This window comes from Lepidochelys kempii, chromosome 5 (genome assembly GCF_965140285.1).
Source record: "Lepidochelys kempii isolate rLepKem1 chromosome 5, rLepKem1.hap1, whole genome shotgun sequence".
In the NCBI taxonomy this organism is placed as follows: Eukaryota; Metazoa; Chordata; order Testudines; family Cheloniidae; genus Lepidochelys; species Lepidochelys kempii.
The window spans coordinates 29,163,038-29,223,985 of NC_136384.1; the positions used below are offsets into that span (position 1 = coordinate 29,163,038).

Genomic DNA, 60,948 nt, shown 5'->3' on the forward strand with positions numbered 1-60,948 from the left:
AAATTAGGGATTGCATTAATGTAGCCAGACAGCCAGAACCCCCCCACACCCCTCAGACCAGCATTGCTGGAAACACAGGAGGAAGCCAGAACAGGGCACTTAACATATATTCCAGCACAGCCTTTGAAGCTGTGAAAAGCACAGGTGTGCTGCTACAATGTGCCTCTGGGAACAGATACAACGATTAAGCTCACAGCAGGCAGAGGCCCTGTGACAGACATGGCTCTTAGCCCCTACTAAATAGCGTGATGCACACACACCAACATCCTAGGTGGGAAAATATTTACCCTGATAAAAGAAATGTCCAGTAGTCGAAACTTATTGTTTCTCTCCCTTGCAAGTGTAAACTACTCTTGCGAAAGCTGGCGTCACCCAGACAGACCAGCCTCAATTTGGCATAAGAAAGGAGAAAGAGAATAAAGGAGTACAGAGGTATAAGTAGGTGACCTACAGCACCATGATTTTTGAGTGCTTTTCACTATCTATCTGCTGGTCAGATAAGTGACAGCCTCCCAAGACTTCTGCAGCTAAGAGGGTCCCTAAGCCTTGTCCCTTATTCGTCTTTCCGCGGAATTGAGTGACCGATCCTGGCTTGGCACCGCTGGAATCGAGAGATGCAAGGAGGGTAAGAAGCACCCACACCTGATCGCCTATCTTTAGTGTACACATATTTTGAAATAGAGCTCTATACTTTGTTTTCTTTCTTTGGGATTGTGGCTTCAGTTTTGTAACTTGTTTGTGTGTGTAACATCTCTACATTTAAATAAGTAGGCACTAGCAATTTTGTAACCACATGATTAGAATCTAGCTTAATAAATTTTGGTAACCATTTATGCATAAGCCTGACTTGTTTTCTCTGGTTTACTGTAAAGCAGCCAACACAATTAAAGAACCTCAGCCGTTTTGGCTCTAAAACCTGGCCATTAGGTGAGAGTACTAAGAGCCTAGCGTTGAGCTGTGCCGCCTCCACGGGGCAAACTCTTGGGGCACCTGTCAGTCAATCCTGGCTGCCCACTGCGAAGGAGCTCTGAGCTCTAGCAGTTAAAGTCACGGGTGGTTAGGACCTTGGGGCATCCGTCAGCCTAGCCCGGGCTGCCCGCCGCGAAGGGACAGTGCGTCCTAGCAGTTAAAGTCACGGATGGTATAAACGGGCATAGCTGGCACCTCACCAAACATCCTTGGCCGTCGGCTAACAATTAATAAATAAACGAAACACTGAATTTGGAACAGACGCTCAATTATCTCACCTTATTAAAAATGGACAGATTTAGTCATGGTGCAGAACTACTTATTAAAAGCATTACTTTTTCAAACATGAGTAAAGAGAATGGCACAGCTAAAAAGGTTCCAAACAGTTATCTTCACCCTGTGTTTTTTAAATGAATTATTCTGCAACATTTTTCTGTAAACTGTAAGCTATCAGTTTTGTCCTCATACACATGCAAAGTCATGCACCAGTTCAGCCGTGATTATTCCATTGTGGATCAAAGTAATCTTTTAATACAATGCTGAGCACTGAAATTCAAAGCATTCACTTATAGCATTTACACCAAAATTATTTTCATCAACTTCGTGACTCTGGTAAACAGCTGACATTTGACTTGACCAAATGAACTGAGATATTTCTGACCTGACTTCAATAATCTTTCTGACTGTCGGCTTGCAACAGATGAAGCTGGGTAATCAGTTGATCATGGTTGAAATTGGAACCGTACACCCGAAGCACATTTCAACTTGTGTTTGAATTGTAGGAGTTTCAACATTTTGAATAATTTTGTAGCCTTTCTGTCCTAATTTTGATTGAATACTGGACATTGTAAAGTCAATTACTTCACGGTAGATGCACTTGTAAAATTCTTTTGCTGAATTTGGGTAGATGGGTCACCTGTTCCTATTTGCATTTTCTTGGAAACTTATCTCCTCTTTGTAAGCTCAAGCATTCCAACTATCTCCAACTTTAAAATATGTAGCTTTCATCTGATTGGATGGAGTGAAGTGAATTAAGTGTTGTTTTAATAAGAGATTGGCCTTTTGTTGCTGAGATGTCCAATCCTTTCAGAGTTTTGGACAGAATGAAAAGTCCTAAACATGGCAGTCAACCTAGGTCAACACCAAAGAGGAAGTTAAAACTTTTCCATTTGAGCTGCTGTGCCACCAATTCAAGCTCCCATTTCACAATCTCTCATTGTATCCTTTGCATCCTCCCAAAGTTGTACACAGTGCCAGGTCCTTCTCTGAAATGGAAGCCAATGCTTTTGCATGGAGAGTCCATCTCATTGGGCAGAGGATACGGATGCCTGGAGACGCACTTAACACTTCATATTTTATGTTCTGAAATATAGCAGCTCATTTGGGTGATTTCTTTAATTTCATAAGCCATTTCAAAATGATCTCTTAGGATAATATTTTTAATAATGTTCTGAGCATGCCAAATTCAAAACATGCTCACAGCAATGAAAATAAGCAGCTCATTGGTTCTCCTGTGGCAATCTGCTAACACCTGATACTAAGGCTGCCATGTTAGTGACACCAAGATAGCTTTGTCTGCCACAGTTGTTGATCCTCAGATTTGGACAATAATTTATCTTTAATTACTGATACTATTTCCTCCGCTGATATATAGGCTATATTATACAATCCAATTAATTCTTCATGAATATTCATGTCATCATCTACATATCACAGGCATAAAACCATTTGCTCTTTGTTGGAGAAGTCTGTTGTTTCATTTACCACCATTGTATTTCATCTTCCAGAAATTTCCTCAAACATCCCTCACATTTCTAAGAGCTGTGATTTCTAGTATCTCATTTTTGAATAACTGGACTAGTGAATTTGTCTTGACTCTTTTCAGCCATTTTGGAATATCAGGATCATATTCTGCCTTCAAAACAGAGCGGTTGAATAAAGTTACAGTCAAATTCTCCATTGAAGGGCATATTTTCAACTTGTTCAGTATAATGGCAAGTCTTTCGTAAGATAGCACATTCTATTTAGTATTTTCACATGCTACTTACTCTTTTCATTAGGATCTTCCTCTTCTCTTCTTTCTTCTGAGAATACTGAAATCTTAGCATGTCACCAACTAACTTTCTGGTGTTTTGACAAATATCAGCTTTTTCATGGCAACACAAAGAAGCTTGTTGCCTCTCAAATTTGTCTTGAGTCTTTCCCCATAAGAGAATCCAGATAGTGTGGAAACTTTATCTGTGTATTTAGTCCAGAGGTGAAAGTAAGCCGGTATGGATCAGTACGGCGTACTGGCAAAAGCCAGTGTGCTGTACCAGACCGACTTTCCCAGGCCGGCGATTTAAAGGGCCTGGGGGTCCTGGCAGCGGATATCTTGTGATATCTTATGATCCAAGGTTACTCCTGGTTAGCTGCTTATGCTAAGGCTTTTGAGGCCTTATGCCTCAATTAGTTTAGCTAAGTTATTGTTTTCAAGGTCTTGAGGCTTGTAGGCTTATTACGTTATGGTCTTAAATGCAAAGTAATGCACATTGGAAAACAATCCCAACTATACATATAAAATGATGGGGTCTAAATTAGCTGTTACCACTCAAGAAAGATCTTGGAGTCATTGTGGATCATCCACTTAATGTGCAGCAGCAGTCAAAAACTCAGTGGCAGTCAAAAAAGCAAACAGAATGTTGGGAATCATTTAAAAAGGGATAGATAACAAAATAGAAAATATCATATTGCCTCTCTGTAAATCCATGGTACACCCACATCTTGAATATTGGGTGCTGATGTGGTCACCCCATCTCAAAAAAAGCTATATTAGAAATGGAAAAGGTTCAGAAAAGGGCAACCAAAATGTTTAGGGTTATGGAACAGCTTCCATATGAGGAGAGATTAATAAGACTGGGACTTTTCAGCTTGGAAAAGAGACGACTGAGGGGGGATATGATAGAGGTCTATAAAATCATGACTGATGTGGAGAAAGCAAAGAAGGAAGTATTATTTACTCCTTCTCATAACACAAGAACTAGGGGTCACCAAATGAAATCAATAGGCAGCAGGTTTAAAACAAACAAAAGGAAGTATTTCTTCACACAACATAGAGTCAACCTGTGGAACTCTTTGCCAGAGGATATTGCAAAGGCCAAGACTACAACAGGGTTAAAAAAAGAACTAGATAAATTCATGGAGGATAGGTCCATCAATGGCCATTAGCCAGGATGGGTAGGGATGGTGTCCCTAGCCTCAGTTTGCCAGAAGCTGAGAATGGGCAACAGGAGATGGATCACTTGATTACCTGTGCTGTTCATTTCCTCTGAAACACCTGGCATTGTTCACTGTTGGAAGACAGGATACTGGACTAAATGGACCTTTGGTTTGATCAAGTATGGCCGTTCTTATGTTCTAACTTATACATATGCCTTACCAAGCAAATAAACTACATGTTGTCCAGTATCAAAATACTTGCTTGACATAAAGGTGACCATTAATAGTCACCATTTCTCTACAACCACCCACCCATTTTATTCTCTACCTAATTGTTTTTTGACACACGGGTCACATTCTGACCAAAGACCAATGTCTCCAAGCTGGTAATTGATAAGACAAGCCTGATAGTTGCATGCCTGAGAGTCCCACATTGCACACAGTTGGCCACAAGACTTTTGTATGTAGTAGGTATCATTTCTTATTTGTCTGAAAAGCAAAAGGGTAGTTAGTTATGGCATTATCATCAAGTACAATATATGTGCTTTGCTCACAGTGGGATCCAAGATTAAAAAGAGCTATGTCTTGTAAACCAGCTTCATTGTTCAGCAGCTTCTAAGGGAGAGAAAGAGAAATATAAGGAGTTCTTGGTGATCACATTTAGGTCAATGCACAGATTAATATTTAATCAATCATTAACAAGTCTGCATTTGCCAACACAATTACTAATTATGTCCCACTCTAACTCTTAATTCTTTCTCATGAGAATTTGTAAATGTCTTATATGCTTTGGGACGGGTCTGAAATTTATTTGCCATCTAAGTATTCTGATAAATGAACAGTTCTGTTTTATCAGGAAGGTTATGGAAGCAACAATTGCCAAAGGGAAAATGAGATTTTTAGCACAGACCTCTGGTTCTTTTAGGCTTTCCTATGCCAGAACAATTACTTCCCTGACTGTTAACTTCATTTTTCTAGAGGCCCATTATGTCTGAATACATAAAAGCAATGAAGCAGCGCACACCCATCTCTCTCTGCTCTCAGCTCCATTACTGCAGGGTTTTGAACAGCTTGACCCATGAACTCCATGGGTAATGTCACAGTAGGACCCCTCAGCAGGATGAAGTATACTAACATAACCTTGTCCAAAGGTTTGAAGGTATCCAACTACAGAATATGAATATATGTTATTCACTGTATTCTGATATTCAGAAGCTGTTAAACATGTCAAATGTCCCCCCAAATCACTTGAGACACAGTCAAGTTAAAAACACAAACAGGCTTTTTAACTTCATTTTTGCTTGTTAACAACAGCTGAAAATGAAATGTTGCCATATTCCTTTCTCTTTATCCAATGCTGTAACTGCTAAAAATTATTATATGGACAAAGAGGGCAAATTGAGAGATTTGCTTCTCTCATTATGCCCTGAACTCCTCTGGAAGGGGATGTGCACTCTTTCCTAAGGGAAGAGTGCCTGGTGCCTGATAGAACTGGAATGCTTTTATCTATTCAGAGACATAAGAACATTTATTTGATATGGGAATTATGACAGTGCGAATAAAATTATTACTACAAGTCCACCATTTCCTATGGTCTCTTGGCCCAATTTTGTGGTCCTTATCTGTGGTGAGTAGTGTGAGCGGGTGCCTGGGATGGACCATACTGAAAATGCCACACTCAGGGCAGATTACAAGAAACAGGGTAGACAATCCCCCGCAAACTGGCGGTTTATTCTATAGTTAGATTCACCAAGCCAGTATCAAAAGAGCTTCTGTAGCACCACACTGGTTAACAAGAACCCAAACTGTCCCCTTAAGGCATTCCAGCCCTTGGCTCCCATCCAGACAAACTGGTCTAATAGAGTGAGAGGTTACTGAAAACTCAATTCACCATATATGAGGTTCTATTAATTCCAAAAGATCAGACACTTACCCCCAGGTCAATATGTATTTCAGATCTTACCCAAATAGCATGCTGGCAGCCAGTTCTTAGTTCATTGTAGTTAACTAAAGACTTTACTAATAAAAGAAAAGAAGAGATTTATTGAATGGTTAAAGAATCATATACATACAAGTGATTTTCAGTGTTCATAGGTCAGGATCAGAGCAGTGATGGAATAGACTGCTGGCTTGCAAAAGTCTCTCTGGTAACTTCCAAAAGATTGCAAAGTCCTCAGTCCATAGTTCAAAATACTCCTTTTAGTTGTAAATCCACAGTCCAGAGAATTGGAGCCAGGGCCGGCTCCAGGCACTAGCGTTCCAAGCAGGTGCTTGGGCTGCAGTTCGAAAGGGGCGACAGTTCCTCTGCCTGCCGAGGTGGCAAATCGGCGACAGCTTCTTCCTTTTGCCATCCGCAGAGGCAGTTTTTTTCACTGTTTGTGGTGGCAAAAACTGTAGAGCCAGCCCTGACTGGAGCAGGAATGAAGCAACATGGAGCTGTCTCAGGTGTCTTTTACATCTTCTGCCATGTGCATAGAAATTTACTGTCCCAAACAAAGCCCTCAGCCCCTGTGTGATGGAAAGTTACTGACAAAGATGGAATCCTAGGTCACATCTCCATATCACATGCCCTTACATGTGTTGCTGATTCACAAGAGTGGCTCCTTGCTGTCTGAAGCATCTCCAGGAAGAGACATCTGGATAGTTGATTTTTCTTAATGGCCCATCAAGCTTCAATAGTCCATGAACAACTGAATGGTTCATCACAACTGGGCTGGCTAGACTGGATGCAAAACTATCTTGTGGTCGTCACCCAAGAACAAACACATGTTTGAGATACAAATACATAGCAAATATCTCTGCAGGTAGAGCTTCTGTTGTTCTCCTCCTCGACAGTAGGAGAAGGAGTATTATTACAGTAATACGGGAGTAGTAATACAGTAGTATTCCTAAAGTAGGCTCTGTGATCTCCCTCCCCACCACCAACAAGAACAGACTTGGAGAAGGCTTGTTCTTTTCACTGTAGATCTGGTCTCCAAGGTGCAATAGGATGGGTCACTTGCCCAACAGGTGGGTGTTCTCTGTGGTTCTTTTATGCTCCTTGGAACGCAGTGACAATAAACCTTTCCCCTTTGTTGGGGTTGGAGAGAGGTCGGGTTGCCAGTCCTGCTACTAACGGAATAGTTTCGGAAAGCAGCATAGCAGGTTTAGTTCCTTGTTTCAAGGATAGTTGCTTTTTTCTTGCCTACTTATCCTCTATTGAGGGGACCACTAGCTAACTAGCTAGCTTTCTTGTTCCTCCCCATGTTTGTCTGAGTGGCCATGCCAGTGGCATTTCTTTTATCTCTTTCTCACCATAAATAGGGAGGTCTAGTGGCAGTGGCCTCCACTCACAGCCCGTCGGCCCACTCACCAAATACCTGCCTCAGGGGCTCACACTGGCTGGGAAAGGAGCCACATTCATGCACATGTGAGTGAACAAACATTCAAAAGTGTTGGGGTTGTGTTGGGTCTGTCAGGTCCTCTTCAGGAGAGAAATAGTGAATTGTCATAAATGGAACCGTGGATATTTCAGCTTGTTGAGAAGGTTACAGTTTAATCAGCGTTTTCATTCTAAACTGTATTACTGTCTTCATCTAACAGTACCAACAGAGGAAGATTTCTTATAATAGATGGCTCTTAGCCGGCTGAAAGTCAGAATTTCCATCCTGCAGGAAAATTTGAAATTCTGAAAAAAATTAGTTCCATTTCAGAACAAAAAGTAGATTTTTTTGTGGAAAGGAAAATCCATAATAAATTCATTTTGAACTAATCAAAAGGTTTCATTTCAAAATGAAATTGACCCTGGGAGCTGAAGCTGTGAGGCTTCTGGCTCAGCCATGGCTCCCAGCTCCCTGTCAGTCCACTAGGGTTGACAGGACCTTAGAAGCCCTGGTAGTCAAGAGCCTTTTAGCTTGGGAGTTGGGGCTCCCAGCTCTGTGCCAAGGACCCTAGAAGCGCTGAGAACCCCCAGGGTTTCCAGGCTGCTAGCTCTGAGGCAGGGAGCATTTAAGCTCTGGAATCCCAACCGTGGGACTGCCCACATAGCGAGGCTGCTCTGGAGATGCAGACCCTGGGAACCTGGGGCTTACCAGCAGCCCAGCAGGTGAGCTAGCAGGAAACCAGGCAGGTTTCTAAGGGAACTTTGCTTGTAGCTTGTCAAAGCTGATACATGCTTCTGCAAAACATGGTGGGTTTGACGCATCAGCATTTTCTGATTAAATCCTGTTTTGCTAGAAATGTTATGCCCAGCTTTACTTTTCAGTCTAGCAAACACGAGGCTAAACAAGATCCAGTGGCTTGAAGGTAAAGCTAGAAGAATTCAGATGAGAAACGAAGTACAGTTTTTTTAAACAGAGAAGGTAAGTAACCATTGGAACAACTGACCTTGGGATATGAGTAGTAGATTCTCCATTGCTTGAGATCTGTAAATCAAGATTGGCAATGTTCCAAAGGATATGTTCTAGCTCAATCAAAATTGTTGCAGGAATTACTGGGTGAAACGCTCATCTGTGTGATGCACAGATCTATGGATCTATGAATCTATTCAGGTTTTATTCACCCAACTTCAAAAATCAGCCTGGGAGGAAATGTGGATCTCCCAGGTCTTGCACTTTTATTCTTTAAAGGGTTCCTCTTCCACTTCTTTAAAGGAGCCCCATCCTGAAGACTTTACTCATGCATAACTCCCATTGAAATCAGTGGGCATTTTGGACGAGTAAGATCTGTAAATGCAGCCCCTATCATTAGTGTCAGTCCAGCCTACATTGGATGAGGCTGTAAACAAACATCTAGAAGCTGCAAAGTGCCTGTCTCGGGTTCATTCACTGCTTGTGGCACCTTCTCCTGGCAATCCTTGGGATTAGCTCTGGCCACGTGTTGCACTCTCCCCTTCTGGTGTTTCTTCTATCGTCCTCTCTTTCTGCTGACCCCCTCTTGCTCTAGGAACTGCAGCTTCCTCTTTGTGACTTAGCCCTCTGGCCAGGTCTCTCCAGAGTTCCCCCTTCTGGGGTGGGAAAGTCTCTCTTCACAAACAGGCTGAGGCAGTCTTCCTACTCACTGCCCTGCTGGTGCCACTTCGTCAGTGGCTGGTAGGGGGACCCAGGCCCAGGTTCAGGGGCCCTCCCATTGGCAGCCAAGGTTTGACCTACCCCATACCTTGCTGCTTTTCCCCTCAGTCTTGTCTACTTCTCTGGCTCTCCCAGCCACAATCCCTCCCCTCCCAGGGAGTAACTGTAGGCTTTGTGCCTCCTGCCCCCGACACACTTCCCTTCTCCCAGGTAGTGACTGGAGATTCCTTCCCTCCAGCCCCTTCTGTGGCAACTTCCTGGCTTATTTAGGCCCCTCCAGCTGAGTCTGCTTCCAATCAATTCCCTGCTCCCTGACTTCTCCTCCACATGCAGCCGGTGGAGTTAATTGGCCTGATTGGCCATTTTAACCCCTTCGAGTCCTGTGTGCGGTGGAGGTTTATAGGGTGGGGGTAAGGTTTATAGGGGGGGAGGTTTAGGTTGGATATTAGGAGAAACTTTTTCACTAGGAGGGTGGTGAAACACTGGAATGCGTTACTTAGGGAGGTGGTAGAATCTCCTTCCTTAGAAGTTTTTAAGGTCAGGCTTGACAAAGCCCTGGCTGGGATGATTTAATTGGGGATTGGTCCTGCTTTGAGCAGGGGGTTGGACTAGATGACCTCCTGAGGTCCCTTCCAACCCTGATATTCTATGATTCTATGCTGGACTAAGGGATGGAATTTGGGCACCTAACTCCCTTGGGCTCCATTGTCCACCACATGCACAATGCATATGAATGATCCCATTTAAAAGATGCAGATTTCCTCTGGTGTTTGACACAGAGATTGTGGGAAGTCATGGAACAGCAAGTCTGCTTACAATTTACAAAAGGCGATGGCTGCCTGCCAAGTAACTGGAATGCAGTTTCACAGGCATACATAACCCTACACAGCTTTGGGAGCAGTTTGAAAACAGCCCTTCAAATCAAGAACTATAACTGACCCCTCATATCAGAGGGTTTGTTTTAGTTAAGTTTTAACTGAACACAAAATATCATTTTGTAACTTTCTTCGTCAATTTAACTCCATAAGCAATGTCAACGGTCAGCACTAAGTGAGATGAGTTTTAAGCCCATATTATTATTCAGGCCACGAGCAGAAGTTGCTGGACAGAAATCTATGGAAGGATATAAAAACCATTCTAGCTGAACTGGAGCATTTAAGGAACCATTCAAGTCAACTGAATATGTAAATCTTTAGCTTGTCCGGCACTGCCGCAAGTTTAAATGCCATAGACCTCGTATGGAAAAAAATAATGACGGAGATTCTTGAGTGCAGCTTGTAGCTTTACATTAGAAACTGAGTAGGCTCAAAGGGAATCAAGTTAGGACTAATGTCTACTACAGCAACAGATTTATCACACGCCGGTAAAAATCAGCCCTCCATTACAGCCACAGAATGGGTCTACTGCACCTGCTGCAAAAGATAACCTTGCACGTCTGCACATATATTGTAGCCATACAACCATTGGTCACAATTCCTGTTCTCTCTGATATTCTTACATTGAAAACACCCACCTTCATTGTCCCATATGCAGTGGTTGAGATTAAAAAGTCAGCATTCACAAGGTTACTACACAATCTGAGATACCTTAGTTTGCTATTCTAGGCACAGGGAAAAATCACTAACCACTAACATGACCATTGCATCCTCATTCCATACAAGATTGTAACTTATTTGGGGGACCGCTTCCTGGAAAAAAATAAACATTATTCAGTTCTTTCCTATGTCCTACTAGAGGAATCTATCATTTATGTAGAACTCAAAAATGTGACGGACCGTGACAAATTTCCCAGTGAATTCCTCTTGTTTTAAGCAATCAAGTTGTGATACTAACTGTATTCCATGTGTTATACCTGTATTTTCATAATACAAATTTAGGAACAAACAAAAAGATGTTCTGGTGAAGCTACTGCATTCACTGTAGGCTCTTACACTTCGTTTGGAAAATACTTTACCCTTCTTTCCTACATTAGTGATGCTCAGGTAGGTTTTCTCTGTGCAACAGTGAAACTTCTGTACCGGGACAGCTACCCTTTTGCCAATCTCTAGGTCTTAGAATCCATTGTTATCTTGATGGATCTTTTCCTATGTGCCACCTATCCAGGTGTTCTCCCTTGTGCCCAACTATAATGTAGGCCCCTGGGCACTGATCCATCAAATCAGACATTTATCTGGAGCTTACAATGACAAAGTAAATGAAGCTTCTTCTGCTACTGACTGGGAAGTAACTGCCTCTCTAGTTACTTAATATAAAATTATTACAAAGAAAGTGTTTCTTCCAAAAAAGAAGAGAGAGACCTGTCACAGAAAACAATAAAACTGAGCATTGTGTGGCAATTGTTGAGAAAGGAAGGAAGGTCTTGTGATTAAAGCACAGCACTGGAACTCAGCATGACTGGGGTGAAATCCTGACTCTACTGAAGTCAGTGGCAGAACTCCCAAAGGCCTCAAAAGGCCAGGATTTCACCTTTGGATTCTATACGTAGCTCTTCTCCTAACTTCCTCTGTATCTCCAGGCAAGTCGCTTAACCTCTCTGTGCTTTAATGTTCCTATCGGTAAAATGGACTCAACTACCATTACACAGATCAGAAAGAGAGGGTGAGGCTTAATTAACAAATCTTTGTAAAGCACTTTGAGATTCTGAGATGGCAGGTGCTAGACAAGTGCAAGTCTAGCAGTGTCTGAGCTCCTAAATATTTTAGAAATGCAAGAAAGTAAATGAGGCAGATGGGTTGTTATCACATAAAGCGTGAAAAATAATCACAACAAAAATGCAAGTTGGGATTTTGCTTAAAAAATGTCCGGGGTGAGATTTACATATTAAAAGGGCAGCTTTAAGATTAAAAAGCCAGGAACATCAGCAGCAGATCCTTACCCCCTATAGAGAGTCCAGGAGATAGGGGTAGAGTCTGAAAGAAAGCACAAAGCTCTTTTAAAAAAAAGATCACTGGATCTGTGATCACGCTGAGAGCCAACCAGCCTTAGTAATAATAGGTAATCCGTGGAAAGTCTTGAGAATATGGAGACACTTCGGACAAACTGGAAACAGACAAGGTCAAGATATGTTAGTATTTATTTTTTATAGTATTTATTTTATTATAAATTTTAACACCACAACAAAATATTTTGGTTTATTTTGGCATAGGATTCCTCACTTCCTTCCCCTAGGGTTCTACGTAGCCACTACTGGCTTAGTGGTTGTTGAGGTTCCACAGCTCCCCTGCTCTTAGGAGCTAGTACCTCCTTGGGTGCAAAACTGCCATGCCATGTTTAGTCTTAGTGGCCACCAAAATATGCCTCTGTTCCTGGATGAAGTCTGGACCTTGGCCCAGCCAAATGGCCAGATATAGGAGCAATACTGCATGATGCATCAGAGTTGCAATAAAATGGTGAGAACTGGCAAGTCTCATGATGTTAGTTGGTTTTCTCAAAGCTTCAGCTCACGGAATCAAGTGATTACGTTAGACACTCAGCTCTTTCTGTTTTGAAAGCAAGTTTCTAGCTCTCCTGGGTGGAAAGGAAAGCTTGAGGCTGTGAATCTTAGAGGCTAAAAAACCACAAAAACCCCAGAAGACAAATAAAGAGAACCCCACATTTATTTAAAAAAGTACCTGACTGTTCAGTCAATCTCATGATTTTGGGGAGGCCTGATTCATGATTTTGGAATGACTGCACCTGGCAGTGCTGTATACTGCTCATTGCATTGTTTAAGGTCTTCAGTACTGGGGGTAGTGTCTCTCTGTTTGACGGACCATCATTAAAGAAAATGTAAAGGTGCTGGGCCACCCAGAGTCCCCTTCATGTCTGAGAACTCCAGAACGGAGCTCAGCCAGTGAGAAGACAGGGACAGAGGAGACAGCCCTCTACCATCAACAAATCAGGATTGGGGAGGGCAGAGTCCCAAAAACTAGGGCAGAGGACCCAAACATCATAGGGGTTAAGGGGCAGAATCCCCCTCCCCACCACTAATCTAAAGCTGTTGATAGTAGGAAAGACCCTCAGTCCCAAAGCACAAGGTAATTTTGAACAGATAATAAGCCAATTGCCATCCCTCCCTCCAGGAGCAACACAAGGATGTTGCTGCAGCCAATGGGAGTAATTCTTGCAGCCCAACAGGGGTGCTTCACATGCAAGGTGGAGAGAGAGACAAAGGTAAAATCAGGCGTAGTAGGGTGTAGGAGGTAGAGGGCTCATTTACATGAGATCCTTACTAACCTATGAGCAAGTCTGTAAATCCCAGCCACAGAGCTCTGGGGCTTTTTGCTGTTTTGATTTATTTGGGTAGTCAGCCAATCTTTCCTCAGGAGAGGCTGTCCTATGTTTCATGGCCTGAAGCATAAGGCCAAGTATATTTTTGGCTGCATAAGGCCCGAACACATTAATTCAAACAGTTCCCCTGATGCAGTACTTCTATTTTCATGCCGGCACATTTAATTGCTCCCAGTGCACAGAGACTGACTGTCCTTTTTCTGCTTGTAGATTCCATTTGGATGCAATAAAGCTGGCTCTCAACCTTTGGACATTGGTAGGGTATCAGGCAGAAGCACTGTGACTGTGACTCTGTGAACAGACAGGTTTCAGTTTTAGTTGCAAATACCAGCAGGTGCGTACATGCGTGCATGTATTTTAAAGTCTGGCAACATTTAAAAGAACTAGAAAGAGATATGGAAATTGCAGGTTGGCAGTATGACAATTCCAGACAGCCTTGGATATTAGTGTAGTGAGAATAGACACAACAGAAGTTTTAAGCATGTATTTTAACAACATTGATCCATTCAAGAGCAAGTAAAATGTTAACCTAGCTGATCCATTTGTTTGTCAGGCCAGTTTCTATCTGCCCATGGATGTTTTGAACAAAGACATTATGGTGACTGTATACTTCCAATTACTTTCAAATGCAGCAATGCTGTGAAATGGATGCTTAAAACTTCTGTTGTGTCTGCTCATATTTCATTAAACCTCCTTCTGTGTATCCTAGGCTCTCCGCTACTAGCATGTGGGTGACTGTGATTTCATTACTCATTTTTAACAGGAACGTCTTCTAATTTCTGACATTTTATCCCAGAAATTTTCCATCTAAGAAAATAGTTCTCCCTTTCCTCACTTAAAAATGTAAAATTTTATTTATTCCCATTTTATTTGTTTCCATATATTATTCACATATCTTCTGTCTCCGCAGTGATTCCCAACGCTCACCCTCAAGAATACCAAAGCTGGCCTCCATCCTATGTCTATTTTATGCTCATTGGAACATGTGTGGGTAACCATCATGAAGGTTAAGTTACAGCTACTATTCAAAAACTAGTGGAATGAGAGAGCTGCACTATCATGAAGGCATAATACATTCTTAAGGATTTTAACCAAAATAATCTGTTTTAATGTCTCTACTGCATAGACAAGCCAAACTGGTTTGGAAACATGCAGGACTAAACTGTTTTGGAAATGTTTAGGTACAAAAGGTTTGAATATTAGAGTATCTACCTATCTCTGGAAAGCGAGAGGGTTTTTGTGCCTATCCACAACCAACCTATTACCCCAAATCAGTTTGAGATGTTCAGCCAAACCTATTCTGTATGAATTTATAGTGAGGAAATGATGGGCTGTCATGTTCTCATTGGACTTCTCCATAGTTTGCTTCTGTGATCTTACTGAATGTTATTCTTTTACAAACAAGCTGCCCTCTCTGCCCTTTATGCTATCCAGAATGTGAGGTTTTCCTCTTTACTCCATCTTCTTCATATTTCTTCCTTCTCTCTGCCCCCACCCAGATCTCTTCCCCTTCCCTCATCTCTCAGTACCCTCAACCTTGCTTGGCGATCTTCCTCACTATATACACATCACTTCTCGGCTGGCCCTGAATTTCTAAGGTTCAGCTTCTCTATGGGTGCATCTACACTGCAACTGGAGGTGTGATTGCAGCTTGTGTAGGCATACCCAAGCGTCGATCTAGCTAGTGTGGCTAGAAGCAGCAGGGAAGATGTGGTGGCAGAGTGTGGTGTGGGCTAGGAATGCACGTAGTGGGAACAGGGTTCTGGGCAGGCTTGTACAACCCATGGTGCTCTGTCCTCACAACTATTTTTAGAGACACTAGCTAGATTAAAGTATGCTACTCGAGCTGGACTCACACCTCCGACTACAAAGCAGATATACCCTAAGATACAATGGACCAGTCCAGAGGCACCAACTTCGCCAATTCCTAGGAGGTGCTCGACCCCCGCTCCACCTCAGGCCCTGCCCACACTCCACCCCTTCCCCCAAGCCCCCACCCTGCTTCTTCCCGCCCCTGCTCAGCCCTCGCTCCACCTCCTCCTACCCCTGCTCCTCCTCCATCCCCCCCAGCACCTCCTGCCTGCTGCTATCAGCTGTTCAGCAGCGGGCAGGAGGTGCTGGGAGGGAGAGAGAGGGGCTGATCAGTGGCGCTTGCCAGTGGGCAGGAGGTCTGGGGGGAGACGGGGGAGGAGCTGATCCACAGGGCTGCCAGTGGGTGCTGAGCACCCACTATTTTTTTCCCAGTGGGTGTTCCAGCCCCCGAGCACCCTCAGAGTTGGAGTCTATGGACCAGACTCCAATTTCTTTTACAAGACTGTAAATCCAAAGTAACTACATCACAAATAATGAAATTACTCTTCATTTACATCAGTGGGACTGAGACCAGATTTTGGCTCAACAATTTTCATTCCCCCTGATACTTCTGTTCCCTCACCCAACCCCAAACTCTCACTGACACGCTGCCATTTTGTGTTCAGATTGGAAAGGGCAGCCTCAAATCTGCCATGTGGGAAGAAGAGTTCCCAGCTGATTTCTGAACAGTTGCATTCCTTCGTCCGGAGACACGTGACTCTCCAGAGAAGACATACAAATGTATGTGATTTTTAATTTTGAAAATCTGGAACTTTAGTAGCAGCGAGTAAAGCCCAATTAAGCATTGCCTTGGATTTATTGAGCCTTACAGTGGAAACAAACACTTTTTGATTAAATTTGTTTCTCTTCCAACCTTCTCCCCACTTCTTCACTCTCTCATTCTGGGCTGGGCCTCTAAGCGGTGCAGCCCACAGTTTATAGGTCAGGGGGTAAGGGGTACTGTGGGCACTTTAAGACACCTTTGTGTCCTTCTGTTCTTGGGCTACTCTGAGGAGTGGAGAGGGGCCTTTAGGAACTTATACAGTCATGGGGGCCTGACTAAATTATAGAAGCCCCCCTGGGGCTGCCCTCTGAGCTGCAGGGATGCCTAGAACCCCTGCAGAGCTGCATGCTACAGCCTCACTGCTGACACACACAGCATGGCCTCTAGAATGTCCCCTCGGCAGGGGGTTGCAAGAGGGTCTGCAGGAGGCAGCTTCCCAGCTATCCTTCCCCTCCCGTAGCCAGATATGGGACTTTGGAGTCTCTTTTATGCCACTCCGGCTCTTTGACCCTGCATAAAGGGGCCGGAGCACCCGGTTTCTGAAAGTGAGTGGAGGAATGAATGTGGCTGTCGCCCATCCCTTTCCTGGCAAGGCTTCTCTGTGTGCTGTGTCAGCCAACAAACATTTCACAAATTTACTGGAAAATCACTACTGCTCTCGCCCTGTTACTCAGTAAATAGCAGAGTTGCACAATAATGTTTGTACACTAATCCTCAAAGGGATTTCACAACAAACTGTGTCTCTGTTCGTTAAAGCTCTTAATAAATGTGGATTTCTCATACATTATTTTTAAATTATACCATTAAGAAACCATTATGTAAAACAACAATACAGTCATGACTAAGAGATACATTGCTGCCTAACCCTATGCTACTCAGTAGTACAGTGATTTAATGTAGCTATTCTGAAAGATTATATAATATGGCTTATACGGCATGAAACACAACACTAGAGGTTATGCTGTCATAAGAACAGAGGATCATATCGGTGGCTTAATTTCCATTATTAAAGCTACAGGTATGAAGTGCCTTAAAAGGTCAAGTTCCTGTAGGTCATCTTGTACCCCTGTTTAGTGACCAATGGGAAAGGAATTTGGTGATCTCAGTTTAAGGTGCACACACCGCCCCCCCCAATCAACATAAATTACACTGAGCCAGATTCTGATCTTAGTTCCACATAAGTAAATCCAGAGTAACTCTACTGATTACCAAACCTCAAAAGTATGGAATAAGGCAAGCAAAGCCAAGACAGTTACTCTGAATTACACTGGGCCGACAGAACGGGGCTCACTGTGTTTATGATGTACTGAAGTATCGCTGTTTTTAAATGCAAACACACAGTAGTTAAAAATGTTTTCATTGATAAGAACCAGGGGCTGGATTCCCTTTGCCCTGCAACTTGTGTAGCCATTCACAACTATGCAGAATGAGTGTAAAATAATCAGAAGGGTGATGTTTTACTCCCACTTTGCACTGGCTTAAATGACCACACAAGTTGCAGTGAACAGAGAATTAAGCCCTAAATGTCTAGGTTATATGGCACCCTTCATTGCGTACCTGACCACCACTGGAAAGGAGTTAATTTGCTAACCTTCTATTGCTGGAGACCCGGACTCATACCTAGTTTAGGGATCCAGGAAAATAAACGTGGCCAAATTTAGCTTTGGAGTAAGCAGCTACATCTCCTGTTGGTGTTAAGGGACTTACCTCATTGGTCCTTCGTGATGTTTGGATACAAGGTGCTGTGTAAACAATAAATACTTACAGTTTCCAAATCATTTGACCCATCTGCAATATTCAGAGACTTGTAGTCTTTAATTACACAGGAGCAGATCCTGTTCCTCATCTGTCTCCTTTGTTGTGGCAGCACAAAGGGGATAGAAACCTGACTCAGCTGGGGAGTCCCTTTGTATGGGGTGCGGGGGGTGGGGGCAGGTGTCCCCAAATGGCATACAGCTGGTGTGGCAGCTCTACACCCCTTTCAAGTGTGGGAAGTGCTGAGGAACAGACCTGCGGCTGCGCTAATTCATGCCAGGGACAGAAAGCTACCTGTGCCTCCCTGCTCTTCTCATCTAGGAGTAGCTCAGATACACCTTAGAATGTGGACCAGAATGACTGTGAATCTCACTCCTAGAGCAGTGACGTGGAGGTCAAACTTTGGATTCAGAGTTTAAGATCTCAATAAAGCACAGTCATACCTGAACACTTTTCCCAGTCGTAGCATGTGTCATATCCACAGAGCTCTTTCTTTGAGCTACTTGTTGAAAGCTTTGCCCTTTCAATGGCCCAGTTCAGGTTGGTGTCACCATGACAGGGGCCAGAATGCAAGAAATGGAGCGGCTGCTCATTCAGGCATTTTTCAGCTAAATACTGACAGCTGGGCTTTGTAGAGGGACTTTCAGAAATGGCATGTAGTACACAGACATCTTCAGAGTAGTGGCTGCCAAGAGACAAAAACAAAAATGTTACAGGAAACTGGAGAAAATGAAGGAGGCACACGTCAAACCCTAGACATTCCAGCAGCATTGACATTGCTCCTGTGCAGTTAAATCAGGGCCATCATTATAACAAACAGCTGCATGTCTATCTTAGGTACTTATACAGCCCCCTATACCATGGTATCCGAGTACATCATAGTCTTTGATGTAGTTACTCCCACAATACTCCTGTGAGGTAGGGAAGTGCTAGTCTCCCCATTTTACAGATGGGAAACTGAGGCACAGACAGACTTGGCTCAAGATCACACAAGATGTCTGTGGCAGAGCAGGAATTAAACCCATGTCTCCCATGGCCCTACCTAATGTTCTAACACTGCACAATCCTTCCTCTCCTAAGTGTCTCCATGCCAGTCCCCACACTGACATCCTTATTATATCTTGCAAATAATTAGATGCTAAAAATTCTTCAGGATAACAATTTTTTCCCTTGGCTCCTCAGGGGCCTGAGCAGCTATTGTGTAAACAGACAGTGTTTCTTTCTAAAACTAAATCAGCAGTGTTCTTGGCTTACTTTAAGCCTGGTGCTCTTCTGTGCTTTTTGTGGTATGGTGATGTTCCAAAAATTAAAATTTAGGTCTAGAGTTCAGGAGAATCCATTTTTCCCCCCATTTCTTTTCTAAAGTGACTTGCTCTCCACACCATCATTCTCTGATTTGTGATTCCTCTTTGGAACTGGTCGAGGTTCCCTGTTCCTGTGTGTCCTCTCTTCCTACAGTTATTGATATCTGGGATAGCAGCACAAGTGATTTCCTCCAAATGCAAACAAATGCGACATCAGAGTAGGTTAAAAAAGGGCCAGTAAGTAAAAAACTCCTGTGACTGAACACATCTGTTTAACAAAGTTCGAGGTTGTTGTTGGTTTTTTTAGCCAGTTAGAATAAGCCAAACTGGATAATTAGTTACACTCAAATTAATCAGTCTGGCAGAAGTGAACCATTGTCACTGGATCAGTTTCTCAGCTGGTGAAAATCAGCATCTCTCCCCTGACTTCAGGGGAGCCATGTCAATTCACACCAACTGAGGATTTGACCAAATATGTTTGGGGAAATCCAGAAGGAATACGGGTGTTGTATTCATATAATTGGCCTTAGGAAGATGGGGCAAACTGGTCTGGAAAAAAAACAATCAATCACCAGAAGACCCTTCACTTATCCCTGCAAAAATTCACAGGAGTTCAGCAAGTCTGGCTGCTGATTTCAAACGTGGCACAATCCAGGACTTCCCTGGAGTCTGAGGCCTTCCGTTTATTCTGCCGCACACTCACCTGATGGAAGTCCCAAACACAAGAGGTGTAAAACCCAAGAGCTGACCCAATGGCAACTAACAAAAGCAGACCTGGTGAGACTCCACATGGGTAACGCAGGCTGATAGGAAAACTAGGTGGCTGACCTCTTAGAAGTCAGTGGCTAGAAAGAAGTTAGGTGAGGGGGAGGGAAGAATGGAAGCCTGCAGGTCTAGATGGCGGGGGATGGCACTGTGGCATGCTGACCGCCAGATGCCATTGGTGATCTGCAGAAACAGCTGCTAGCTCATGGATTTCATAGGTGAAAAAATGACTGTATTTTGGACACCGAGTTGTGGCTGTTTTGCTAATGTCTGGAACAGGCTGCAAGAATGCCACAGTTGTTCTCATCCTTAACTTTCCTGTTGTTTCATGTTCACAATGAATCATTCCACCATAGAGCGACTGTGGCTTTATATCCAAATTCTGTATATACCTTACCCACAATCCTGTGCTGGAAACATGCAAACACATTGAGATCCAACCTGTTTTTGTCCTGGGCTGCAGTTACCTCTCGCTTTAGTTTGTTCATCTGAAAAAGACAGAAGAGTATTGTCAGAGCTACTCCCTGAAATAACTGATAAAAAGATTAACAGAAACTAGAAATCTGCCCTCAAAGCTAGAGTGGGCTTCTTTTAATTTAGCCGAACCTTCCATAACAAGAGGTGATGAGTATTGTTCTTCAGTTAGCAGGGACACCTAGGTCTAATTCCAACATCTTAAAAACATTGCAAGTATGAGTAGAAATCAGGCCACACAAAGGTACAGAATTTCAAAAAGCTCAGAACATCAAGGTGAAGGGAGTGGGGTGGGGAGGCCTCTGCAGTCAGCTCCTACACAGAAAACATAAAAGAGCTTTTCCACACCTAGCTGTAAAGGACAGAGTCAGTTCAGCCAAAAGAGTCTTCCCCTGAGCTGAAATATTACCCAAATCATGGTGCCATTTTCCCTTGCTGTTATTATTTATTGGCTTATTTTACAAGACTTACGGCTATTTCTGAATATATTTATTTACATTGTTCTCATCATTGTGGTATTTTTGGAGAATTACAGAAATTAACATGCATGACTGTTGCCAACAACTGGCACAAACCAAACTGCCTCAACCCTCTCACCACTGAACAGATAAAGAACACAAAAGCTGCAGTGAACAAGCACATCTCACAAAAATCCTCAGACTCTGATGGACTGTAGGATAGAGCAAATTCTGAAATGAAAGGCTGTCCACTGAAAACACTCTGCTGCCCATATGCTGGACTTCCCCTCTGGAGAGGCACAGGAAAGGGCATTCCAGTGGAACCCAGCTGGCATGAAAAGCTATAGGCAGTCTCCAAGATGGCCTTGCTTTCAGGTCTTTATAGAAGATAAAATCTTTGAGTTGTACCTAGAAGTTTTCTGGGAACAATTTCAATTCAGAGTATGCAGGTGTCATGCATCTACACTAGTCTGCACTTCCGAAGATGGAGGCAGGAGATTTCTGCCTAGTTCAAGCTGCTTCCAAGTGGGTTCTTAAGTAGATCCCAAGTAAAGAGCACATTATAATGGTGTGGCTTGGTGGTGCTGTGAGCTCCATGGATGGAAGTTGGTTAACCTTGGGGAAGGTTTTGAAAGCTTGTTTCAAGGGCTTTTCTCAAAATGTTCAGGCCATGTCTTGACAAAGGGATAATTAACTTTGGTGAAGCTCACAGACAGGAAAGTTTGAAATTTTTGGCCCAGCTCTGCTGTCTGAGAACCACAACTAGGTACGTGCAATAGTCCTCTCCTGTTTTTCTAAACACTGTAGAGCAAGAAATGCAAGAAGGAAGCATGAACTGAGAAGTAAAGGAAAAGATCCAGTTCATTTAACCACTTACGTTCAGACCTTTGCTACAGCTTCTTTGAAGCCACAGGCAACAGCACCAGTAAGTGCTGATGTTCCTTTGGAATGGAAAGAAACCATTATTCGTGATGGGCTTCCAGTTATATATATAACTTGCCATTTGACATCTTCCATAATTACCATTTGGAGTGGCTCACTCTTAGACCATTCTGCAAGAACAGGATGTGGGCCAGGGTTCGGCTTAACTTTCAGGGCTTTAATTTGATTGGAATCATGTTTGGAAAAAACAAATGCACAACTACTACATGTAGAATAAATAGCTAGGTGTAATACTAGTGAAAAAGGATATTGGAGTTATAGTGGATCACACAGTGAATATGAGCCAACAAGGAAATTCAGGTGTTAAAAAGGTTAATATCATTCTGGGGTGTATTAACAGGAATGTCATATGTAAGATACAGGAGGTAATTGTCCTGCTCTACTTGGTGGTCCCGCTCTACTCCAATGCTTGGAGACTTTAGCTGGAGTTGTGTGTCCAATTTTGGGTGCCATGCTTCAGGAAAAATGTGAACAAACTGGAGAGAGTCCATAGGGGTACAACAGAAATGATAAAATGTTTAGAAAACCTGATCTGTGAAGAAAGGTTAAAGAATTGGGCATGTTTAGTCTTGAGAAAAGACGACTCGGGGGGACATAACAGTTATCAAATATGTTGATGACTATTATAAAGAGGACTGTGATCAGTTGCTCTCCGTTTCCTCTTGAGGTAGGACAAGTAGTAATGGGCTTAATCTGCGGCAAGGGAGATTTAGATTAGATATTAAGAAAAACTTTCTAACTATATGGGTAGTTAAATTCTGGAATTGGCTTCCAAGGGAGACTGTGGAATTGCCATCACTGGACGTTTTTCAGAACAGGTTAGACAAACATCTGTCAGGAATGGTCTAGGTTTACTTGATCCTACCTCAGAGCAAGGGGTGGATTTGATGACTTCTTCCAGCCCTACATTTCTATGTGTCTATAATTACAGGCCTTATTTTTAATCCTTTAAAATGCACTTCTAAATATTAGATGTCACATGAAATACCACCCACGTTAAATATTAAGAAGCTCAAGGCTTCTCAGCCTGCAGTGATCTGGGTTGGATGTAAAAGAACATATCTTTATAACAGGGTCAGTGGTGATGACATTCCCTGTTTAAGAAAATAGACAAGTGCCCTTGAAGAGATGGGAGGAGAGTGCTAAACACCTGGCAAAGGAATTTGCCTGGCTGAGAAGAAAAGTTGCTGAGTATGTAAAGAAAATGATGAGCAGTCTGGTGTAGCCAGAGAGACAAAACACAAAGTGCTGCAGAGAAGAACGGTGAACCAGACAGTAAGCAATCAGCTTCATAGCACATTTACTTTCCAGACTAGGCAAGCTCCACAAGAACACTTCTAGGGACAGTTGGGATTAGAGGAGTACCCTAATATATGAAACAGGTCAGACAATACTAATGAAACTATTGCATGGTGCTGGAGACCTTGTAAGCTACAGCCCACTCTCTAATCTCCCTTTGTGAGCAAGCTAATGGAAAAGGAAGCTAAAACAGCTGCCAGTAACCTGTACTCCTCTCAGTCAGGCTTCAGGACAAGGCATGGTATTTAGAGAATGAATTGCTGTGGTGGATGGTCTCTTCTTGTCCCCAGAAGCCGTGGGAGCACACCTTTGTGGCATTTGATACTGGCGATCGCCACATATGCCTGAACTGCCTCCAAAAAGCTGCCAAAAATGGCTCAGGTGCTTCCTCTCATCAAAAGCAGAGGGCCATTATGGATGACTGTTCCTTTACCTCCAAAGCCCGCATGTGCACAGTCTCACAAGGGTGAATCGATCTATATGAAGCTACGGGGAAAGCTGGTAAGATGACACAAGCTGAGGTTTCAGCACTATGCAGGTGACATCCTGTTCTACATTTCCTTTGTGTCAAACATAAATACCACCATCTCCTAGCTTTCACAATGCCTAGGAGGTACTGTTGAAGAAAAAAGGCCATCTGCAGCCTAACAACTTCACTGCTAACAAGTGATAGGTTATAACTCAATCATAAGTATGAACTCTATGTAGGAATAACTGTATGAAATTCTATGGCCTGTGTTACACAGGATGCCAGACCAGATGATTATAACGATCCTTTCTGGCTTTAAAATTTGCCACACATCATAAAACGCTCCACAGTTAGATAAATCTGATGGGGAGAAAACCTGGATTTGTGCTGAAATGGCCCACCTTGATTATCATACACATTGTAAGGAGAGTGATCACTTTAGATAAGCTATTATCAGCAGGAGAGTAGGGTAGGGGGAGAGAAAACCTTTTGTAGTGATAAACACCCATTTTTTCATGGCCTGTGTGTATAAAAAATCTTCTGTATTTTCCACAGTATGCATCCGATCAAGTGAGCTGTAGCTCACGAAAGCTTATGCTCAAATAAATTGGTTCGTCTCTAAGATGCCACAAGTACTCCTTTTCTTTTTACTGTTAATAAAAGTGATTGATACCACCCTGTTATCTGAAATGAAAATATCCTAGTCACAGGCAGAACAGGGGTACTAACCTTTTTCACAGGTAAGTGATCTCAATATAGGAGGTGTCCACGATACCTCTTTCCTACAAGTATACTGCTTTCCACCAGTGACAATGTAGCCAGCTGGGCAGTGTAGCTGGATGGTTTCCCCGACCTTGTATTCGTTTTTAAATGGGGAGATTGTGACGCCCTCAGATACTGATGGTTTAGGGCACATTGATGCTATGGTAAAGAGACAATTCAAATAAGTATATCATTTTGTGGTAATAAACATGGTAATTAAAGTGGGTAAAATGAATCCATTTAAAAAAATGTTGTGATCATTTTCAGAATAATGCTGACCTCTTTCATTTGAGATTCTAAAATTTGGCTTTTTTTTTTTTTTTTAAAAAAACCACAATTCTGAGTTTTGAAAAATTTTGACCTCTTCTCATGGTAACATTCCATATATTACATTTATCTATCAGTTACTAAAAAGGAATAATAAAAGTGTTTATAAAGTATGCCTAATGGTTTAATAAGACTTGTAGAAAGCTGATACAGCATGTTACAAATATTAAAAACAGGCAATTAGAGAATCTTATCAAACTATTTACAATATGTAATTTTTAATAAAGTGAATGGTGGTAGAAAGGTTGTAAATATATTCAATAAGAAATTCATGTTGAAATGTACAACCTGAAGATTCAAATCAATGTAAATGCATTGGGTTCTTGCTATTTGAATCTCTCTCATTGATAGATTCAGAATAACTTTTAGCTTTACTTGTTGATTAGACTGTGAGCACATCAGGATATGGACTTTACAGCTAAGATTTCCAAAACAGTCGAGGGGGTTTAGACACACATCTTCCATAGAAATTAATGGAAAAGCTATGTGTAAGTTCCCTAGAGACTGCTTTGGAAATCTCATCCTATGTAACTTGTGTGTTTGTCCAATGCTGAGAATGTTAGTTTGTTCAATCTGATTGTCATAAATTTACAGCTCACTTGGATAGGTCTGGAAGTGAAATGCAAGTACTGTTGCTGAAGACATTTAAAATCAGACTAGAAAGGAACTGGAAAGTATCTGTCTTCAGGTTTTCTATAGTACCCAGCAGAATAGTATCTTATTGTGTATAGAATATGCTATAGGAACAATCCTGCATTGGAAAGGGAACAAATATGGTGACCCAGTAGGTCTTTGTCATCTCTAACTTCTATCAATCATTAATTTCTTCTTAAGACACTATTACAGATTATTTTATTAAAAATGGAACTATTCTATTGCTAATTTTATATATATATATTATATATATATTCTCCTCTTGAGTATTGTTGTTGAACCTAACTGTTCTCCTCTTTCTTACATTGGCACTCAACAGGCTGCTGTGCCCAGGTATGATCTGGTAGACACCTGAGGAACTGATAGCCAATGAGATCATATCCAGTCATGCAGGCGATTTCAGCTTCTTCCCCAAATACATAATGATTCTTTTCATTCTACAATTAAATCAAACAATTGGTAAGTGGAATACTCACTGACATAAGAAACAGGTTCTCAGGACCATAGTACTGCAATTGTCATAATTTTCTTTTCTTTCTCTGATGCGAAAGCCATGCATCCCATTTATCTGTCCATCCAGGCTGCATTCACCCCATTAGTATCAACACACTGGTTACAAAACTAGGGTTCACAAAGAATGCTGTGTGAATTGGGTCCTATATCCTTCACCCATCCTTGCTTCAGTTGTTGCTGATATCTTTCACAAATCTGTGATTGGGAGAAAGCCCCCACAGAAAGGGGAGTCTTGTAGCTTGCCCTCTATTCAGCAGTATGATTGTTAACACATCGGGTATGCAAGATCTATCTCTATATTCATGTGCTGGTAAAAGGTCTACTAAAGAAACTGTCAGTCAACATAAAAATATTGATCCCAGAAATGTAAAAAAATTGTTTAGTGCTGCATATGCATGATTTTCTACTACCCATTTGTGGCGCATACATGGACAAGCATCAGTATCTCAGCAATAGGGCTTCCTTTGCCTTTTAAATCTCTCGCAGTTTTTCTCTTTGCAGTAGATTTGTATATTCAATCTCATCTGTTAAGCTCTTACTGGAGGAAGCAGTAAGTTCTCATCAATCATTCCAACACCTACCTGATTGTATGCTGCTCCTTGTCCTATCGCATCCACGTAGCCAAAACCCCAAAAGTCCAAAGTGAAGATGAAATATGAATTTAGTGACTGAGAGACGGGGAAGGGATTTTTAGGGGCAGCAAGAAAACAGTCAATGAAAAAAACATGGAAAAGAAAACCAGTAGGAAAAAGCCCCCAAATAAAGAAGATTTTTGGGAAAAAAAGGAGTAAAGTTGGTAAGAAAGAAAATTTAAATTAAAAAACTATTTGAAAGTGCACCCACTAATGCCAGCCTAGCTTTTGTGATGTTTTATATCCCAAACACTGTACATAGTATCAGCTTCTAATCAGTTAGAAAAATGTATTTATTAAATAAAGTGGAATCATGTTGTTCAAGCTGGTGTCATGTACTAATATTTGGATACAATTAGAGGAAATAAAGTTTTGTAGAATGTGAACTAGTTTCGTGAACCCAACAAGGCGTTTGTGAGGCTTGTCAAATCTGGAACTTCTTGAAGCTCTCCATCCTTGTACATCACCCCTTATCCCGGGCATTACAACCCTCTCACCCTGAGAAATCCATTTTTTGGTGGGGATGGCTTAAGACATCCAGTCTCTGGTTCACCAATGAAAACGTCAACTTCCTTTCTTGCTTCATTGTCATTTATACATGGAGCCCCTCTGAAAAAATAAGAGTTTGTAGTTAAGGATGAAAATTAAGGAGGGGTTAAAGTAGATTGAAACAGTAGGGAGAGTTCTCATAACATAAGCCAAGGGGGAAGAGAAGCTGGCAGGGACTACTGCCCCCTGAAACCAGGAAAGGCAAGAGGGAGCTGGGCTTTCTTTCCTCCTTCACTCCCTTACTATAATCCATTGAAACTAAGGGAAAGAGTACCATGTGCTGACTAGGGCCAGATTGGCAGAAAGCAGCCCAGGTAATAGAGTAGCAGATACTGGGCCAAATTCTCTGCTGACATTATAACTTCCCTGGACTAGCAGAGAATTTTACCCACTTAATTTTCTTGAATTAGGAGAAACAGGGCAAGGAGGACAGTGCTGAACCTCTAAGATGTGACTATGAGCTCAAGTGGTTTGGTCACTATTAGGGTTCATCATGGATTGGTTGGGTCATATGGAAGGCAGTCAAAAGTCCCTGACTACCCAGTTCAGGCAAGGACTGAGGCAGCCCCCAGTGCGTGGATATGAGTAGGCTTGGCAGAACTAGATTTTAATTTATTTTTATAATTAGGGTGAATAATATCAATGTTTATTTTAAGCACGTTTTCATTTATATGGACTAAATTTTCATAGTTGTGGAAAACTAGCGGGGGGTGTCTGACAACTATTTAATGGCAGTCCTTGAGATTTAAAATTTAAAGTTTTATAACTGTTAAAACACAAACTGTCAACATCACATTTCAAAGTAAATATCTTTAAATCAAACTCTCATAGGTTCTCACATAGAACTTTACTTTGCCTAAGTGTAAATTTTGGTTTTCACTGATGGGAATTTTTATGTCGGTTTGGGTGTATACGGTGAAATGGACCTTTACTGACATTTACCAATACAAATCTAATCCTTCCAAACTTAGCTATGAGGAAGCACATGCTATGTTACCTTACTTAGTCATGGAGCTAGGTAGCCAAGGAGAACTAAAGGGTCTGTATGTGTCCAACAGCCTCAGTAAAGAATCTCCTATATAGTCATTACAACAGAGACAGTACAACTCCCAGCCCCACCTCTGCAGCTTCCACTGATTGCTACCAATGTTGTGACCACCAGAGGAGATGCACCAGTGGTGAACTATGGTTATGAAGTTTGCTCTTCAAGACTTAGACTTTGAATGAGAAACTAAACCCAGGCTGGGGTTGAATTTATGATTTTACATTGAAACCTTGCATAATTCATGTTTTGCAGTTTCAAAGCAGAACCAGGTGGACCTCAGTAGTTTTGCTCAAATTTCTCTTTGAGAGTTTGCATTCAAACCTAAAAACTAACAAACAAATGAACAAAAAGAAGCTTGTGGGAAGAGGAGGAGGTGGCAACATCCAAATTCATGTAGCTCAGAAGACAGGAAAGTGTTTGCATAAAGACCCATGAAAAGAAACTGCTGAGTTCTGTATGACTTCAGACAGAGTCATACAAAACATTTCATAACAACATTATATTGGTAATGCTACTGGAATTCTCTGGGCGGAAACAAGAAAACCAAACCAAATTCATATAAATTTTCAAACACTTTCCTCTAACGGACCCATCCACAGAAACGCAGGCAGGAGATTCCTCTCGACTATTCCCTATGCTTATTAGTCACCAAACAGGCATCTTCAAACCCAACCCATCAGGAAGTGGAAATTCCAGTCTACCATCTTCTTACTTGTCCACAAACATTGAGATGTAACAGTCCTCCTCCTGCTCACGTTCACCCTGGCATGGCTTCCCTCCATTCAGCGGAGTGGGGTTATTACACTCACGGGTTCTTTTTCTCTTGAAAGCAGCATCGCAGGAGCTCCATGCAGACCAGCAACTCCAGTAACCATCTACTGCAACTAGAACAGATGAAAGAAAACTCCAGTCACTTGACAAATCCACTCTACCTGCATTATTTCCCTTACTCTGTATACAACAGGAAGTCTGGTTGATTAACAGTCACAATTTAAAAGTATTTACATTTTTTCCTAGCAGAGAAACATGTTATTTATGGTGTTACATTTTAAACAGAGATGGGCCAAACCCAAATTTGAACTTTGAATTTCAGGGGAGTCTAAATATTCCTTTCTTTACACAGTTTTGGTCCCACATCATATCCCAAACTAGATGATGCCTATTCTCTAGTTCTACCATTTATGCAGCCATTTGGTGATTCCATGAGGCTAGAAATCTTTTCAGACAGCTCATGAGATGTTAGTGCCTTGAAATCCAACTCCTGACTTGAATTCCAGAGCCAAGATATCCCTAATCCCAAATTTACTCCAGATCCAAATTGGAATTAAATTGTCATCACCTTTGCCCACCTTCTGTTTAATTCTTATAGTTTGCTTTTTCTTGAAACATGTTTTATATGAATTATTAAATCTACAGATGATATCATCTCTGCAGGCAGTACATGGCGTTAGTGTTTTTTGGCTTCTGTGTACCTAGCTTCTAATGCTTATGTGGTCATGAATGAAAAATAAATACAGTAGTACCTTGCTAAACCCTTGTACGCATTTGTCCTTGTCACAAAGCCCAAACCCAAAGTAGCCCTGCCCAGAAAGGCTGAGTACTGGAATAGCAGAGTTGCAATCAGCGCTAAACTGAATTTGCAGATGGGGTTCATAAGCAGTAATTCTTAGAGCTAGCCAGGGATTTTAAGCTTTCACTTGTACAAGGACCACATTTTAAAAATATTATAATTACAGATTCATGTTGGACACCAGATTATTGGATGCTATTATAAACAGGAGTTTGCACACTTATATACATATACGCCATAATATAGATTTTCACTTTCAAAATGCATTTTCACAGTATGGATATGATTAAATCAGTACATTGATAGAAGCACTTTCCACTAGCGCTAGTAGAAAATTTCCTGTTGGAATATTTTTCTACTTGAAAATGCTGATTTGATACAATCAAAACATTTCAATTCTGATGGAAACCAGGCAAGAAGACAGGCTAGCAGGCTGTCTGCTTGATTTCCTACTAGTCCAGTCACCCACCTGCAATGGGTGCGGGGAAGGCTGTCCACATGCCCACCTAGTAGGGTCCTTGGCTAGCCAGCTGCCAGGCTGCCAAATTTCTGGGCAGCAAACTTTATGGTAAGCAGCCTCCCTGGGTGGCTGGTTCCCTGGGCTGCCCAGCTTCCCACCTGGCTGGCTCTCCTGAGCGCCCTAGCTGCTCACCCAGCTGCCATGGCTCCCTGGGCTCCCCACCTGGCTCCCTGGCTGGCTTGCCACAGGCTGACTGCCTGTCTTGCCTGATTTATTTTTACTTTAAAATTGGTAATTGGTATTCTAATTAGTTTGGTAATTGGTGGAGTAACTGGTCGTTTGTAATGGTCTAGTAATTGGCAACTTCCTATTGTAATATGTATAATAAAAATACAGAATAAAAAATAAACGGTGTATTATTTTATTATACACATTACATTAGGAAATACCAAACCACTTCAACACTTATCATTAAATTATCACTTACTAATTAAAGAATGCCAATTTATACTCAATTGCCAATTTACAAAATAAAATACAAATATAATTTAATATAAAAGTTGAAATGTTTCAAATATTCTGACAAAGCATGAAATGTGTAACATGAAATTATGAAATGTCTCAACTTTCATAATTTATAATATAACATAAAAATCAAGCCAACAAAGTCCAAATGAAATTTTTCAATCTTATCAAAATGAAACTATTTCCACTATATCGAAATTAAACATTTTATAAAAGTCAAAACTAAATATCATTTTAATTAGTTTGAAATGAAATTGTGGAATTTTGCTCTGTGGGAAACTTTGAAATTTCAATTTTTTGTTCTGATGGAATGGAAATGTGAAAGTTTGGAATTTCATTGAATGGGAACTCCAGATTCCAACAAGCTTTAACTTTTAACATTAAATTGTGCAGCTAGAAAGAAGGATCATATTTGCATCATTACGGTATTACTGTAAATACCTGATTTGTAATCTGGTGCACGTTTCTCACAGTTATCCCCATAGGTGCCAGCCTGACACACACAGAGACACTCCGTTCCAGACAACAAAGGCCTGCCATTATTGGGACAGGGAGCACATTTGCAAGGGTCAAATATGTCCATGTATTCAATAAGAGCTCTTCTGAGGTTGCGCCGTTTAGTCACTGCACATGGGAAGTTCTTCACCAAATCCAGGATGGGGGCCAGCTGAAAGACAAGTACATAGCAGAGGATCATATAATGAACAATAAAGTGGAAATTTCCTTGCAGTACAGAGTTAGCTGTATTGACTTCTTGCTATGGATAGCTGCAGGGCATCAACGTATCTCAAACAGCTACCCCCACCCCTTCCTTTTTTAAAGACACCAGAGCCTACAAGGCTATGTGTATAAGATATTGGGAGTGTGGTGCATGGTGCAATTTCTTGGTATTTAACAGGGCATTAAAAACTCCATACATCTAGATCACTCATATCTATATTTTCCTCTTTACAGGGGTGAGGGCCTAATGGGCAAGTGGCAAAGAATTAGTAATATACATTTAAAAATCACAGCAGGTAAGATGGTGTAAACAAAGACATGGAGGTCATGTACACTCATGGGAGATGCAGTAATATACAGTGGTGAGCAATGTGATGGGACTGATATTACATTTACTGTTTAGTTACATTCTATGTTTTCCAAACTAGGAGTGGTTGTGGAGTTTGCACAGTGAGGAAGTCAGCTAACTTTCTGCACACAACTAGTGCACTGCTTTCCTTCTTCCCCAAAATAACCAACCCCTTCCTACTACCAAGCTCCGGGGCACTCCTCCTTCCCAGTGATGTCTGAAAATAGGAGCAATGACTCCCCTCACTCCCTGTGGCTGTCCAGCACCCTTAAATTTGGACGCCCGTACTAAGGAGAGTTAGTTTTACAGGCTGAGGGATACAAAAAGTAGCTCTAATAAATATTTATAAAACTCTCTAAAATATTTTGTATATGTGAAATAATCCCCAGTCTCATTCCAGGGAAAAAGGTGAAAAAGAACGAAGGATCTAGTCCAGCAGTTCGCAAACTGTGGGTCGCAGGGCTGGCTTACACTTGCTGGGGCCTGGGGCCGCAGCCCAAGCCCCACCACCCAGGTCCGAAACCAAAGCCTAAGGGCTTCAGCCCTGGGTGGCGGGAGTCAGGTTACAGGCCTCCTGCCTGGGACTGAAGCCCTTGGGCTTTGGCCTCCCGCCCTGGGGTGGTGGAGCTTGGGCTTTGGCTTTGCCCCTCCCCGCCCCCCCCTCCAGGGCGGCATGGCTAGGGCAGACTCAGGATTGGGTCCCCCCTCCTGGAGTCTGTAGTAATTTTTGTTGTCAGAAGGGGGACACGGTGCAGTGAAGTTTGAGAACCCCCGATCTAGCTTTTGCTCCCCGAAAGGATGATAGAAAAATACTAGCAAGAAAATAAAGGCTTTCTTTTCTTACCTCAAAATCAATCACAATAGGATTGTCCTTTGTTGATTCCACCCAGTCTATGAATACTGTATGCTCTGGGAAAGACCCCTTTTTCTCCCAGGCCAAAGCTGCAGCGTATTCTGCCCTTCCACCTTTTACCAGTGAAATAGACCGTTCAGCCGACTGCAAAAATGATCCTAAAATGAGATTAAAATCAAGGTTTTCCAGAACATAACCAGAACTTTTCAATTGCATTTAATGCAAACTCCAAGGATTGGGTTTTTTTAAGAAGAGCCAATAGGATTTGCTTGTGACACAGGAGCACCAAATTATAGGGTAGGGAGATGGTCATTCCTCTCTCTCTCTCCCCCATCCCACTCCCACTGAAGTCAATGGAAAGTTCGCCACTGACAACGGGTCCGACTGGCATTTATGTGACTCTGGCAAGACTGACCAAGGGATAAATTTCTACTAATACTTGAAGGTGTAAACAACTCAGTGCAGAGGAACTACTCATCCAGGTCCAAAGAGCGTAATAGGAGTCATGTTATGAAATTAAGAAAGAAAAATGTAGTCTGAATACCAAGAAAATATCCCAGTGGTGAAATTTAGTAGATTGTGGAATAGTCTCATAAAAGAAGGGCCTGAAAGCCTCATCCCTGGAGACATTTAAAACTAGACTGGATGTAGTACAATATGAGTAAAAATATCATACGGAACAATCCATGCTGGCTAGAGAATGGGCTGGGACAGGAATGTCAACTCTTGCTTTCCTTACACATCTCAATAGTTTGGTTGTCTTTCATATGGCACTACTCACATGAGTAAGGGAAGGCATATTTGGCCTGAGATGATCAAATAGTTCTTTCTATTTATGCTGGATGCATGACTCCCTAACACTTTGAAGAAAATAAACCGTTCTCTTAATATACTTGAAGTACACAAAAAGAATAGGGTAGAGTCTCTGTTGCACCAGAGCTTTGCTTGGTACAGCAGAGAAGAGGGGGATGTTGAGGAGTTAGTTATGGATTCCTGATTCTCTGTCTGATTCTGTGCCACCTTCAACCATGGAGAAGTTGAGAGCAGCTTGGGGGCTGCTCTAGACTCTGCCAGCTGGTAATAGTCCTCAAATGATCATCTACCAGGTGGGCCTGCCAGAGCACTCCTGACATGTCGCCTTCCCACCTCCAGCATGCCCTCACCCTGAAAATATGGAGAGAGGTGGCATAGGAGATGGCTATACTAGTTTTGTGAAATAGGATTCCTCAGCTGGAAAATGTGCCAGGATGGAACAGGGGAAAGGATCTGGGCCACAGTGCTTGTAATGCTTGACTTGGGAGATAAAAGGTGAAAAACTGGCCCCACTGAAATTGATGGGAGTTTTGCCATTGACTCCAATGAAGTTAGAGTTTCACCCCAATAACTGTCAGATACTATCCCTCATGGTAAATAACAGTATACAGTGCTTAGTTCTCATAACAGTGACCTTCATGGCGTTCAGTCAGTTTATTTGTGGTGCACGTCGTATGTACTTTCTTTTTCTTTCTGAAAAACACACGCCTAGTTGTTTCTACCCGGACACATTCTGTCGATTCTTGCTGTGTCAAACCTGGGAAATATTAAACAGCAATGATGGCATTAAGTGCCAAATATTAAACGCAAAACACTAAACAGCATCCCTAGTTTCCACATGGCTCCCCTTTTGCCTACATGTATTTCATAGCATTCCTCACCTAGAACACCCCACTAGATTCCTCCATGTCTGAGGTTCTCATCCCCACCAGTTACATCCTGAAGATGACTTTGGTGTTGTGGATTACTTCCTTCAGCCCAGTGTTGTTTCATCAGACATCCCACTATTATCTCACGCACCAACAATGTTGGACAGAGCCATATTTACCATACCTGTCTAAGTATGCACTGATGCTGCTCGTATTTCCTTGACGCACCCGATTATACTTTGTTTTATTAACGAGCAGTCCCCACACAAGTTAATGGTACCATAATTCAGGAGCACAGCCTTTAACCTGAGAAGTTAGATTTTCAGCTTTTGTAGAATGCTCTCTCCATTTTAATGATTTGATTATCTTTCTAAGGAATTTACTGCCAACAGTAATTGCTAATAATTTTCATTTTAGGGCTAGAAAGAACCATTAGTTCACCTGGTCTGACCTCCTATATCACACAAGCCATAGGATTTCACCCATTTACCCCTGCATTGAGAAAAATAAGTTGGGTTTGACTAAAGCATCCATTCTAGAAGACATCAAGAGAAGGAGAACCCATCACTTTCCTTGGTAAAGCCTAGACCTACACAAATTTGTGAGGTTAGACATTATTTTGTTTGAACGCAATATAGGATTACTGAATTATATATGCTAAAACATGAAAATATGGGGCAGTGCTTTTCTCTCAGGCAATATTAGCAGAATGATAGGAATATATATATATGCTATTAAATCGATCATATGGTTTTTTTCTCACCAAAGGTTACATACCTGAATTCTTCAGTTCTTCAGCACTGTATTGATAAAGAAGGTCATATGTGCCACCCATTGATCCAGAAGCGTAGTAATGAGTCCCAAAGTCATCAAAAATTCTGCTATATAAAGCATAGTTGTACTCCAAAGGCAGGTGGTTAAGTGCCTTTAGAAAGATATTTGAGAGCTGCAGATCTGATTGTTTCATCGTGAAGTTTGAAACTGCAATCACTTTATGGACCCTAATAAAGTTGGAATTCTAGAAAGAAAGAAAAACATGAGACACTAGATACCCTTATTCTGTGGTTCAAGACAAGCAGCAAAAAGGCTGAGAATATGTTCATTTCCCTTTGTATATTGTAAAAAGGGGCAAATACATTATATTTTATGTTTCTTTGATCATGGGTAAACTAGCACCAATGAATGCAGAGCTCAATTCACTTGAGGCTACAAGCACTTGGTTACATTTGAGAGTATATGTCTCATTGCATGATAGACACATAGACAAAACGTATTCTTATTAATTATTACTTGTATGATGTTAGAGTGCAGGGACCAAAACTGAGCTCAGGACCCTTTCATTCATTCTATACAAACACAGAATAAGTGACAGTCCCTGTTCTGAAGAATGTGCAGCCCAAATAGACAAGGCAAAGAGAGCTGGGAGGAAGGAATGTAACATGCAAGCAGAGTGATAGGTGTGATGGTTTGCAACTATCACGTTAGTTCCATGATTTTGTTTTCTTAACTTTTTCAGGGTGGTTTTTGGAGATAGGGGATTCGATCGGTGTTGCCAATTCCCATGATTTTATCATGAGTCTCACAGTATTTGGTGTTTTTCTCACAGCCACAGCTGGAATCAAGACATTGCGTCAGAATCTCGGCTTTCAAGTTTCTAGCCCGCAGGATGGCAGGGAAAAGCTTGAAACCACAAAGCAAGTGCACCCACAGGGATCAGAAACCAGAAGGCAAAGAAAAAGAAAACAAAACTGTGCTTTGAAAGTTTCATGATTCCGAAACCAGTCTCACGTTTTTGGGGCACCTGACTCACGGTTTCTGAATGCTTGGGATTTTGTTAGCTAAATAGAAAGACAAAGGGAGGGAGAGGAAAGCAGGTGGATGAGGCTGAAAAGAAGAGACTTTCAGGGTGCGCACAGGATGTTGGAGCAAACAACGTCAATAGATGGGAGAGAATGTCCAGAGTAAAACAAAAAACAAAAACAACAACATGAAAAGAGGCACTGATGACATAATCAGAAGCTGCAGCTTCCTGTGTCAGCTGCTTCTCTCTGCGCAGACCAAGAGATGCTGGGGAAACAAAGGGTAATCCCAGCTGGATCTCAGCTTCCCCTTCCCCACGGTTGGCCAGTCACAATTTTAGCTCATTTTATACAGTTTGCATTGAATTCCAGGATGCCCATCTAACATTTCACATCGCAGTTACAGGGAGATTTGAAATAAATGCCCTAAGAGATGCCACTTGTATTTCTCCTTAGGACATACTGAGATACTCAAACTGATCTTTGGTAGCACAAGTTCCTATTGAAGTTGGGACTGATCCTGTACCCACTGAATTCAATGGGAGCTCATACCAGCAACTCTGACAATAAGATGTCTCAAGCAGGACACCCAAAATGAGTGGCCACTTCTGAAAATATTGGCCTAAATGCTTAGTCAGGCCAAATGTGCATTAATTTCAATGGGAATTTTGCATGATTTAGAACATCAGGATTTAGCCAACAGTTTCATTCCCTAGTATTTCTCAGGGCTTTTCTTGGACTTTCTCTCTGGTTTTGTATCTATCCACTCATGAATGGCATAGGTACTTTTCACACATTTCCACTGAATGTGTGCATCCTTGTTTTTACCCTCACTTGGCTCAGAAAGCATATATTTTCTAATTGTGTCCAACCCAGCTGTCTTTTGTATTGTACTTGTGTATCATGTATCTGTAATTTCTACTGGTAAATGTATTGCTAAATGCTTGTGACAAGCAATTCTTTGCAGAACAATTTCCCAGAAATTTAATATCTACCCAATAAGTACTACATTCAAACACAGAAATGCTCAGGATTTTTGGCACTATAAGATATCTAAACATTCTAGCAACTTGGAAATCTTAAATCTAATTATCTTTGGGCAGATGCTTCCCCTATAAAACTGTAGAGATCCTCATAACATCAGTAAAACCTACTTATGCCAGTGGTAAACTTATCCCTTAGAGTACTAAATATCAGTACTAAATATTATTACAAATATTTATCTTGGTCAGGGTAGACTATTTAGTATGATATTGTGCCAAATTCTGCTCAGTTACATGAACATAACTTCAGTGACTTCAATTAACATATACACAATCTACTTAGTTCATTGTGGTGTAACCCAAGGCAGCACAACTGGCCAGTGTGAGACTTGGCAGTTTTGATTGAGAAGGGGATGTACAATTAATTCATGGGGATATTTTCTCTGATTTCAAGCAATACTGTTTCATTCCTGTAAGTTTTAAATAAGGACAAACTCAAAATGAAGTCAAAACCGCTGCGTTTCACTTGTTTGTACATTGAACTCATTAGATTCACATGATTTCAGCCACACACTCCAGCCAGTAGGGACAGAAGCAACCAAATCAGGGACTGCTGCCCTGGTGGGGAGGGGGCGAAATGAGTCCAAGTTGGGGCCTCCGCTACCCCCATTACTTGCTTTGGATCAACAATAGTGCAGAAGTGGCCCCCTGAACTCTGGGGGCACTAGGACCCATGTGGTGCCTCTCCCTCCCCCCAACTCCCAGTCTGGGCACTGGAGAAAACTGCAGAGAGGAGCTGGCCAGAGATTCCAGCTAGTAGGAGCAGACACAGCCAAAGCAGGGACCTTCAGACATCCAGAGAACTTTCTACAGTTTTGACTGAGCTTTCTCTGTCCTGACTGTACCTGACTGGCTGTTTGCTCCAACCCTCCTGCTCCCCTCCCAGTCTATTCACCAGAGCTTCACTCCACTCCTGACCCCCATATGCTCTTCTCCCCTTCCCTGTCACCCTACTTCCTTCCCTTTCCATTTAGCTGCTCCCCTCTTAAGTAACCCCCCTTCCAAATATCATGGAATTAACATGACATTTGCCACCATCACATTGTTCACTCTGCTTGTACGTTTTACCCCTTTCCTCACCCTATGTCTGTCTTATCTCTTAGACTGTAAGCTCCTTGGGACAGGGACTGTCTACTACTCTGTACAATGACAGGGTTCAGAGTAACAGCCGTGTTAGTCTGTATTCGCAAAAAGAAAAGGAGTACTTGTGGCACCTCAGAGACTAACCAATTTATTTGAGCATAAGCTTTCGTGAGCTACAGCTCACTGCATCGTATGCATCTGATGAAGTGAGCTGTAGCTCACGAAAGCTTATGCTCAAATAAATTGGTTAGTCTCTAAGGTGCCACAAGTCCTCCTTTTCTTTTTACTCTGTACAATGAGGCCCCTCTCTTGACTGACTCTGAGGAACTACCATGCTACACGCGTTAAATTAAAAAAAAAAAAAGATTCCATTGTGAAACAAACTGGCTAGGATTTCTCAAACTAGGTTCAATTTTAAAACTTATGTTAACACTCATGAATCTTAGACAATCTTGTAAGGAAACGAGAAAGTCAGGTAGGTTTCTGGATCCATTGCTAGCATTTTGCACCACCCTAATCATGATTAGAAGCAGCAGCTACTGTGACATATTTAACTATGCTCTCTGTTTTCTCTGTTGTGTACTGCCCTCTTAAATTTCTAAAGGTGTCTCTGATTTGCAGAGGCCAGCAGTCATTTTGCATTCAGTTCAATACAGACTTCTCAGAGATGGCAAACACACACTGTATACTCTCTGGTAGGGACTTTACTTCTGTTCTTTCTTGGTCTGTGGTTCTTAATCTAAGATTACAGACATTTCTGGCTGAAAAGAAGTGCCTGTTTACCTTTATGCATGAAAAACTATACAGATACAGTCTTATTAAACTCTTCCCTCTCTACTCAATAATATTCTTGGCAGCTGTTAAGTTGTGAAAAAACAATAGTTTTTGGAAGAAGCCTATCGCTTCACTGCAGACATTAAAAACCAACTGAATTTTTTTTTTTTTGGAGAAAATGATCTTTTTATTAAAAACATCATAAGCCACATGTTTTATTTGCTATGCTAATGTCAGCATTTTTGTGATTTTGTGTCCATTCATTTTGGATTCCAATGCACATATAAGTAGCAAAGAAAAGTGCTGCACATTGATAACTACCCTGTATTTGTGGAGAATGGTTTCTTGAATTAAGTAGTTCAAACTCAATCTTAACCAGTCACCTGCTGCCCAGTGTACCAGGAGCACCTGTCAAGGCAAATGGGCTTAATCCAAAATCCATTAAAATCAGAACGAGTCTCTCTGTTGACTTCAGTGGACTTTAGAACAGGCAGTTATTGACCTGCCAGACAGAAATTTGATAGTAGCAGGCTCTTCAGTTTAGCCAACAACGATATAACAAGATCCAATTGCTAGAAACCGAAGCTCGACAAATTCAGATTAGATATAAGGTGCTATTTTTTTTTTAAAACAGTGAGGGTAATTAACCATTGGACAATTTATTAGGGATTCTGTATCACTGGAAATCTTTGAATCAAGGTATGCTCTAGTTCAATAACTATTCGATAGACTACCAATAACCTGACAGTTCCAAGCCTCTGGTATTATAAGGTGAGAGTTACCAGAGGTGAAAAATAATGTGGATTTATTCCCATATTCATAAAATCACAAATCCTGGTTGAACTTTATTTCCTCTGGGCCATTTTCTCAACCGACTGCCTGGGCTTGGAGTGAGGGGTTGGGTTACCTGACCTGTTAGTCTCAACTCTGATATATTCTTAGAAGAGAGGTATCCTATGATGTTTTGACATGGTACTTTTCCACACAGTGGTATCTCTTGTGGCATAAGGAAGAAAAAAATCTTATTTATACGTAAGTCCAATGGAATTTTATAGGTATAAAATGTAGATCTATCTCCTAGAAGTCATTTAAAGGGCAAGGTGATAACCCATGTGTGAAAAAACAATGTTTATATTTCACCCAAGTGAATAAAATTGCCTATTCTTAAACTAAGAGGTTATCTGGGTTTGACAATCATTTCAGCCCTGAGTACCCATTTTCCTTTCTCTCATTTAGCATAGAGAAGTTTCTTGTGCTAGCTTGATTATAAACATACTCTTTTGAAGGTCTGTCATTCCTGGGATTGAACAGATGGAGAGTGAAAGAAATAATAAAATATGAGATCTAGTTTATTATACCTTTTTATATGAGGCTTCAATGGCTTCCTTGAAGGAGGAAGATGATGTGATTTTTACACGTCTCTTTTTTGAGAAGAGACCTGGGATCCCAGAAGAGCTTCTTCCAGAGCCAGTGTATGAATTATCACTAGCAGATTCAGTGTGCAGAGGAATTATATCCTGATAGAAATCTGATGCCACATCATCCTCTTCATTTTCCACCTAGAGAGGCAGAAATGCAAAACAAGCTCACCCAAAGGGTTGTTCATTAGATTATTATTAAAAAATGAAGTTCTGAAATTTTCTGGGAGCAACACATTTGAATGTTTAACAATTGACAAAATGACAAGAAAAAAGTCCATTGATTACACAAGGGACTGTTTTTAGAAGTTGATGGTTAAAATGTGCAAAAGGTATATGCACGGAAAGGCATTTGGACATGAAAATAGGTCAAATGGGTGTTTTTGCATGCAGTTATTCATTTATATATCAAATACATATTTGAATGTAGACAGTTTCAAGTGCAACTGATGTCAGACTTTGAAAATGTGTCTGAAAAGCCTTAACAATATTTCCCACTTTCAACATGCTTTTCAAAGCTGTTGATATTCAAAGGAGCTCAGACCTTCCACAGTTGCAAGTCCCTTCGTACATACAAGGGATGAGACAACTGGTTTGCGTAAAATAAGAAATGATTCACATTTTCAGCCCAACTCAAGCAAATCCAAAATAAAACATTCTGGGAAATTTGAAAAAGTTCAGTTCATGTTAGTTTGGTTGGGTTTTTGTCCATTTCTAGTTCTGCACACTGCTCCACTCTCCGATTTAAGCTGGGAGCAGGAGGGAAAGAATTGAAATACTATGAGTAATGCCATTCTCACCGAATCTCTAGCCCAGCGTTTCCCAAACTTTTTTGGCCACGGAACACTTTTTAGCCTATTACAGAACACTTATAATATTATTTTGTAGTCGTTTGGTTTTCAGATAAAAAATTGCATTATTTATGCTCAAATATATTTTATTTTATAAAACAAAGCAAAAATACAAATTTAAAGTAACTTGAACTAACAATTTCTAACTGGAAAACGCATATAAAGTAGTACAAAAATCAAGTGCAAGAGTCAAAATTAAATTCTAGATTCTTTCACAGAACACCTATTCACATCATGCAGAACACAGTTTGGGAAACTCTGCTCTAGTCTATTTCAAATTACAAAGCACTGAAACTTAAGAGGGAGATTCTGGTCCAATGATCTTTCCAGCCCAAAGCATGTTGTATATGTGAATATATAGATCCAGATGCACATACAGCACAAACCTCTAAACCTACTATAATTTGCCAATTTCTATTGGTGGATGAAAACTCACTATGTCACGAGGACAGCTTTGCAGAGACATGGAGCAAAACAATTTGCTTCTCCCATAATTAAACATTTCTGCACTTCTCTACACTTGAACCTGGATGGCTACTAAATCTACAAGCTTTGTACTTGCAAACCAAGTTAAACTCCTTACATAGCGCCTTTGGAAGTGTGGTCTTTGTGCAATCACACCTCTTGCATCACTGGTAAAAAATATGGCTGCAGTTAGTATAAAATCTGCAATGTGGATCTCATCCATAGCGTGGACCTTGTTGCACACTTTGCCCTTATTCTGTCGACAGAGCTGCCATTGACATCAATAAACATCTGTAGTGATCTGTCTCCAAAGTGATGTACCCTTGTCATAGCTCTTAGGTACTTTTCTTGAGTCATAATCTAGAATACATCACTGCTTAACACACCCATATATCTCATATGGGCATCTCAGAGCAGAGCTGTTGTTTAGTGGCTTTACTCCTCAGACAGTACCTGAAAGTGGATAGTCTCAAGATTTGCAGGAACACGAAATGATTTCCTTGTGTCATTGCCTTTTACTGTTGTGCATTTTCCTCCGTTGAATGAGTTATCAAGGATTTCTCCTCGGCTCTCTCCAGCCAGAAGATGAAAACTAGAAAGAAAGTAATCTTCCGAAGTTAAAAAGACATGGAAAGATAATAGGGCTAAAACCTGATGTAAATCAACATAGCTGAAAAGAATGTAGGTTTACATCAACTAAGGATCTAATCAATGGATTTTATGTTGATGCTTTGAAAGAAATTCTTCCTACAAGAGTTCCGAACTCATGAAGAATGCATCTCAAAAATACACCTATACTTTCACACTTGTCTGTCTCTATTGATCCAGGACGCTACGTCACACCCATCACTGGGGAACTGGAGTACCTAGGGCTGTAATGTTTGAAGAGGCTGCACATATATCCCCTCTGTGCTATGCTCTGGGTCTTTGGATTTGATTCTGGATTAGAAGCACTCTATGGCAGAAGAGCAAGTTGCATACAGTCACCCAGTAAAATTGTTCTTTTCAGCTGACAGTAGCAAACAAAACATAACTTTAAATGATGTTGGGTAAAAATCTAATCAAAGAAATTCACATGTAGTGCAGAGCAAGACATGTTTAGGAAAACATTCTCCAATGAACAGAAGGACTCAGACACAATGTAACTGCACATTTCTGATGTGTGGAGCCCAGGCTGCCAAGAGGGCACGTGGGGGCCCCAAGCCCCCAGAGACTAGTGCTTGTATGGCTCTCTCTATTGCATCCTGTATAGGAAACAAGGGAGCTCTGTGGCTAAGTAAATGCGATTGCCAAGTGCCATCATTTAATTATATTCTTATAATTTTTTGATACTCTTAATAAAAAAAAAAATCAGGTATTTTGTGCAGTTGGATTCACTAATGTACCAGCGCAGCCTTCAGATAGTAACTACCTCATTTACCCAGGTGTTAATGAGATAAAAACACCATAACCTATGAAAAAGGCAAGCAAAAGCAACATACCCATTGCCCATTAACTGTACACTGGGGATGCTCTCATATCTCCTGTTGCACACGGTCTTTTTCCGCCGACAGTCCCTTTCATCTGAGTTGTCCCCACAGTCGTTCTCCCCATTGCACTCCAAACTTTTGGCAATGCAGCGACCTGTTCCAGAGAAACCGCAGCAGCAAAAATGTTTTTCATACAATAGCTCTGTCCGTTAGAATAAGGGTAAGACAAAGAGATGTTTCTAATGCTTTAATAATTAGGGGGTATGAGTCTGCAGGAAGAAAAGAACTCTAGGGAAATAACAGAAATGCCTTCGTTGTTCTAGCAGGGAGCAGCTTCTCTTGTTCTAATGGTTGTCCACATGCAGAATTGCCCTGGTTTAACTTAAGATTTGCCAAAAGCCTATGTGAAGATTCTTTCTTTGGTTTAACTCAGGCTTATTTTAATTGAGGAACAGGCCCAAGCTAAATCTACATAAGCCACCTTTAAATCTACTTAAGAGTATCCACCCAGAACTTTGCACTAGTTCAGTTAAACTGGTGCAGATCAAGACCTAAAACTCTAAAGAGCCATGTACATATACAGAGGAACCCATGCAAAGAATCTCTTCTTGTTAAGAGCATTGCTGTTCTTCAGTAAACAGAGCTCATGCAGACAAACCGCCCAGGCTCAAGTTTCTTGCAGACACAATGAAGACAGAAGGAAGCAGCACAAAGATATAAAGCTCTTATTTTACACACAAACGCCTTGGCGATCTGTTCTCTAACTTCTTCTTTCCAAAACTCCACAAATGCATAGGAAGGATTTGGAGAGTACATACAGCATGTCATTCTTCAAATAAGTAGCCTATTACCTTTATGATTTTGATTTGAACATCTGATTTAGTGGCTATGGAGTGAATAGCACCATTACCGTTTTCACACTGGAACTTATTCCTGCAGTCAACTTCCTCTATGTTGCAAAGTTTAGTAGGGAAGCATCTCCGGGAATCCACCAATTGTTCAGCACAGGCCTGTCCCCTGAACTGAGATGGGCGCCGCAAGGACCTGACACGAAACTGAAAGGAAACAGAGGAAAAATTGGGTTATTTTTGTGTTTACCTAGTCTCTAGATAGATATTAATTAGTATTAGTATTAATGAGCAGTGGGTAGAGCTATACACAACTGGTTACTGCTGACTAGAACTGGAGTTGAATGAATTGCATGGGTGTAACTCCAGAGTTAGGCAGAGCAGAATCAGACCAGAATCAGACCCACTATGTATCTTTGTCTGCAGTCGAGATTATGTTTCCTTATAGGCTTCATTGTTTGTGATTATTTGTGATCCATAACTACATTACTATATAAGCTATGCTGAGTTCCAGGCACCATCTCTCAGCCCAGGTCATCCCTTCCAATCATTTGGAATTTATTTAGTCTTATCTTTGTATTTGTTTTGGAAATCACACCCTTCTGTCTTCAAGGCCATTTATATAAAGCTGCCAAGCATCATCCGGAGACCAGAGAGAGATTTGTACAAGGCTGGAGGGGAATGTGTGTGAGGGTGGGGTGGAGTAGATTATCAGTGCAAGCCAATTTTTTAGCTTGAAACAGAAAAATACACTACATCAATATCTATGTGATTAAAAACAAAGCAGTATTTCATATGCATGTTTTTAAACAAAAACTGAGTAAACAAGAGAGGCCGAGGGTTCTGTACCATTGATGCTAGAATTAGGGATATTAGGGGTGCTGCCGCACCCCCTGGCTTAAAGTGGTTTCCAACGTATACAGGCTTTACAGTTTGGTTAAGTGGCTCTGAGCTCCCGCACTACACAAATTATTCCCTCACCCCTTTTCTGTACAGTTTCAAAAATGCACAATACAGTTATGAGTTATTGCTCCCTGAAGCTCTTGATGTTTGTATGTGGGGCTGCTGCTGTGCTTCTCAGTTCCTGCAGTTCCTCTCTGTACCAGCTCAGCCTGACTCTAGAGAGAAGATGGTGAGCACATTCTCCAAACAAATGTCACATGAGCTAAATCATCTCCCAAGGAAAACATCCATACTTCCTTACACACCCCACTTGGGTGGAGCAGTTTGGTAGCCTGTGGAGCTGCAGGAAGCATGACTATCTACGCACATAGATGTCTGAAGTCCCATAGAACATAGCAATTGCCTAACCGGATCAGTCCCATGGCCCATCTAACCCAATATCCTGTCCCAGATAGTGGCAGCACCAGATACTTCAGAGGAAGGTGTAAAATGCCACAATGGGATAATCTGCCCTCCATGAGGGAAATCCTACATGGCTCAGGGCATCCATGAAATGGGCAAGCCATCATATGCTTCTTTCTGGACTCATACTGCATTTCGGCAGCAGGCTCTCTTAAGGATTAGCTACCTGGATTGGTCTCATCAGATTCTGAAATACCTTTGAAAATCTGACCCTAAAGATTTAATTAGGCGCCTAAATACTTTTGAAAATCTTGCCTTTAGAAGCAGAGTTGGAATGAATGTTGAAAGAAGCAGTCTTAATTCCCATTGCCAGACTAGGACAGTATTTGCACCCTTTTTATCTTTTTTTTAAAATCCCATTAGAGTGGATGATCTGACCCCATCAATGTAATTATCCCCCACTTTAGAATGCATTGACAAATACTGTGGAATATTCTAACAGCTCTGTCATTTTGGGGTGACCCAAAGAGACCTGTTAATTTGATGGCAGAATTTACCTCATCTACGGGAGACTTGTTCCTAATATTGACACTACCCCTTGAGAAAGGAGACTTGGCAGATTTTCTGCCTTTTTGTATGAACATATGTGTGACAATGATTTGTGGTATCCAAACGTGTTACCTCTCTCTCTATTCTGAGCTGTTTCTTTTAATTGACTCCCCCATATTCCTGCCGATGCCAATTTATTATTGATTTCCCCTGTTCCCTTGGACTGTGCAAATCAGTTTGCCATGTGGTTCAGTATCTGAAATGCAAATAACAGAGTCACATTTCCTCATACTCACCCATCAAATTTATTTTCCACCTACTTGTTTTTTAACACATGGGTCACATTCCGACCAAGGACCAAAGTCTCCAAGCTGACAGTTGATAGGACATGCCTGCTCGTTACATGCCCGGGATTCCTGCTTTGTGCACAGTTGGTCACAGAAATTTTTTGTATAATAATCATCCAATGTTATTTGCCTAAAATGTAAAAAGTTAAAAATGATTAGTTTAGTTAGAGCCCTGTTAAAAAGTGGGAACTGGCTGCAAAGTTTGGCTCCAGGGGTGAGCTTCCTCCAGCTTTGGGGTGGGAGATGTTCACATCTGAGGTTTTTGGGTTCTGATCACTATAATGATAAGAGACAGTTAGAATCATAGAATATCAGGGTTGGAAGGGACCCCAGAAGGTCATCTAGTCCAACCCCCTGCTCAAAGCAGGACCAATTCCCAGTTAAATCAGTTAAAGTTGTGAATTTGGATCCAGCCAATCCAAACTTCCTCAATGTTCAGGGGTTTAATGGAACAGGGGTCTTGATTCAGGTCCATCTCTATGGCAAGGTGCCATCAGATGCGAACAGAAAAAGATCAGATTTTAATACCCAGAGATAAGGAGCAGCTTCTGTGCATGAAAGAAAGAGAAGAATCCAGTTGGATGATATACCAATGTAACAAGGAAACCTGTACCTCTGAAGTTAGGCACAATTGACCTTCTGTTGCAGAATTAAAACACTGATGCAGAATTCAATATTTACGGGACAAGCTTTTTTGAGACTGCCCAGTTTGACTCCTTCATACCTGCTCAAAGGCAGTGCATTGCAATGGCCAGACCTTCCAGCCAAGAGCGCAGCACTCCATGAAGCTCATCAATATCACTCCAGAGTTGGCTTGGATAATGGTGGGACACTCACATATACACTGCTTACTGGAGAAATGCAGGATTGAATCCATCATTACCAGATTAAATTAATATTGGGCTGTTCTATGTCCTTACTATAAGGTTCGTGAGCAAGAAAGTTTCACTTGAAAACATCTTAATTTTTTTTAAATGTACTTTGTGATGAGATTTTAAACTTTTCATAGCTATTCATCATCTAAATACTGGGACAGGCCAACTGTTCCTTTTTCCTTATAGGTTATGGATGCAACAACTTCCAAAAGAAAAATAAGAATTATTACACAGCATTCTGCAAGTCCTTGGGTATTTTTAGATTTGCCAACCCCAAAGTGATATTTTCCTAACAGTCCACCTGAAACAGAAAAGTGAAGAGGTGAAATCAATCTGGTAGTTCACACCTACCTTTGCCTGGTCTGGGTTCCATAATTGCAAGTTTTTGAACAGCTTGACCATGATCCCCAGGGGTAATGTTCACAGTAGCACCCCTGGCTGCTCTGAATCACCGTGCCCAGGATGATAAGGCACACTAATATACTCTTGTCCATAGTCTGAAGGTGTCCAGCTACACAAAAATGAATATACAGTGCAAGAGCAACATAAATTGGAACATACATATTTTTGTGCCCATCTCTTAATAGTAATTTGTTTTTCATTATCTTCATCTTGAAAGTACAGTAAGGCAGAGATCTCATCCAAAATACAATGTAACTGACAGATTTCTGGAAAGCGATTATTGTTCAAGGGATTTATCTGTTAATATTTTAAGAACAATCCTGTGTCACACAAGTCAATAGGAGTTTTGCTATTGACTAGAATGGGAGTAGGATTGAGCCCTAAATGAGTATTTATAACACCATTTCGAATGAAGAAATTGTCTAAATCTTGATGTATGTGACCAATAATAATTTGATCCTGCTATCCTTACTCAGGGGTATTCCCAATAGGTATTTTGCTTGAATAAAAAGAGGATTAGGAACAACATTTGTTTCAAATTAAGCTTGAAACAATAGAACACTATCCCCTAATGAACCAAGATCAGATACATTTTGACCCTAATCCTTCAATGGGACTAGTCACAGGCTTAAAATAAACCATTGTGCTTAAGTGCTTTGCTGTATGGGGCCACTGTTTCTACAGTTTTTCCTTGCTACCTTGAGTACCATCAGATACATTTCAATTCCTGTTTTATTTCACTGGGCGGCCTGTCTAAGCTACAGAGTGATAGCCGTGTTAGTCTGGATCTCTAAAAGCGGCAAAGAGTCCTGTGGCACCTTATAGACTAACAGACGTATTGGAGCATAAGCTTTCGTGGGTGAATACCCACTTCGTCGGATGCATGTAGTGGAAATTCCCAGAGGCCGGTATAAATATGCAAGCAAGAATCAGGCTGGGGATAACGAGGTCAGTTCAATCAGGGAGGATGAGGCCCTCTTCTAGCAGCTGAGGTGTGAACACCAAGGGAGGAGAAACTGCTTTTGTAGTTGGCGAGCCATTCACAGGCTTTGTTTAATCCTGAGCTGATGGTGTCAAATTTGCAAATGAACTGAAGCTCAGCAGTTTCTCTTTGAAGTCTGGTCCTGAAGTTTTTTGCTGCAGGATGGCTACCTTTAAATCTGCTATTGTGTGTCCAGGGAGGTTGAAGTGTTCTCCTACAGGTTTTTGTATATTGCCATTCCTAATATCTGATTTGGTTTCATTTATCCTTTTACGTAGGGATAAGCTACAAACTCCCACTATCCCAGGCTCAGCAGAGAAGGAAGCCAGGGGTGAATGCTGGCCCACTACTAATTCCTACAAATCAATTAATATGTATTTGATGAGTAATCAGATTACAGAAAGGTCCTTAGAAAATAATATTTAGAAAATATACAAAGCTCTTCAAAGTGGTACATCAATGACTAATCCCTTGAAGGCAAGTTGATTTTTGACAAAAATATTATTCACATTTAACAGATGGAACAACTGAACACAGACGTTACGTGATTTGCTAGTGCGTAACTAGCAGAGCAGAGATTAGAACTTCTGGTTTTCCTGGAGTCCCTGCTTCCCAGTCCCCTACTAAATTCAGTTTATGGTACTTCCCACCTAAAAATGACCAAACTCTACTGAAATTATTTATATGTTACTTTGTTCATGCCTTACCTGTGTGCAGGTAAAGGCTCACTTGTTCTGATCTGCTAGAGTATCTATAATAAATACACTGACAATTACCAAAGTTATATACAGTTTATGCACACTATACAGGTGAATTAATCCTTTTAAAAGTAGACTTACCCTGATGCTTCACATACACTGAAATCAAGAGCAAAAAAGCCCACTTGGCTAATTTACCACAAGATGGTTGGCTGCAAAGTCAGTCAGTTTCAGTTTTATGTAACCTCAGCATGGTATGAAAGGTTTTTCAAAGCCTTTTCAAGAGGTGCAGAGGTTCTGTTTGTTGTAGTTACATTTTAATCAAAGATCCGCTGGTGGTATTATAGCTTTCAGACAAGCTGGCTGACTGCCAGCACCTCTGTGATTACCTTTAAAAATGCATCTTATGCTTTGGTGTTGTGCTAGGAATTCCTCTTTATACTATGTAGACCTTTGGGAATATGCAATTATTTTAAAGTGGTTGTTCAGAAACACACATATGCGCATGGATATACACACACACTTTTCTACAATGTAGGAGGCTGAGTAATGCTTATTTGCATAACAGTGTGCGTATACAGAAAGAAATGACCTTTATCTTGCAGTATTGATGCATTATCATGTCTGTGGGAAGGTTGATGGGGCATGGCCATCTTTAGTATTACCAGCAAAACCCAGGGAAAAGCAGACATAGGATGGTTTATTCAAACAGCTGGTCAAACATAACAAGGAAGAAAATACGGCCACATGTTTATGTTCATATATATATTTTCCTTTAAAGGATCACTTTAAACCTATCTGGTTAGGTTCTCAGCTGCTCTAAACTGGCATAACCAATTATGTCAGATTACACCAGCTGAGAATCTGGTCCATCATTTTTTCTGGTGAGATATTTTTAGCAGATTATATTTCACCAGTGGCAAAATAAAGGCTTCTGTGTGCTCTCTTCTCTGGATTTTGATAAAGAAGCACTGAATATTAAAGTTAGCAAGACACATCCTTCCCCATACCTCTTCCCATAAAGAGACTGTCATCCATTAAACAAACACTGTGACAGCACTACTGGAAGTTAAAGTCTGCTCTTTTCCTTACACAGAGTTATGCAGTAAAACATTAATCAACCTCCACATCTCAAAAAAAATCCCACTGTATAGCAACTAATACTTCTGTCCACACATGACAGAATAGCTACTACTCTTCTTCTGTCATGAGGATGTCAGTTCCTGATTCCTACTTAAGTCAAATTAATACCAAATGTTGCAGATCTCCTTGATATGCCTGATAATACCTCAATACAATTCGGCCCCCAATTTGAGAACAATTGATTTAGGTAGAAAGCTAATGAAATTCCACTAATGTGTGACAAGTTCCATAATAAATTATATTAGTAGACACAACTATAATACATAAGGGTCAATCCACCACAGAATATCAAATCCTGTATATTCTCCAGAAGGCCTTGGAAGGAAAGTTGGTTTCCCAAAGAAGCCAAAGACCAAACAGGCAGACTGCTCCAGGACTGAGATTATTTAAACTGCCTCTGCATTCGGTCCTCTTTGCAGTGCTTCCACCGGACCTTCGGTGGGCACAAAGACTAATGCAGGAAGTACGAGGTGTGGGTAACTCTCCGTCATGACTACTTCCAAGGGAAGGGTAGACTGATTAGTTTTGTGATGGAGCTCTCTATCTGGTTTGTTTAAAGCACAATGTCCTGAGGGATGGTGTAAGGGCTACTCTGAACACACTAAAGAGACAGGGATTGCTCCTAGTGAACCAGCAGTAACCTTCATTCCAGACACCACAAACAATAGCGAGGTCCTCCCTAGTAGAACCTTCACATTCTAGCAGTTACTCAGGGCCAGATTTACAAAAGCACCAAAAGATGCACACATACCTAGTGGGATTTTCAATAGCAGCCCTAGGTGCTTAATGCCCAAGACTTTAGGTGCTTAACTGGTTTAGGCACTTTTGTAAATCCCATTGAGTGCCTATCTGCATCTTTAGGTGCCTTAGTACCTTTGTAAATCTGGTCATCACAGACTAGCTCCTTCCAAGTCCTAGGACTATGCTAGATTGTAAACAATTTGGGGGCAGGGACAGTTCTTTTGTCCTGTATTGTATAGCTCTAGGGGTCCTGGTTCATGACTGGGGCTCATAGGTGCCTGGATAATAGAACTAATAATATAGAAGAGATGTTGAATAGTTGAGATGAGTGTGTCCCATCACCACCAATTGCTCATTTTCCATGGCTTCCTTTCTTGCCAACCCAAGTTAATCTCTGGAATTGAGCTGTTAGCAATAAAATTACACTTTTCTCTAGCTACAACCCCTTTGTTGTTTTTTATATTCCAGTAGTGCCTAGATGCCCTAGTTCAGATTGAGGCTCCATTGTGTTAGGCGCAATATGAACATAGTCACAGACAGTCAATACCCTGAAGAACTGTCTGTATGAATAGGCAAAACAGGCAAAGGGTGGGAGGGAAAACAGGGGTACAGAGATGCAGCTTGTCCAAGATCACTAAGGAAAGTGAAGAAGAGAAATGTAATCTCTTGACTCCCACTACAGTGCCCTACCAATGAGAGAATGCTGCCTTTCAAGCTTCCTTCACTCTCAGCTGAGTTGCAAGAATCTCCCCTCACATTAAAGATTACAGGGCCCCGACACACATTTCCAAGAACCTGCAAATTTAACCCCCAAGTCACACATGTATTTGAAAAAAAAAAAACCCACTTGGACAGTTTGCTGCATTTCATTATTTTTCAGTTATGTTTACAGCTTATTTTGGTTTGCATCTGGTCTGGAGCAATCTTGTTACAGAACTCGAGGATACAATTAGCAAACTGATGTTCTGTCGCCTTTTGCCATATCATTATTGAACTGAATAAACTGTCATAAGAAATCAGAATTACCACCAGCCAGCCTCACTGTTGACTGGGTAGGAATTGTGAAGTTCTCCAGAAAACACTTGCCTATTTATTTCATAGTGTATCCTTGACTGATACCAGTTTACTGACTATAAATATTTGGGTGGCCTACGCTGCACTGTAAATATAATCTAAGTGTAGAACATTATGTATAGGTAAAACCCCACAAATTGTGAGTCTTGGTTAGAACAGCATAATATTTGATGGATAAACCAACACTTTCCATGATTGACTGAGAAACTGCTTTTTGTGTTCTTTTATAATATGAGAACAAGGAGTCACTCCAGATCAAATTTAAAATTACTGAAAGGAAATACCACCTCAGGCAGTCATCTAAATATCTTTAAAACTCTAGGCCATAGTCAATAGAGATGGGAATATGCAGCAGGCCATCTAGTCCACCTCCTGTCATTGAGAGATTGTTCCTTGAAGTGTATTTTCTAGTATTTTAGATTAGAATTTTTTTGTTTTAATTTTAATATTTGTGATGGATTGAACCCCCTGCTGGGGTGCCACCTGATGTGCTGGGGTCCTACTGATCCCAACCGTTCCACCAGCCTGGGCTCCCTCACCCTGTTCCGCTGTGCCAGGCCCGCAAGCCTTCTCCAGCACACACACGCAGGGACACACCCAGCTGCAAATGGACACAGAGATTAGCTGTGTGTGGGAAGACTCAGTTTGGGGATTGCCTAGCACTCATGTGCACACCTCCTTTGAGATGCAAACCCAAAATTATATAGTCTTGAGCTGTATAGAGATCTATATAGTGTAAGGTCATAAAAATAACCCCCTCCTTCAATGTGGAGGAAAATATGCAAACCTTCCTCCCCGCCCCCACTTAGGAATTACACAAACAAGTTTATTAACTGCAAAAGGTAAATTTTAAGTGACTATAAGAGACAGCAAACCGAACAAAGCAGATTACTGAGCAAATAAAACAAAACACGCAAACTAGGCTGGAAGAAATTGGCTAAAAATAATAATTTCTCACCCTAAATGTTGTTTCAAGCAGGTTGCAGAGTTTCTTGAAGGTAAACTGAACTGCTTGCAGCTTAAATCTTCAAGGATTCCTTTTACAGGCTGTCTTTTCTTGCCTGGACTCAGTCCCTGTCTCCCCCAGCTTAGTTCCTTCAGGTGTTTTCAGCAGTCTTCCTTCTTGGGCAGGAAGGCAGTGGAGAAGAGTCAAGATTAATTTACTCCCCAGCCTTAAATAGGCGATACATATGGTAGGAATCTTTTGTTTCCTAGCCCCCCCCCCCCTTCCTGTGGAAAAATACCAGGTCAAGATGGGACCCTGTACCAGGTGACATGATCACATGACCTTGTAGTGTCAAAGCAGCATCCCAGGAAGCTTCGAGATTAGTATCTTCAAAATTATATTGGCCTTCTTAATGACCCATCCAAGCTGACTGCCTACTGTCTGGTGGGCGTTCCTCCAAGTGTACACACAGTTGTAATTGTTACAATAGTCAATATTCCTAACTACATATACAGAAATGACACATGCATACAAATTGGATATTCACATTCAGTAAATCATAACCTTTCTAATGATACTTCGCATGACCCATCTTGCATAAAACATCTTTGTTATAATATTAATATGTCATAACTATATTTTTAAGAATATGGAGTGCAGCATCACAATATTCCCTTAATGAACTTCCCCAGTCATTTGGTTTTTCATCCAGAAATTACAAAAAACAAACCCCATAATGCTCCCTAAATTCTGCAATAATGCTCCAAAGCTAGGGAAATGGTTTCCTGATTTTATTAAGAAAAAAAACTTCTCAGAGTTTACTGAGAAATTTAGTGATTCTTTGGGCAAACCTAGGAGAGTTTCAGGGTAGTCCTAAATGCAGTGTGGCTGAGATCTCCTCTCAAGAGGCTCTGACCTCTTCTCTCCCACCCTTCATCTAGTTCCATCTACTCAGGGGAGCCACAGCATCCTGATACCTCTTACCCTCACCCTGATAGCTAGCTGGCTTGGTCCCCTCATCCTACGTGTTCAGGGGGAGGGGATTTGTAAGATCAGTCTCCTTCTCCCCAAACCCTTCAAGCATTTTGTGGCAGGTGAGTGGGCTAGAAGCAGGTAAAAGAGAGAGACTCTTCCGGTCCCACTATCTCTGGCCTTTACATAAACCTGGGATTGAGAGATAGGACAATGTACTGTGGACTAACAAGGTGTTCCTGGAACATTGCTCCATCTCTTCATCTTTTTGCATTAAGACCAGCCAAAATAGTGACAGTGAGAACTTTCTCCAGCTATTTATTGAGAAAACTGGTGTTTGACAAGCTGCGAGGTAGTGGGAACCCTTTTCACCAATCTGAGCTTTATGTTCTAGGAGTCAGATTTTTCAGGCCATATAGCCCAAATGGATACACCGTCAACTCAAGTAGCCTTTCAGTTGAAATGACACACCCTTTTTGACTTCCAAATGCTTCAACAGCCACAACAGAAACTGTGACTGGAGTTTTTTTATACAGTTGCCAACACTCTTCTTAGTTGGTAGATGACTACTAAGAGTATCTGATCAGCTATACAATTTAATGGCAATACAATTTATTGTACAATCATGTAAGTCAGTCATCTGTGCAATCTTTATATAAATGACTAATTTAGTTTTCAATTTGTACATCCAATATTAGAAAACTGGACTTTTTAAAGCTTAAATCAATAATACTTTTTAGACTAAACAGAATTTTTTTAAATGAAGGAAAAGAAAAGAACTCTAATGCCCATCTGGTCAGTTGGAGTTTAATTTACTATGTGGTGTATATGGGGGGGCGGACTATAGCATGCATTGTACTTGACAATTTAGTGGGTCTTTTTCCATCTTTAAATCCTTACGATCCTATGTCCTCCCATCATAAAGTGTGTTCAAACAGAAATGTGAGGGCACCTTTAAGCATGAAAGGCTTTCTGACAGCCTCTAATATTGAAATGTTTTGACATATCCTATAACAGGAAAAGTGAACCATAAAATATCTTATTTATTCTATCCATCATCAGGTCTTCTGCTAACAAGGGTGACATTCTCCCCTGGGCACTGAGAAGGCCAACCTCATATTTTGTCATACTCTAGTCAGTTATATTTTCATTAATTTGGACACACATGCTGCTTTCTCCATGATATCCTCAGTACCTACAACTAAGCAGAAAGACAATTCATAGCTAATAAGAGAAGGGGGTGAGGGGGAAGCATAAATTAGCACTGTCCCTACGTTATTCATTTGGGGAGGGAAGTTTTTATTAAAGGATTATTTTGCAGGGTTCAGATGTTGTATTGTGGGATTCAAAAGCTTCAGAATATAATTGATGTAACCCAGCCCAGAGCTGTGGCTGCAGTCTTCTTCCTTTTCTCCTCAAGGTTATAGGTCTTGGGTTCAAGGGCACCTGATGCCACCATCCAAGGAAACCCCTCTGTCACCATGCCTCCATGGGTCACAACTGAGAATACCAAATTCAGGACAAGCTGCTGGGAAAAAGGGCCCTCAAACTGGTGGTTATTCTCCCATGCGAAATACCAAAACAGTAACAAAAGTAAACCTTTGTCTCACAACACTGGCTAACAAGAAGTCAGAAATGCAGACTCCTTAGGTACTCCAGTCCTCGATTCAACACCCAGACACTAGACTTAATGATGAGTGGTTATTTAAAACCAAATTTCATCAAACAAAAGGGTTCTTCTCATCCCAAAGGACCAGGCCAATATGTAATTCAGATCTTATTCGATAATCATGCTGTTGACAATCCTTTAGTATCTAATATCTAAAGGTTTATTAAAGAAAAGAAAAGAAAAGAAAAAGAAAAAAGTTAAAATTGGTTAAAGGAATCAAATACATACCGTAATTGCAAGCTTCTTGGTTCAGGCTTGTAGCAGTGATGGAATAAACTGCTGGCTTGTTAAGTCTCTGGTTTCTTCCAAATCATTGGAAGGTCCTCAGTCCCTTGGTTAGACTGCTCCCAACTCATCTGGTTACATAGTTTTTCAAATAATTAGGTCACTCCTAATGTAGTCACTGGTTTAGGAGACCAATTTGACTTCCTGTCACCAGGTCTAGCAAACTATCTTTCAATGGAGTCTTCTCCCTCCCTATGGGGCTGGCCTCTGGATGGTTCTCTGTGTCTCCATTCTGTGATAATCTTTGTATCTCTGTAGGCTGTCCCTGGGTGTTGTGTCTGCTAGCCCATGAGGGCCTCCTGTTCCATCAGATCACTTGTCCCTCTGGTGCAGTCACCTCATATGACCTGAGTACCACTGCACCCATCATGATTCCTTTCGCTCACGCCTTCTGTTGTCTTTCTACTGGCTGGATCCTCACAGAAGGGTCTGTCTCCAGGGCTGAAAGGTCCTTGGCTGACCTGTCATATTCTAGTGCATGGTTTCTTTGATTGCTGGTCATCTCATTTGGGCAGGATCTCCATCCTTCTAACTGCAACAAGTGTTCCCTCATTGGTAGCAGGGTTTTGGTCCTTTGCCCCATCAATGTCCATATTGGACTGTTTTGGTACCCCTATAAGGGGGTTATGCTGTGTGCTAAAAATGGTAAAAAGGGGTTTGATCCACAAGAAACAACCTTGTGTAACAGTCTCTTAGAATCAGAGCTGATTCCACCTTACCATCACTCTGTGGGTATGCTGGAGAGGAGGTTTGGGGGTTAAACTCCTCTTTCCATGGATGACAATTCCTTGAATTGTTCTGAGGCAAAATTGGGGTCCATTGTCAGTGAATAAAATGTCTGGAATGACATCTCTCTGAAAGTGGACCTTTAGTTTGCCAGTCACTGTCTTGCTTCTTGTATCAGGCAGGGCATCAACCTCCCAAAATTTGAACAGCAGTCCACTATAATCAAGTATTGTTTTCCATTGAAGATAAGTCCACTCCCACCTATTCCTATGGTTGGGTGGGCAGCTCATGGTGGTTACACAGTGTTAGAAAGCTTATTCCTTCACTCTCCCACTTCCCTGGTCCTTCTCACATGAACAGAGAGCAACAATACCCGAAGTCCGAAGATGCAAACAATTCGATGTTTATTGGGGTGAACTTCCAGCAAACTTAAATACAAGTTCCTTGTTCCTTATTTTCGAATCCCAACTTACTTCCTGTTTGCCCCTCATTTATATAGTAATATTCTTAGCTATACCTTAACCAATCATTCTACTGAAATTTAACTCACCAATCCTAACATATTGTACCATGATTAGCTAACCAATTATATCCCACCACAATAATTAGATTACACCCAGCAAAATTAATTATACAGCAGACAGAAACAATCACAGAACCAGACAGAGATTATACAGACAAACAATAGCAAAGTGGGAACTATAATGACAAAACAATACAGAAGTGAGGATTTCACATCCCAGCTATTGATAAGTGAGTTCTTGCCAGACAGGATGCTATCAAACTAAGTTTTCTTTTACATTTTCTAGGCACTTCCCTTTCTCTGGAGGTGATAGGAATACAATCCTGTCCTGATAGTGCCTGATAATAGCACCTTATTTCAATGTGACTAGTTTGGAATGTGAGGATGTGACTATTCACTTCCTAGCTTATGGCTGCCTCTGCTGCTTAGCCAAAGGCCTTAGCCTAAGAACAGGGCCTCAGATTGTCACAGTAAGAGAAGGACCTTACACTGGCAGAAAGTGATTTTGATTCTTTCTTTCTTTTATATCGCTAACTAGCCAAGTGATAAGAATACACCTAAATTCTTAAAGTACAGGCCTTTACAGACAGGCCTGAATATCTATATCCTAACACACAGTCTCTTTCTGCTGGGACTAACACAAGACTGGCAAGAGTCACATCCTTCTATCAAGGAGCACGGTTGTGTATTCGTTACTGGTCAGTAAACACAAACTAGGACTCCTCCAAGGCAGCTATCAATGCCCAGGTGCGAAATGTATTTTTTACATGACATCCTTACATAATGAGCTGGGGACAACAACTCTCTGTCCTTGAAATATAATTTCATCCTGCACACATTTGAAAATATTGTTTTGCTCCTACCAGTATTTGTCTTCTAGCCATGTACTAGTATCACTCTCTTGACAGCCTATAGTTAGATGCCTCCCTGTTGAAACTGGGAGATTGAATCTATTAACATGCTACACTCCACCAACTCCCTGATACTGGGTATATATGCCTTGCTCAGGGTGTCAGCTCATACCAGTAGTTGTCCTAGACAATATCTAATGTCTACCAGGTAACGCTGGAGGCTCGTCAATGTGAGCTACAATCTCTTTTGAGCACAAAGAGGGGGTTTTGCCATGGTTGTCTCTAGGAGTGTGTGGGCTGATTGTACCATGACTGGGTGTCTATAGGTGTACTGATGGAATTGCTCCACTCCAAATACCACAACCATAAGATCTTTTTTTATTTGGGCGTACACCTGCCTGCTGCTACTGCAAAAGTGCTACACCCATTCCTTTCTCCAATGCATCACGCTGGTGTGTCAGCTTCTCTCCTGGCTGGTAGTGCTTCAGGACAAGGGCTTCTGAATATGACTTTGTTTCTGAACTTCAATTGCTTGCTGTTGGGAACCTGCCCAGTTCCACTTCATATCCTGCCTTGTGAGTTGACATATGGCTTGGCCTGATCACTTCTTTACCATCATCCTTTTGCTTACCCGGGCTGTACTGGCTTCTGCAGGTGCTCTGATACCCCTGTTCTGCAGACTTTTAAGTTCCTTCATATTGGATTATGTATTGCCATTGGAATTCTTCTTCATGGTAAGCGCAGAGGTTCCACTGTGGGGTCTACTTCCAGACACAGCTTTCTGTTGAGGCACTCATTGCGTTTGAAAATATTCCCATGTGCTTTTAAAATGGTCTCTATTGCCCATAAAAACAAGAAGGTGTTCGGTGGCACCTTAAAGACTAACAGATTTATTTGAGCATAAGCTTTCGTGGGTAAAAACCTCACTTCTTCAGATGTAAGGAGTGAAAGTTACAGATGCAGACATAAATATACTTGTGAGGTAACTCCCTTCTCTTTATGTGTCAGTATATTTATGGCTGCATCTGAAACTTTCACTCCATGCATCTGAAGAAGTGAGGTTTTTACCCACGAAAGCTTATGCCCAAATAAATCTGTTAGTCTTTAAGATGCCACTGGACTCCTCCTTGTTTTTGTGGATACAGACTAACACAGCTACCCCATCTATTGCCCATGGGACTCCACCTTTTGCTTCTTGCACTGCAGCTATACAGTTCTGATGCTGTGCCTTGATCAGATTCAGATGCTCGTATTGTCTGTGGTGCCTACCATACACCACCACAAACTTCAGTTGGTACAGTCTTATTTTCGGGTGAGTTACTGTGAGGTCACATTTTCCTGCGGGCTGCATTATACCCTCATTGCACTTTGTGCCAGTGGTTTCTAATGGGTGTGTTCAAGTCCATTTCACTCACAGAATCTCATTGCAGGAAGTCCACTATCCACCTGAAATTGCATGGGACATTTTCCTAATAACAGTGTCACATGCATAGAGGTTGGCATTGTCCCTTGTTACTTTCCTGTCCTGACAGCCTGAAGCTGCTCTTGGACTCAAGGAGAGAGTCATCATGTCATTGGTGTTGTCTGATGTGCTTTCCCTTCTCTTGTACAAGACTCACTTAATCTTTCAAATCTTCTTCTGCCATTGCACACACAGCTAACATGTTTCAACTTGCCACATTTCTTGCAGTGCTGTCCTAGCTTTAGCCATTTCTCCTTTAACCACTCATACTGTCTCCCACAGAAAATGCATTTCACTATAGGTATGGAATCCTGCCACCTGCTCTCCTTCGCTGTAGTCTCACTGCGTGTACTTCTGGAGTTGTTGTGCCTTCTAGAACATGCATCCTTTCTCTGTATGCTTCCACTACATGCCTGTGACAGGGTGCTCAGAGGGCTGGGTGGCCTAGAGGTTAGTGCACCCAACCCCCTCCCCCTTTGCCTCTATTAGGGCAGTACAGGTGCCTGTTCCTGAACCTAAGCCAGGAATCATTTGCTCTCCTCCTGCACCTGAGCCTCAGCCCTTAAGACTGATTCATTGGCAAAATATTTTCACTGGTCTTTAAGCCACAGCTGTGCACACTGGCCATGCTTCAGGAAAACACTGCCTTCCTAAATAGGGAAAGTTTTAAGAATGTACTTAAGTGCTTTCCTCAAGACCAGAGGGGTAGAAGCAAGGGGGAAATAAAGAAGCTGAAGAGTGCAAATGAATTTTTTAAGGACCAACATTGACACCTGCAACAGAGAAACAGCTGCCCTTAGTCTGTAACATGGAGCAAAAGAAGAAGAGTTAGGCATTATCTTCAGGAGCCTGGTCTACACTGGGGAGGGTTGGGGGGGGGGGGAAGAAAAACTGATCTAAGTTATGCAACTTCAGCTACATGAATAATGTAGCTGAAGTCGACATACTTAGATCTACTTACCGCAGCGTCTTCACTACCGTGAGTTGATTGCTGTCGCTCCCCCATTGACTCCACCTCGCTCCGGAGGAGTACAGGAGTTGATGGGAGAGTGCTCGGAGGTTGATTTATCGCTTTTAGTCTAGGTGCGATAAATCGACCCCCACTCGCTGATCCGGCGGATAGTACAGACATACCCAGGGTTCTATTAGGAAAAGGGTGCGCAGGGGAATAGCCTTTTACGGAAATTCAAAAGACAAGGAAAATTTTCAAAGCAGAATGTCTTTGTTCTCTAAAAATATGCCCTCAGATCGCTTGCCCAAGGAGGTCAATGCCAGATCTGGGAAGAAAGCTCAGATCTCTTGACACTCAGCCCTGTGCCCTACTGTGTCCCTGGGCCACACTACTTTAAATTAAATGCAGTTAAATTCAAAGTGGCTAAATTGAGCAAAAACAAACTACTCCCCTCCCCACAACCAGGAACA

At 41.4% G+C, this 60,948-nt stretch overlaps 1 protein-coding gene across 2 annotated transcripts; it reads right to left on the reverse strand.

The window, feature by feature from the left end:
* Positions 1–12,284: 12,284 nt before the first annotated feature.
* Positions 12,285–49,366, reverse strand: C6 (complement C6). 2 transcript variants are annotated; one of them, XM_073343851.2, is made up of 19 exons: positions 49,276–49,366; positions 49,144–49,187; positions 47,404–47,563; positions 46,151–46,307; positions 44,039–44,183; positions 43,141–43,282; positions 42,113–42,251; positions 40,284–40,484; positions 35,004–35,244; positions 33,992–34,114; positions 32,536–32,702; positions 31,064–31,289; positions 28,780–28,951; positions 26,971–27,082; positions 25,633–25,765; positions 24,315–24,506; positions 20,341–20,431; positions 18,318–18,559; positions 12,285–13,775 (listed from the first exon to the last, which is right to left on the reverse strand). In XM_073343851.2, exons 3-19 carry the CDS (start codon positions 47,544–47,546, stop codon positions 13,594–13,596), a joined length of 2,808 nt encoding a protein of 935 aa, XP_073199952.2. In that variant the 5' UTR covers positions 47,547–47,563; positions 49,144–49,187; positions 49,276–49,366; the 3' UTR covers positions 12,285–13,593. The 2 variants fall into 2 exon arrangements, with proteins under 2 accessions (XP_073199952.2, XP_073199951.2); XM_073343850.2 differs by lacking the exon at positions 49,144–49,187.
* Positions 49,367–60,948: the final 11,582 nt, after the last annotated feature.

What these genes read in the sequence shown, in the direction of transcription:
- C6 (XM_073343850.2), bottom strand. Translation starts at nt 47,546, where the DNA reads ATGGACAAGAGTATATTAGTGTGCCTTATCATCCTGGGCACGGTGATT. An exon ending in TAAGTTCCAGTGTGAAAACG is followed by an intron (nt 43,283 to 44,038) that starts GTAATGGTGCTA and finishes TCTCTGGAACAG; the next exon opens with GTCGCTGCATTGCCAAAAGT. An exon ending in TGAAGAACTGAAGAATTCAG is followed by an intron (nt 34,115 to 35,003) that starts GTATGTAACCTT and finishes AATATTTCCCAG; the next exon opens with GTTTGACACAGCAAGAATCG.